The 69642-nt window shown below is 52.2% G+C and overlaps 1 protein-coding gene and 2 long non-coding RNA genes across 4 annotated transcripts; 2 read left to right on the top strand and 1 right to left on the bottom strand.

Moving 5' to 3' along the window:
* Positions 1 to 10461: 10461 nt before the first annotated feature.
* PDGFB (platelet derived growth factor subunit B) lies at positions 10462 to 30371 on the top strand. 2 transcript variants are annotated; one of them, XM_002831155.5, is made up of 7 exons: positions 10462 to 11543; positions 19520 to 19616; positions 21855 to 21944; positions 23550 to 23755; positions 25145 to 25289; positions 29371 to 29521; positions 29903 to 30037. In XM_002831155.5, exons 1-6 carry the CDS (start codon positions 11481 to 11483, stop codon positions 29493 to 29495), a joined length of 726 nt encoding a protein of 241 aa, XP_002831201.1. In that variant the 5' UTR covers positions 10462 to 11480; the 3' UTR covers positions 29496 to 29521; positions 29903 to 30037. The 2 variants fall into 2 exon arrangements, with proteins under 2 accessions (XP_002831201.1, XP_054399449.1); XM_054543474.2 differs by lacking the exon at positions 29903 to 30037 and adding an exon at positions 30052 to 30371 and having other exon boundaries at positions 10894 to 11543.
* A 1091-nt stretch (positions 30372 to 31462) lies between these two features.
* Positions 31463 to 35443, bottom strand: LOC129052665 (uncharacterized). The gene is made up of 4 exons (XR_008517767.2): positions 35166 to 35443; positions 34759 to 34999; positions 33272 to 33399; positions 31463 to 33098 (listed from the first exon to the last, which is right to left on the bottom strand). It is a non-coding gene; the product is annotated as an uncharacterized LOC129052665 (long non-coding RNA).
* A 43-nt stretch (positions 35444 to 35486) lies between these two features.
* LOC129052664 (uncharacterized) lies at positions 35487 to 60240 on the top strand. The gene is made up of 4 exons (XR_008517766.2): positions 35487 to 35664; positions 40009 to 40434; positions 58664 to 58908; positions 59350 to 60240. It is a non-coding gene; the product is annotated as an uncharacterized LOC129052664 (long non-coding RNA).
* Positions 60241 to 69642: the final 9402 nt, after the last annotated feature.

Here is a 69642-nt window from a genome sequence, read left to right as displayed (position 1 = left end):
GAGACTGTGAGTTTCTCAGAACAAGCCCGAGCTCCTGGTTCTTCAGCTCGAGATTCCTCCCTGGGGGCTCACTGCTCCCTCCTCCATGGCCTCCCCCATCCCAGGCCGGTGGCATGTTCCTGGGTCCTCAGCTCTGGGACAGGGTTGCCTCAGGCCCTGGCTATGGGGCCCAGCAGCCCAAGGGCCTGGCAAGGCAGGACAGGGTGGGAAGGAGGGAAGGCCCATGTCCCCTGGTCCCCATGAAGCCCTGTTCCCCAAAAGCAGGAGGGCAGTCCTGGGCCTGGAAACCCCCTGGGTCTGGCTGCTGGGGCAGGCAATTCCGGGGTGACCTCATCGCCTTGAAAGGAGGGCAGCAGGGGCAGGAAACGGAGGACACATCAGAGAGACTAAATTTAGAGCATTTGATTCAGCCCGGGCGGGACAATATTCCTGGAGTCCCCATTGTTTGTGAGGGGCCAGAGGGCAGGCTGCCCGTTGAATGCTGGGTCTGAGCCATGCCAAGCTGTCTGGGCATGCAGGGGTCGTGGGTGGTGGGTGCGGTGAACCCCCCACCTGGAGAGAAAGCTGGGCCAAGGGTCGGGGCAGATGAGGTGGGGTGCGAGCTCTGGGGGTGCTGCCGTTCTGATAAGGCCAAAGGTGTAGAGGGCGATGCCTCACAGAGGAAGAGGGGTCTTTGCTCTCCTGATAACACGCGCTCTGCAGGGCGCCCCTCATAATAGCCGGGACAGGCGTTATCCTCCCCTCCTCTACCATTGCCCAGGCAGGGGTCTGAGGCTCGGCTGGGAGACTAAGTTGCCGAAGGCCACGTGGAGGATAATGCCCCAGCTCCCAGCCCAGGTCAGCAGCACCAGCTGTGCCCCCCGCCCTTTGTCCTCCAACCAGGACAGGCCCTGCCCCCACACATCGCCCTGCTGCCCCCCACCAGGCCTAGCAGCTGCGGGTGGACAGGAGAGGGTGACTTGGCCTGCACAGACTCCAGAACCCATTGCCATGGCAACCTGGGGTCCAGGCTTGTGATGCTCTGGAGATGAGCCCGGAGCCGAGGACGTGGGTGAGGATGCAGGGGCGCTGGCTTTTGCCCCCTGGCCTGCGAGCACCAGAGATGGGCCAAGCAGCCCGGCCAAGCTGCCTGGGCTGGTCACACTGGCTTGGCCGGAGGTCTTCCAGGGTGTCCTGTTTCTGTGCCCACGCTTCAGGCCACGCTGCAGCGGGCGCCAGAGGAGGCTGCAGATTGTCCTGGATTCAGGGCCACCCTGGTGGGTGAAGGCTCTGCAGTCCCTGTGCTCAGGACCCTCCTGCTCCTGTCCAAGCCCCCTTCCTCCCTTCCCGCAAGTCCCATTGAGGCTCAGGGAACCCCTTGGGCCATCTGCCCTGGAAATGGGGAGAGGGGACTGGAAGTTCCAGTGGGCTGGTTCTGTCCACCACTGTGTGTCAGGCATAGGCAAAGGCCCCAGGGATGTTCAGAGCTCACCCCCGCCCTCCTTTCCTCTCTCCAGCTGCAGGAGGACCTGGGGAAGGAAGGCAGCCCCGCCGCGTATGCCAGATGAGTAAACCGAGGGTCTGAGCTGGGAGGAGGCCTGCCTGGGACCAGGCACAGGGCAGCAGCTTCGCCCGTCAGCCTGGGCCCTGCCCACTGCAGTCCCGGGCCCCTCGCAGTGGCTCCCTGAAGCCCACTGCCCTGCCGGGGCGGCGGCCCAGGCGCTCGCTGCTCCTGTTGATTTCACGTCATGACTCATGTTATCATGTTCTCAGGAGCTGAGTAACCACCTGGGTTATTTATACCCTGGCTTGGCAGGCTTCCTTCCCTCCCCCCAGAACTCGGGCAGGGAGGACGGGGTGGGGGTGGGGAGGAACCTGGGAGGGGGACGTGGACTAGAAGAAGGCAGCTGAGCACCCCCACGTCCACTCCCCTGGGGCACCACCCCCGTAAGGCACCCCAAAATAACCGTGCCTATTCCAGCATAACAGGATGGGCCTGCCTCGATGGCATGGACCTATAGGTGTTATGATGGTCTGGGGAGGGGGGAATTCCTTTCCCGAGCGAGTCACCCGTCTGGAAAAATAAAGAAGGAAAAAGCTGAAAAATTTTCCTTCCATCAAAACAGGAAGGAGCTGGGGAGGGGGATGGACAGGGAGATGAGGCTTGGAGGCTGAGGTGCATCCTCCCCTCACCCACTGGTGGTCTTCAGGGAAGGGAAGCCCCGGCGCCTGGGGTCTCTAGCCTGCTCGCCTGGGGCTGGCGCCCTGGGTGTCTCCCGAGTGGGACATTGCTGGCTGCCAGGGGGTGTTTTCGTCCTCCCTTCCTCCCGGGCCTGTGTACACTGGTTTACACCCACAATGCCTGTGTGCACGCAGGCCCCCCAGTCGCCCTTCATACCGCGTCACACAGGCACGCTCACCCTCCCTGCACGCCCCCACCAGATCCCACATGGGAAAATATCTCACTCACACTGGTGGGTGGGATGGGGGGATCTGTCTTTCTGGCTTAATTCATTCTTCCCTCCCTTTGAGCACTTTCCTGGGAGTGCTGTGACTTCAGTTCAAACCCAGCTCCACCTCTAACCAACACGGTGATGTTAGAGAAGTCACTTTCCCTCTCTGAGCCTCAGTCTTCCCATCTGTAAGAGGGGTATGATCCTTCCCATGCCGCTTGCTTCCCTCCGAGGCAAATTGTGCGTCTGAATGAGGTTTGTCCCTCAGGTGCCTCAGCCAAGTGAGAGGAGGGTAACCACAGCTCCCATGAATGGAGTGCTCTGTTTGTGCCAACCCCCTTCATTCATTTGCTAGATTAACCCCATCACCAAATGGGGCAGGTTCCAGAATCACACTCACCCAGGGTCCCATAGCTGGGAGGGGGCATGGTGAGCACTGTTGTTATCCAAGGAAGAACAGAGAGGTCCCCTGGTGCCCCAAGGGGGAAGGAGCAGAGGAAGGCCCATCCTCCATGGAACACCCCTTCCACCTGGGACCATCGATGATAACTCTGTGGCTTCAGCAGGAACGTGCCCCATGGCCAGAGCGCATCTGTGCCCGGGGAGCACGTACTATGCCCATGGCTGCAGTGGTTCCTATTAGACTCTTAGTCATTCACGCCAGCTGCCCTGTTTGCTTATTGACTTATATAACCACGGCCCCAGGGTGTTTGTACAGTCGTCTGGGTCTTTCCGTCTGTCTACCTGCCTGCCTGCTTTCGCCTGTAAGCCCCCCTAGGGCAGGGGGCTCCAGAGAGGCGAGCTGGTGGTGGAATGGCCAATTCTTCCCGAGGATAACCCCGGAGGCGTGCCATGCACACCTGCACACACTCCCCACAATCAGATTGTGTCTGGATACCCATTCTACAGACGACGACACCGAGGCTGCGGACGTTGTTCCTCCAGGCCCAGGACTCAGTTTTCATGCCTGTAAAATGGGGATAAAGTATTTTCCTCTCCCTGGATTGTTGGGTGGTTCAGTGAGCTGATGTATGAGTTTGAAACATATAAAATCACAGTGTTTAACTTTTTTAAAAGTACTTTTTTTTTTAGTACAGTTTTCAGTTCACGGCAGCAGTAAGAGGAAGGCACAGAGATAGCCCGTGGGAATCTATGGGTGAGTGAGGGTGAGGCCCCAGTGAACCGGGCAGGTGTGTTTTCATCTTTGCCCGCCTGGCAGATGGGTAGAGAAGTGCAGGGCAACGATGTTGACACTGAGCTGCCTGGGTTCAAGTCTCGGCTCTGCCCTCAGCCATCCCTGACTTTGGCAGAGCTGTTGTGGACCTTGGTTTCCCTATTTGTGAAATGGGGGTGGTGAGAGCTCCTCTCGTGCCTACGTGTCGTGCAGCTCAAATGACTTATTGCACCTACAGGTGTAGAGCCGGCTGCCCAACTTCACGGCCAAGGCTACACAGAGTTTGCTCTTATGAATACTGGCGGAAAGTTTGTGACTTTTATTTTTTTTGAAGCAGAGTCTCACTCTGTTGCCTAGACTGGAGTGCAGCGGTGTGATCACGGCTCACTGCATCCTCGACCTCCTTGGCTCAGGCAATCCTCCCGCCTCAGTCTCCTGAGTAGCTGGGACTGCAGGTGCACACTACCACACCAGGCTGATTTTTGTATTATTACTATTTTTTTTGTAGAGATGGAGTTTTGCCATGTTGCCCATGCTGGCCTCCAACTCCTGGGCTCAAGTGATCCGCCTGCTTTGGTCCCCCAAAGTGCTGGGATTATGGGTGTGAGCCACTGCTCCTGCCTAAGTTTGTGACTTTGATACCGTGGCTGGCTTCCCATTCTTTTGATAGGCCCACCATGCTTCCTGCAGTTACAAGCAGTCTCCTCCAGCAAGCTGGGATCCCCACCAAGAGGGGTGCCTGCTCTCTGCCTGTCCGTCTCTGCTTCCCAGCTCTACCCTTCCAGAATCCCCAGTCAAACCCTTAGAAAGCGACTGAAAGGATGCCCTGATTTGGAAAGGGCTGGCTAACCCATACCTATTCCATCATTTCCCACCTGTGGACCCACCACAAGCAAATGGCTTCTGTCTCTGGGGTGGGGGTGGACCCAGGGACCCCCCCGAATCCTTGGGCCCACTGCCTCCAGCCCTGCATAACCTCTCCATGTAGTCCGTATAATTTTGTACGTATGCATCATGGCATGAAGAAGGCTGGGCAGCTGCCATCCAGGCACACAGGGAGGCATCGTGTGGCTAGGAGGTGGCAAAGGTGTGGGCTTCGGCATCACAGCCTTGGATCAAATCCCGACACTGCTGCTTCCTTGCTGGGTGGCGCTGGGAAAGCCAGCGTGCTTCTCGGAGCCTCAGTCTCCTCTCCTCCCCCGGATGAACAGGTCAGAGCACCAGGAGTGGGTCAGGGCTCAGCCAGCCTCCCTTTCCTTGCTGGTCAAATGGTAATCACTGTCCTGCCTCCTTCCTCAGGCTGTCAGCTCAAGAGCACGATTGGCCCAGGGCGAATGCTCTGCAAGGGAGGCTGTCCTGATGACGGGCTCACTCCAGGCCCAAGAGGCAGGCAGCAAAGGACGCTGTCAGGATGGGCCTTCTCTGGGGAGAGCCAGCCTTCAAGCATCAAGGTGTGGGGGGGCCCAGACCCCCGATGGGGTCATCTTCCAGCCCATCTGGCCCAGCTCCCCTAACCCCAGGACGGTTACGGTTTCACTCCAATTCCAGCCAGCTTGCAAGGCAGGTAGGTCCAAACTGCCCCGTCCAAACATCCTCTTCCTTGTCTGGAGCCTGGAGGAGCTAAAAATGCATCGGCTTTGGGAAAACAAACACTGCGCTTCCCTCGCCTTTGTATACAGGACAAGGCCCAAGGCCGCAGGGTGGGCTCCTCCAGGCTGGCTTAGGCCTGGGGGTCTCCTCTCCTGCCTCGCTGGCACTCACAGGCCATTGGCCAGAGCCTCATTAGGGTGAGAAGGTTTGAGAGAAGTGACGGGGGTTCTATGTAAGAACAACCTCCACCCTCTCCAGGTGAAGGCCTGTGGCTCCTCTCCTAGCGCTGGCTCTGGAGCTCAGAGGTGAATTTGCAAGTGAGTGTGTGTGTGTGTGTGTGTGTGTGTGCGCGCGCGCGCGCGCGCAGAGCCTGCAGTTAATAACCATCACTGCAATGACCAACGTGTGTGTGTGTGTGTGTGCTGCGATGACCAACGTGTGTGTGTGTGTGTGTGCTGCGATGACCAACGTGTGTGTGTGTGTGTGAGTGTGTGTGTGTGTGTGTGTGTGTGTGTGTGTGTGCGCGTGCGTGCGCGCGCACGCGCAGAGCCTGCAGTTAATAATAACCATCACTGTGATGACCAACATCTGTGGGGTGCTCACTCTAGGCTTTATCACTTCAGGTGAATTAACTCCTTTAAGCCAGTGAGGTAGGGACTATTGTTCCTACAAGTTACAGAGGAGGAACAGGAGGCTCAGGAAGGTTAAGGAATTTGCTTAAGGTCACAGAGCTAGTAGATGGTAGGGCAGGGCTTTGAACCCAGGTGGTCTTTGACGGGAAGCCTAGTCCCTTGCCCTCTCTCAGCCTCACTTTCCTCGTCTGTACAATGGGCACATACGATGGCAATGCCTTCTCCCTGGGCGACTGTGAGGGTGAGGCAGGCAGAGGGGAAGGAAGTGCTTTGTGGACAGCCAAAGGCCCTGTAGACAGGGAGGCAGGGGATGGGGCAGCAAGGGGCATGGGGGAGCTGATGAGGGCCACGCAGAGTGGGGTAGGGCTTGGAGTCTCAGATCATTTGTGGCATGGTCTTGGACGGTTTCCAGCTTAGAGCCCCATTTCCTCTCCATCAAGTATGGAGAAGCAGAGCTGCCTGGCCCAGGTGTTGCTGGCCCCTCTCAGTGGAGGGGAGGCTCCCAGTGAACATCGCTGTCACCTTTCTGGACTTGAGGGCGTGAGTTTGCCCCTGGGATGGAACCCAACTACTTCCTTGGTATTTCTTCACCCCAGCCAGTGTCCTGGAGCCCCACACCCAGGGTGTAAGATGCTCAGAGCTTGGATAGCTCTGAGCACACAGTCTAAAAAGCCCCTAACCTTGGGCAGCATCCCCATCCCCCACAGCTATGGCCACTCTTTTTCCCTTGGCTCAGATCTGTCCTGGAGTGGAGGGTGGAGAGTTACAGCGGTGTGGGCGTCCCCACCCCTAGCTCTGCTGGAGAACCTTATTTCTCAGTGGCCTGAATGCGAAGATGGGCGGGGGCCTTCCCAGTTCTCTCATTCAAGTGCTCCTCAGACCCGACCCCGATGAAGTTCCGAGGTCAGATGAGACCACGTGCATTCAGGGTGGTGTGGCTTCAGACTCTTCCCAGTTCTGATACCTCAAGAGGGGGTGCCCCTCAGGGGCCCTGTGCTTCCAAGCTTAGAGGCTCATGCTACAAGCCCCTCCCCAACTCTTTCCACCCTTTAGGAAGGGCCTGGCATCTCTGCAATAACTGGTCAGGACTCAGAAAGAGAAATGGGCAGGGTTTTAATCATTTATTCATTCCTTTAGCAAGCGGCACTTCCTGAGCAGCCACTGTGTGCTAGGAGCTGGCAGGAGGCCCTTGAACACTCTGGACTCGGTCTAGTGCTAGATTGATGATTGGGCCATGACGATGCCAGATGTGCATGCTGTGGAGCCTGGAGCAAGTGCCAAGCCTGGTGGGCCTTCTGGAGGAGGTGCCTGCTACACCCAGCCTGGCAGGAGGCAGAGGAGCAGGTGTTCTTTATTAAAAAAAATTTTTTTAGGCTGGGTGTGGTGGCTCATGCCTGTAATCCCAGCACTTTGGGAGGCTGAAGGGGGCAGATCACTTGAGGTCAGGAGATCAAGACCACCCTGGCCAACATGGTGAGATCGTCTCTACTAAAAATACAAAAATTAGCTGGGCATGGTGGCGGGTGCCTGTAGTCTCAGTTGCTCAGGAGGCTGAGGCAGGAGAATCGCTTGAACCTGGGAGGCAGAGGTTGCAGCAAGAAGAGATCGCACCACGGCACTCCAGCCTTGGCGACAGACCAAGACCCCGTCTCTGAGATGGCTCACTGCAGTCTTGAACTCCTGGGCTCAGGGGATTCTCCCTCCTCACTCAGCCTCCTGAGTAGCTGGGGCCACACTCAGATATATATATATATATTTTTATTTTTTTTTTTTGGTAATTTTTTTTAAGAGATGGGGTCTCGCTATGTTGCTGAGGCTGGTCTCGAACTCCTGGCTGCAAGTGATCCTCCGGCCTCAGCCTCCCAAATTGCTGGGAATACAGGGGTGAGCCACCGCGCCCGGGGAGGTGTTCTTTACAGACTGTTCCTCTGCACAGAGAAGGTACAAGAAAGGGGCCCTTAGCACAACATTCAGGCCCAGGTGTCATGCAGATTTCATGCAGCATTCAGGCCCAGGTGTCTGCTGGGCCCTCTTCTGCCACTTCTAACCCATGTACTGGCACCTGCACTGCAATGATTTGTGTCTATCTCACTGAGGGCATGGGAAGTCCCCGAGTGCCGAGGCTGGGACTCCTTCCTCATTCTGTTTCTCAGCGCTTCACACAGGGTCTGCAAACAGTAGGCGTTCTACGATGCTGCTCCGAGTAGCCTTCCCTCTCCCCCAACTTGTACCTAAGTCAGAGTTCATATGGGTCCAGCACTTTTTAGCTGGCAGAGCAGGTTCCCGTATATTAATGCATGTGGCACTCACCAGAGCCCTGTGTCAAAAGTGTCATCGTTGTCATTAGCATCACCTGCCAGAAAACTGCACGGCACGGTGGTCTCAGCATGTGGGCTCTGTAGCTGGACTGCTCAGATTCAAGTCCTGGCCTTACCACTTGCGGGCTGTGTGACCTTGAACAAGTGTCTTGGCCTCTCTGTGCTTCCATTTCCCCATCTGTAAGATAGGAATAACATATCTCACAGGAAGATGGAGAGGCTACAGGTAGAGTAAGAAAAACACTAGCTACCACATAGTCAGCTCACTAATCACGGTAGTTGTTACCATTCTATTTATAGAGGACACAAAAGGTCAAGGTCAAGATGACCCAGCTGTCCGGTGGAACAGGGTTTTTATCTCTGAGTCGTTAAACTTCAAATCTAGTGTTTGGGGGTTATCTCCTCGTCCCGCTGCCCCATGTCCCTTGTCACCCTGTCTCCTAATTTATCTGTTTATACATCTGGTTGTCCTTCTCAATGGGGCTCTTCAAAGGCAGGGGCCTGCATTACGCTGGTTCACACCTGTCTCCCCAGTGCCTGGAGCAGTGCGGGCCCACCAGTGAACTTGAAGGCTGCATGGAACGATCCACGCGCTTGCTTCCTGCTAAGGTGTTCTGCTGAGCACCTCCACATGGAGGACCTCATGGGAGCCTCCAGACCACTCCAGGAGGAGGGTAAAAATTCTCTACAACTGCACTGAGGTACAACAAACTGCACACATTTTGTTCTGATGTATGTATACACCCACAAGCCCATCACCACAATCAAAAATGACAAACATTTCCATCACCACTAAAATTTTGCCACGCCTCTCTGTTATCCCTCGCTCCTTCCCATTATAGATTTATTTTTATTTCTTTAGAGATAGGGTCTTGCTCTGTTGCCCAGGCTGGACTGCAATGGCACAGTCACAACTCACTGCAGCCTCAAACTCCTGGGCTCAAAGCGATCCACAGCCTCCTGAGTAGCTTGGGACTACAAGTGCTTGTCACCACACCCAGCTCCAGTTTATAGACTCATCTCCAGTTTACAAAGGAGGAAACCGAGGTACTGAGAGGTTAAAAAACCTTCCTGGAGACACTTGTCCAGCAAGTGGCCACTCCAGGATTTGGACCAAGGTGATGTGTCTTCAGGCTGCCTCTCTGCCACTGTGCTATGCTGCTGGGTGCTGGTCAGCAGTGGGTGGGTGCCTGCAGTGGTCTGTAAAGACCACCTGAGATGTCCTTCCTCCTCTGTTCCACCCTGTCCAGGTCCAAGAAGACAGTTTATGAAGAGAGAGCAGGTGTGACTCTCTCAGTGTGCTCCTGTGTGAGAAGCAGGCTGACGTCCCAAAGGGAAGGGTGCATAACAGAGACAGTACAAGTGGAGATGAGGGTGCCTCAAAGCCGGGAGGCTGGGTGATGCAGGAGCCTGTGCGTCCCGAGGGGGGTGCTGGGCCCCAGTGTGAGTACGTGTGACTGTGACTGAGACAGTGTGACTGCTGAAGGCAGGGACACAGCAGCTCCCTGACTGGGGGCGGAAGGCGTTAACTGTGTGAGGGCTGGTTGTGGGTGGGTGGGCTCTGGGCCTCGAACCCGGGGGCTGAGGGAGATAGTAAACAGCAGGGTGACTGACGGGAGGATCATGTTGGTAGCCCTGCGAAGATGCTGCAGGGCTGTGGGGGTTTGTGTGACTTTGCGGTTCAACAAATTCAAATTCAGCCAACGCTGGCAGGGCCTGTTGTGCCAGGCAACCAGCTAAGAGGAGGAGACTCGGACCCAGCTTGCAGCCGAAGGGCGCTGGCTGCCGGGTTCTGTGGGTTCACCTTGCGGCGCCTTCCCTTGCTGGCACTGAGTCCTTACAATAGCCCCATCTCCAGGTGGAGGCTAGATGGAGGGGACAGAGGGAAGTGACTAGCCCAAGGTGACCCAAGCTCCCGAGTGCCCGGGCAGGACCTGAATTCAGGCTCTCAGGCTGCAGAGCCTGCGTCCCTCCCTGCCATGCCTGTGCCAGGGTGGAAATGTCTGGTCCTGGAGGGGAGCTTGGACTCCTGGCCTTGGCTCTGGAGACATCCCCCTAGACCACGTGGGCTCCTAACCTGTCCATGGTCACTGTGCTGAGGTGCGGGACGGTGGGTCGCCCCTAGTTCTTCTTTCCCCGGGGCCAGATTCATGGACTGAGGTGTTGCTCGGCTCTCAGAGACCCCTTAAGCGCCCCGCCCTGGCCCCAAGCCCTCCCCCAGCTCCCGCCCCCCCCCTCCTGGCGCTGACTCCGGGCCAGAAGAGGAAAGGCTGTCTCCACCCACCTCTCGCACTCTCCCTTCTCCTTTATAAAGGCCGGAACAGCTGAAAGGGTGGCAACTTCTCCTTCTGCAGCCGGGAGCGGCCCGCCTGCCTCCCCGCGCACCCGCAGCCTCCCCCGCTGCCTCCCTAGGGCTCCCCTCCGGCCGCCAGCGCCCATTTTTCATTCCCTAGATAGAGATACTTTGCGCGCACACACATACATACGCGCGCAAAAAGGAAAAAAAAAAAAAAAAAGCCCACCCTCCAGCCTCGCTGCAAAGAGAAAACCGGAGCAGCCGCAGCCCGCAGCCCGCAGAGGACGCCCAGAGCGGCGAGCAGGCGGGCAGACGGACCGACGGACTCGCGCCGCGTCCACCTGTCGGCCGGGCCCGGCCGAGCGCGCAGCGGGCACGCCGCGCGCGCGGAGCAGCCGTGCCCGCCGCCCGGGCCCCGCGCCAGGGCGCACACGCTCCCGCCCCCCCAACCCGGCCCGGGCGGGAGTTTGCACCTCTCCCTGCCCGGGTGCTCGAGCTGCCGTTGCAAAGCCAACTTTGGAAAAAGTTTTTTGGGGGAGACTTGGGCCTTGAAGTGCCCAGCTCCGCGCTTTCCGATTTTTGGGGCCTTTCCAGAAAATGTTGCAAAAAAGCTAAGCCGGCGGGCAGAGGAAAACGCCTTTAGCCGGCGAGTGAAGACGAACCATCGACTGCCGTGTTCCTTTTCCTCTTGGAGGTTGGAGTCCCCTGGGCGCCCCCACACGGCTAGACGCCTCGGCTGGTTCGCGACGCAGCCCCCCGGCCGTGGATGCTCACTCGGGCTCGGGATCCGCCCAGGTAGCGGCCTCGGACCCAGGTCCTGCGCCCAGGTCCTCCCCTGCCCCCCAGCGACGGAGCCGGGGCCGGGGGCGGCGACGCCCGGGGGCCATGCGGGTGAGCCGCGGCTGCAGAGGCCTGAGCGCCTGATCGCCGCGGACCTGAGCCGAGCCCACCCCCCTCCCCAGCCCCCCACCCTGGCCGCGGGGGCGGCGCGCTCGATCTACGCGTCCGGGGCCCCGCGGGGCCGGGCCCGGAGTCGGCATGAATCGCTGCTGGGCGCTCTTCCTGTATCTCTGCTGCTACCTGCGTCTGGTCAGCGCCGAGGTGAGTTGCCACGGCGGCTGGGGCTGGTTCTTCATTCATTACCTTCGCCCCCACCTTCTGACCGCCCCCTCCTCTCCCTGCAGTGAACTTTGGACCCTTGCAGCCCGCGAGCCTGACGCCGGGCGCTGGGTGACCTCCTCGGGCTGGGAGCGAGGTCCGGGGGTGACAGGCTCTAAGGGAAGGCAACAGCGGTGGCTTTCTTTCCAACCGGAGGGCGAACCTTGCTCCCTAAGCCGTTCCGTGTCGGGGGAGGGTGTGTGTGGCCCTGTCCCCCACCCCTTGGGAACCCGAGAACAAGCCCCTTCCCGGCCGGGGAAGAGGGGGTGGGGTGGCGCCCAGGGTGCAGAAGGCAGCGCGTCCTCCCGAGCCCACTTCGGCGCCAGCCTCGGCTTAGGCTCTGTCCTGCCATCGGCTTGCCCAGGAGGTGCAAGCTTGCGCACCGGTGCCATCCACGCCGACCTTTGACGGGGCTCGGGTCCCACCCTGGCTCCCGGTCGGGGTCCGGGTGGACGCCCTCCGGCACGCGCAGGGCATGCCCGGCCCCAGAGCACGGTCTGGAAGCAGCTTGTGTCTCGGGCGCGGGGTCTGGGGTGGGAGTAACAGGGAGAGAGAGAGAGAGAGACGGAGAGAGAGAGGGAGAGAGAGATAGAGACGCAGGTAGGTTTCGGGCACTCGGGTAGGGGGAGGACTAGGGGCTCTGAAGGAATCCAGCCCCCGGAGCGGTGTGTGCCTAAGGCCTTGCCGTACCTGTGCCCGCGCCCTGCAAGAGGAAGCACCTCTCTCCCCCGCATGCAGGGTGCGGAGCGCGCCGCCTGCAAAAGCCTAGCTACACGGGAGATGGGGTATAAAAACATCTGCGGGAGCGCTGGGGTCGGAGCGGTCCCCACCCCTCCCAGCCTCACGTAGCCGTGAGTTGGCAAGTCTACCCGGAATCCAGGTGGGAAAGGGGGCGGGGCGGGACGACGCGCGCAGTGGAGGGGAGGAGAGGGCAGCCGGGAGCGCGGCGTGACTGGGTACCGTCCCACCTCCGCCCGGCTGCGGCCGGGAGTCCGCACCTCGCCCGCACCTCGCCGGCTCCCGGGGAGGGTCGGCCCCTGCGGCCTCCAGCCAGGCTCAGGAAGGAGGCAGCGGCGGCGAAGGGGTTAAGGCGGAGGGCTCGGAGGCCGCGGCCCGGCCTTGGGCTGCCGCCAGCGCAGGTTGTTTTGACCACGGAGGAGCCGTCGCCGTCTCCTTTTGTTCTCGGGGCTCCTCGAGGGCCGCAGGCCGCCCGCCCAGGGGCCCCGCCCTTCCGCGGCCGCCCCTCGCGGCCCGCACCCGGGAGGGAGGACGCGGGGCTCAGCCGGGCCGCCTGCAGGCCCCTCCCGACGCCCCCTCTCCACCTCTCCCGCAGCCCCCCGGGCCGCGGCCAGCTGTTGGGGAGGGGGTGGCCGGCCGGCCCCAGCTGCCGCCTCGCCTCGCCGTGGGACCTGGGGGCTGGGCCCGGTGCCAGGGCGTCCTGGGAACGGCGGCGCCCCGTGGCTGCTCTCCGCAGCCCACCCCGCCCGGGCCCCCGACTCGCTCACTCACCCCACGCATGCACACTCCTGGCCGGAGGCGATGCTGCGCTCCGGCGGGCGGGCGCGCAGAGCGACGGGCACGCACTACCGCGGCCAGGTCGCGCGCCCGCCGCTGCCACGCCCGTGCACACGCGGGACACACGCGCGCGCACCGCACACAAACGCACGGCCCCTGCATGCGCGGCCTGAGCACACGTGCGCGCACACCCACGCACGTACACAGGCACGCACGGGCCCCCGTGCACCCAGCGCCTGGTGCTCGCCCCCGCGCAACAGGTGGGCCCTCCGTGGGCCCTGGCACCTCACCACCTCTGTAGCGGCCCCATTTCCTTCCTGGAGTCCTGTGAAGGAGGGAGAAACTCCCATCAGCTCCACAGCACCCACTTTTTTTTTGCCTTGTCAGCCCGACGCCCCTCAAACCTTACCCATCTGTGACTCCTTTTTTTCAACCACCTCCGCGTGGTGGAAAATGGTGGTGATGTGACTCTGAGGGGCACTGAGCTGTCCAGACCGATTCCCCCTTCACATAAGCCTTCATTTGAACCTGCAAGACTGGAGGGACCTGGCGTGTGCAACCGCGGAGGGGGCTCCCACCCCTGGCTGTTGCATTCTCTTGGCTGATTCCAGCGTGCCCCGAGGAGGCCGCTGACAGCTGGATGTTTCCCCAGCCTCCCCTTACCATTTCCAGCTTCGTCCAGCACCTCCTCCTCCTTTCCCACAGCTCCACGGGCTCGTGTATATGGGGTGGAGGCTGTGGCACAGAAACTGCCTTTCTCCTCACTTTAGTCACAGCATTCTTGAACACATGGCCACAGGCGCGATGTATGTGGCACTTTGCAGTTTATGAAGCACTTTGCTGCTAAGCCTGAGTGAGCCTCAGGCTGGCCCTGGGGGAGGGGACCTGCATGGGGATGGGACCATGCAGGGGTCAGTCCAGGAAGGAGCTGTAATGGCCAGTGCTGGGAGAGTCAGGGCAGGCCTGCTGGTGGAGGTGGCCTTGGAGCTGGCCACGTCCTGGTCGTGCTTGGACTAAGCTTTCAGCAGAGGGCAGGCAGCCGTGAGGCAGGGCTGGGCGGAGGGCCTGCTGAGGCCTCTGAGGTGCCATCTCCACCAGCTGAGCTGGCTTCCAGGAGGGCGAGTCCCACTGTCACGTGACGCGTCTGGCCTCGGCACCCTTCTTCCGGGAAAGAGTGAAGGGCCCCACAGCCCTTTGCCATCCAGCTTCCTCTGGGTTTGCTAATGGCCCTAGGGGACAGGAGACCAACTGCTGGAATCCCAGAGCCCTGGAGGTGTGCAAGGGCAGGTCAAACAGAATTTGGAGGATCTGGTGCAAGAGCCAGGAAGAGTGTGTGTGTGTGTGTGTGTGTGTGTGTCTGTCTGTCTGTCTGTCTGTCAGAGAGAGAGAGAGAGAGAGACTGACTGAGCAGGAATGGTGAGATGTTTATCATGGGCCTCATAAGTACCTCTCCACATCTTGTCTTCCCCTCCCCGCATTGCTCTTCTGTGACAACTCTTCCTATGTTCCGGTTTATTTCATTGTTTATTACCTGCTTTCTCTACTGGAGTGTCAACCCCATTAGAGAGCTTTCCTCCTGGTCCCCACTTGTAGAACAGTGCCCAGAGCCCTGTGGACAATCAGTAACTATTTGTGCAAAGAACAGTTAGTGCTGGGTTGGTGGGGAGGGCAGGACCTGGCCCCCTGTTGCTCCATGGCTGCACTGACTCCTCGCTGCGCTCTGCTCCAAGGGCAGCCCCCCTTTTCAGCCCTCTGGTAGGCATCAGTCTTTCAAGGCCCCTCATCTTGAGAGAGAAGCATGTCTGTCTCTCCGCTGTCTTGGGACTTGGGCTGCCAAGATTAGACAGGACAGAGGAGAAGAAACAGAAAGAAAATCAGACTGCAAAGGTTCTGTGTATCTTTAGCTGGGGCTAAGTTTCTGCCACCTAAAAAAAAAAAAATGAGAGAGAGAGAGAAGATTGGATTAGTGCAGAGTTCCGGAAGAACAGCAGAATTCCCTGGGCCCATCCCCTGGCTGGGATGGGGATGGTCAGTGATTGCCGTGGTTGCCAGTATTATAAATGGCTGGACTGGTTCCTCTCTTCCTGCTTTAATTTTCCTCTGCTCCTGCAAGAGGTGGGGAGGCCAGGGTGCTGGGCCCACGTGAAGGAGCAGAGGCTGAGCGGGAGGGTCCCAAGAGCAATAAAGAAGGGGAATGCTAGGTGGGAAACACTGGTTCTAATGGCTTCTGTGGTTTGCCCTGAGAGGGCTTCTTCAAAGGGGTTGGTTGGCTTTGGCATTCGATCTAAATAAGGCCTGCGACTCTCAGGCAGGCAGGCTCTGGGAGGCCTCATCAGCTTCTTCCTCTGCCAGCCACAGACAACGCCCCTGGTTGCTTGGGCCTGTGTGTCCCTCGGTGGGAACGGCAGGCGGGCCAGGGGGAGTGTGTATCTGTGTGTGTGTGCTGGGCCCAGGAGGAGGGTGGGGTTCAAGCCCCTTTGATCTGCCAGCCTGGTTGGGAGCCGATCACTCACCTGGCCTCACGCTCACTCGTGCCCTTCCTACCTGCTGCAGCTGGCGCTGGGGGCGGGGTCGGAGGAGGCTGTTTACCTTGGCTCCCACGGCTGGCTTTGCCCCAGCTGCCTCCTCGCCACGCCCTCACTCTGCCAGAAACCCCAGGCTTGAGATCTTGGGGCAGCTTCTTCAGGGTGCCAGGCCTCCTTTCCCATCTCTGAAGTGAGCTGTCCACCTGGAGGCCTGCAGAACCTGTGCCCAGGAAAACCAGGCTCCGGGCGGCTCACCTTCCCAAACCAAGAAGAGCCTGTGACTCCCAACAGGTGCTCATGCTCGTCATCCCCAGAGCATTGCATCCTGGAGCTGAGCACGTGCTGGGTGTCCCCCCACCCTCACCCACCCCTAGCCCCGGAAGGGCCCTGCCAGCCCACACGGCCCGGGCTCTGCCAGTGTGGAGGTAGGGTACCATTTCCTGTGGCCCAGCACGAGGGATAATGCAAAGTCACGCACTCTTTCATGGGCGGGCAGCTCTCCACCCACTCCTTGTCATCCTCAAAAATGTCCTGTGCTGCTGGCCCTGAGCGCGTGTGCCACTCGCTGCTGCCCACAAAGGAGCCATCCGGAAAGAATTAATGATGATGACAGTGACAACTCATTAAGCACCCATTATCTGCTGGCAGCTCTGCTCTGTGCAATTATGCCTCCCAGTAACCCCGGGCGAGGTATTATTAGCCCCATTTAAAAGATGCAGAAGCCGAGGTTTTAGATTGTGACAAGATTCCAAGAATCCAGGTTGCCCTGACATCTGGAGCCCTTGCTCTTTCCTCTGCTACAGGGTTTCTCAGCCTCTGCACTCCTCATATTTGGGAAGGCCGTCCTGTGCCCTGAAGGGTGGTGAGCGGCATCTCTGGCCTCCCCCAACTTAGATGCAGTGCACACCCCAAGTTGTGGCCACCAGTGGTGCCTTCATAGATTGCCACTGTCCCCTGGGGGCCCAGTGGTCCCTGGTTGAGAGCCTCTGATGTGGGACATGCTGCAGAGTAAAGAGCCAACACAAACCTTGTGTGATGCTGAGGGCCAGTGGCCTCAGAACACAGGAGAGGGAGGCTGAGACGCCCCATGGTAGGCTGGAACAGGTGGGCATTCTGGACCCTGGGAACGACCCAGCTCTGCCACTTGCTGATTGTCTGGACCTGTTGCTGCTTGTTTAATTTTTTCTAAGCCTCAGTGTTCTCATCTGGAGGATGGAGATACAAATACCTCCAGCCTCTTAGGATTGGTAGTTTATACAGTGTTTTTCTCAGCGTGTGGCTTGTAGCTGGCATTCATAGATGTTAGTTGTGGTATTATTACCAATTATGGGGAGTTCTGGGCATCTAGTGGCCACATTACCAGAAGCATCTGCAGGGATGGCCTCTCTGCTCAGATTAAAGGGGACTCTAGGAGCTCATTTGCCTAGGGTTGGGGAAGAACATCCCAGGTGGGCCTCCTGGTGGAGGAGGTGGAAGAATCATACTGGACAGAACCTGGAGAAGGGTAGACTCCTTCATGCATTTGACCAGTATTTACCGAGAACCTACTATGTGCCTCTCTCTCCTCCTCAGACCCTATCCTGGGCTCTTTTACACTCAGCCTTGGAGGGTCATCTCCTATGTGTCATGGGCCTAGATCTGGTGTGTCCACTCGGCCTGTTCAGGGGTCTGCCTCCTCTGCCATGGCTGGCAGCTGCAGCCGGCTCTCCAGTGGGCAGGGAGATCTTGGCACAAGAACTAAGTGCCATTTGCTACTAGGCCTTTGGGCCCCTCCCCTGGGGGGGTTAATTGAATCTTTACTCCACAAACACTTCTTGTTCTCCTTCTGCCAGTGATCCAGGGAGGCCTGGCTAGGCACCCGGCTTTGGCGTTTTCTCTGCCCCTTCTAACACCTCCTGGCAGAATTAGAATTGAATCGAATGTTCTTCAAGCCCCTCGATTCACAGATGAGAGCCAGGACCATAAGGGCAGTGACCAGCCGAGGTCACACGGCAGTTGGTCCAAAGGCGTGGGATCCGGCTCTCAGGCCTGCCAGTTCTGGGTTTGACAGAACTCTCAGGGGAAGCGGCTTTTGCTGGTGTTCACTGGAGACCAAGCCCTCTGTTCTGTGGGTTGGGTACTTTGTCAACATTTGGAGAGCGCCAGAGGCGTGGTCTCTCTTCTGAGGTGGAAAGAATGAACTTGCTTGAGGGCTGGAGGAGGCAGAGCCCAGAGGAGATGGGGGCCGAAAGTGAGGGGCAGCGGGGCCCACACCCTCCTCTGTCTCGCACGTGCAGCCCCCGGCTGCCCGGATATTGAAGGAAAGACCCTAGTTCTCAGCCAAGCCCTGCCACCTTTTTTTCCTCGAGTTGCCCAGCAGCCCTTAGACATTGGGCGGGATTGTAAGCTCCATGTTCAAACAAAGACATAGAGACTCAGCGGTTTCAGGGAATGATGTAGCTTTAAAAGTGGTCACTCCCACCCCTCCACCCTGAGTCTTCTGGCTCCTGGATCGATGTGGGTGGCCAGAGTTGGTCATGGCTGAACCCCTGGAGGTGTTCCTAGACTTCATGATAAGCTGGAGGAAACAGAGCTTTTGGGGAGAGCCCCCTGAGGCTGGCCACAGGGCTGAGACGACCTCTTCTCCTCTCCCTCGCTCCCCCTCCGCCATCAGGCAGTGAGAAAGCAGCATCCCTTTTGTGAAGGTAGCCTGCACCGACCCCCTCTGAGCCCTCCGACCTTCGGCTCCGGGAGTGTGGAGCGAACCAAGAAGGGCCGGAAGTCCTCCCTTCTTAATCCAGGGAAACTGAGGCAGAGAGTAGTTTAACCCAAGGTTCTATAATAATATGCCAAGCCTATTGACGCACTCTCCAGGACTGTCTGTCCAGACCGTGTAGCCCGAGTGCCCGTGCCTGCACGTGTGTGTTTGCACACGTGGAAGTCTGGTCCCAGCCTTTGAACATGCAGCGACATCTTAGGAATTTTCTTTGCTTCTCAGTGGCTGGTGGTCTGGATTGTGATTCTCAGTCTCCCATCTGCCCCTCCTCTTTCTTAGGATCTCTGGCATCAGCCCCTTGGGTCTCCTAGGACTGTAGGGGACGTGGCTGTGACCTTCCTACGGGGCTGCTCTTGTGTCATTGTGGGACCTGCGGTTTCCCTGGAGGAAGCCCGGCTCCGAATGAGGCCTGTTGAAGTGTTATCAGGTTTCGAGTGTGTTTGGCAACAGGCCAAAGGGGCTCTAAAAATAGGGTTTGGTTGGGCACAGGGCACGGGTAAGCTTTCAGGTTTCCCGGCCGTGTCCGAGGATTCCCTTTTCGCCTCTTTCGAGTGAGAGACTTCATAGATACCCCTAGGACCTGGGGCCTCCTGAGGCCATCGCACTCTGCACGCATTTATTAAGCACCTCTTGGACCCAGGAGCCTGGGAGTACAGGCTCTGTCATCCCAAAGGCATGGGTTTGAATGCAGCTTTTGCCAATAATTGAGCCTCTCTTTGAACCTTTGTTTTCCCCTCTGTAAAATGGGGGTTAGATCGGCCATGGGAAATGCTGGATGTCTTCAGCTGTCAGGTGTGGAGTGAGACTCAGGGAGAAGTCAGATTTTGGTGCATTCCCAGAACATGTAGTTTGGTGGGGGAGACAGACATATAGACAAGCAGGTCCAACTCAAAGCAAGCTGGGGTTCCTGTTGGGGGCTGAGGGTGCAGGGACTGAGCTGGGTCTCAGAGGCTTCGGCAGGTCCAGGCCCCGAGGCCTTTGTGCTCCTGATCATCAGGCCTGGATCTCCCTGTGACCTTGGAGCTTGCCACAGGAGAAAGCAAGAAAGCGTGTGGTGGGGGAGACAGCCATGCTGGAAAGCCCCCACTCCCAGCTCACTCAGCCTTTTGGTGTCTGCCCGGCAGGGGGACCCCATTCCCGAGGAGCTCTATGAGATGCTGAGTGACCACTCGATCCGCTCCTTCGATGATCTCCAGCGCCTGCTGCACGGAGACCCCGGAGGTAAATGGAATCCTCGCCCCGCGCTCCGGCCCTCCGAGGAGACTTAAAAGAGAGCCGGGAGGGGCAGGACAGGAGGCATCCCTCCTCCTTGACGTCTGGGGAACTAGAGGCCCATGGCAGCCCAGAGAGAGCCTGGCCACACCCATCCAGGGCAGGGCCGAGTCAGCAGGCGGGTTGGTACCTGGGACTTGGGGTGTGGCAGGAGAGGCACCCACGTGTGGCTCCGGCTTGGTGCCGAGGGTGGGGTGCCGGGAGGAGGGAGGGCAGGGAGAAGGTGCCCAGGGCATCTGCCGAGTGTGTCTCCAGGTGTGGGCCCAGCCAGGGAGGGTGGCACTGGAGAAGTCATCTCCCCGCCCCTCTGGCTAGGGGCCCGGTCTGTGAGGTCCCCTGGGGACACCTGGCCTCGACCAACAGGCAGCCCTGCCCGTGCCCCAGAGCTCACTCAGCAAATGGGCACGTGCTCGGTGGCACACACGTGGCGGGGCTGGCGGGCTGGATTGACAATGTATTTATAAACGCTGTCTTCAGAGCAAATTCCATTCTATTCTAACCTCTGGCCTGTTCCCTGGAGCCCTGGTCAGCGGCCCCCCTGCACCCCCAGGTCCCCTTCCCTCTGGGGTTCTGTCTCTTTGTCACTTTGTAATCCTTGCCCAGACGCTATCTACGGGGGAACAGCATTTCCTGCCTTTGTTTCCTCTCCCCGTTGGGCCCCTGGCTCCTTCTCAAAAGCATTCCCGGGCCCTTTCAATCCCGCCTGTGCTGGGGGGCGGTGAGGCAGGCAGGAGGGGGCCCCAGCTGGGCCCACCTATTGTTCGCCAGGGCCCCCACCCGATGTCTCCCACAACCCCCACCCTATGCCCGACTGGCCGCCCCTGGCCACACACAATGGGGCAACTTCCAAATTTAGCCTTTCTACCATTTCTTTCCAAGCCTTTACGCCCCCACCCTCAGACGGCCCCTCCACACCCCTGGTGGGGGTCGGGATCTTGGAGATGAGGCTTTCAATAGCAGGCCTGTTTCAAGGCAACCATGTGGCTATTTTTTCCTAATCAACTTAACCTTTCCACAAAGCGCATCTTTTCCCCATCTCCTCCCCACCAGGGACATTCCAGAGATGGCAGGGAGAAAGGAAAGGAGCCAGAGGGACAGATAGGCTCGTTGACGTAGGGGCTGTCAGGCTGGACGGAAGCGGACTAGTCATCAGACTCCCTGCCGTACCCGGGACGGACAGGCGGCAGGCGCCTTTGTCTTGGATGGGGCCAGTGGGTCGGGGCCAGAACTGGAGCCATGGGGTGCTGTGTGGGGGTGGCAGGAGCGTGTTCCCAATGCCCCTTAGTTTATTTGTGGCTCCTCACCCATGAGAGAGACAGAAGGGTCTGTCCACGCCTTAACATCCAGCTCAGAGGTCTCCCTCAGCCCTCACTTCCCAGCAGCCAATCTCTGGCCATAGGCTCTGGAAAGGACCTATGTCTCCAAGGAGTGCTGATGGGACTGAGATGGTGCCCAGGCTAGAAAAGGGAGCTGTTATTTGTGACCAGAGGAATCAACAGATGGCTGGGGGCAGAGGTGGGGCAACAGGTTAGAGAAGGGGAGGGAGACAGACGCAGATATGGTGTGAGGGGCCCGGACCTAGAGAGACCAGGCCCTAGAAGGGTGTGTGGCAGGGACTCCCCACCCCCAGCAGGCCCAACTCCCACCTCTCTTCTCCTCTTCTCTGTCTTCAGCTCCCACCCCCATCCCTCTCCCTCCCTCCCTCCGTGACTCCCGCCTGCCCAGCGCGGCCATTGTCCGGGGCTCCAGAGGGGCTGTGTTCAGGGCATGCGGTCCCCCTGGGGCTTCTGGGAATTTCTCCATTCAGCACTTCCTATGGGAACGCTGGGTGGAGGGGCACTGGAAACTGGCCTTCAGTGCCCCAGGTCCTAGCCCCGCCCTGGAGGCCGAGGAGGGTTCACTTACAGTAGCAAAGGGGAAGGGTTATTTTTAACTCCACTGACATGGGTTCTGGCCAAAAATGTGGCTAAAGAGCCAGGGATGCAGTCAGGATCCTGGGCCTGCAGCTGTCCTGGGGGCTGCTTAGAGGGTCCCTGCTCGGGGCCAGGACCCGTGCATTTATGGGGGCTGGAAGGAGGGACTGTTCTCTGGAGTGGGGAGAGGCAAACCTGCCTGCCCAGAGAGCCCGGCGGAGGGAGGCCTTGCCCGAGGTGGGGCCGCCTTGTGTCTGACTGACTTCTCCTGCAGAGGAAGATGGGGCCGAGTTGGACCTGAACATGACCCGCTCCCACTCTGGAGACGAGCTGGAGAGCTTGGCTCGTGGAAGAAGGAGCCTGGGTAAGACTGAGACACCCAACAAGGGTCCTTCAAATGAGGATGGGGGCCAGGGAAAGAGAACGGGGGTGGGCAGCCAGTCGGAGGGCTCTGAGGGTCCTCTTACAACTCCCTTTCCCCCCACATTCAGGACTGAGCGAACTGAGAGAGTAAAACCATCCTTAAATGCCTGTGTTGAGTCATCACACCCCCTCGCCCCCACACTATCTGTTTTCTAAATATAGTGCTGCAAAGCTCATTCGTTCCTTATTTCAGTCCTGGAGGTAGATATTATTAACCCCATTTCACAGAATTGGAAACTGGGGCCCAGAGAGGGTAAAGAACTAGGTGAGGTCACACCGCTAGGAAGCGGTAGGGCTGAGATCCCAACCTGCTCCCCTCACTTGAACCCAGCGTGGTCCCTGATGGGCTATGTGTCTCTCCTGTGGCGAAGGGCTGTGGCCTAGGCTGGTAGACCTCGAGCAAAGCCTGGAACTTCCTCCTGCTCCCTTGCGGAGACCTAAAGGAGACCGTAGATCATTAGGTCCCAGAGAAACCCTCCCAGGTGAGGCAAATGTCTACTCAAACCCCTCCTCCTCTTTGACACCTGGAGTCCCCAAAACACCGCAGTTAGAGGCTGGAGGAACGATGGATAAGTCAGGTGGCCTGGGCCGGGCACGGTGGCTCACGCCTATAATCCCAGCACTTTGGGAGGCAGAAGCAGGCAGATCATGAGGTCAAGAGATGGAGACCATCCTGACCAACATGGTGAAACCCTGTCTCTACTAAAAATACAAAAATTAGCTAGGCGTGGTGGTGGGTTCCTGTAGTCCGTGCTACTTGGGAGGCTGAGGCAGGAGAATTGCTTGAACCAGGGAGGCGGAGGTTGCAGACCACGCCACTGCACTCCAGCCTGGCGACAGAGCAAGACTCCGTCTCAAAAAAAAGAAAAAAGTCAGGTGGCCTGAGTTCCACCCCCAATCTATGAATGTGGGCGGGCGGGATATTCAGCTCTCAGAGCCTCCTGTCCTCTGTACGTGGATAGCAGCGGTAACCTCAGTGCTTGCTGTAGGCCAGGCTTACTCACTTTACACCTTAGATCCACATGGGAGGGAGATGCTGTTATTATCCCACTTCATAGAGGAGGAAGCTGAGGCTTTGAAAGCAGCAGTGATGCAGGAATCCACGACACTGTAAGACAGCAGTGCACATGTGGTTTCGAGCTAATATGGTACCTGCATAACAATCACACGTTGGGCAAGCCCATAAATGTGTAAAATCATAAAGAAGAATAAAATAGTCGTGTGCCAGCAGAGGGAAGCGGACATTTACTAAGCACTTAAGACATGCCCCACACTCTGGATTTTCTCACTTGAAACCTACAGTGGTTCCTGGGTGTAGATCTCATAGATCTCATTGTCCCATTTTCAGATGGGGAAACACAGGTTTAGAGCAGCTCAGCCATCTGCCCAAATCCCATGGCTAATGACAGCCAGGACTTGAAACCTGAACCCTGGGGTTGAAGGGCGTGAGAAAGAGCAGTCCTGGGGGCACCCGCTGAGTTCCCCTGCCAGGTGGGGGGACTCTGGGCAGGCCCACGCTCCTGACCCAGGTTCCCTCTCCTCCCAGGTTCTCTGACCGTTGCTGAGCCGGCCATGATCGCTGAGTGCAAGACGCGCACCGAGGTGTTCGAGATCTCCCGGCGCCTCATAGACCGCACCAATGCCAACTTCCTGGTGTGGCCGCCCTGCGTGGAGGTGCAGCGCTGCTCCGGCTGCTGCAACAACCGCAACGTGCAGTGCCGCCCCACCCAGGTGCAGCTGCGACCTGTCCAGGTGCGTAGGCTCCGCGGCCCCCCGAGGCTGGTCCCGGTGGTGGGTGGAGACCACCCTTCTGGGGCTCATACCTGACCAGGCTTCCTTGACTGGGCAGAGTGGTGTGTCGAAGGACATTCCTGATTTGTTCCTGGGCTCTGTCCGGAGAGGCCCACTCTTGGGAAGCTCTTCCTAGGCAGGTGGACTGAGGTTGACCATGAGTCCTCTGAGGTGGCCCAGGCCACTGTAGCCAAAAGCCAGAGACAGACCCCCCGGGCTGGGCGAGGTGTGGAGCCAACGTGAAGTAGGGATGTCACCTCCTTTACAAGGACAAAATCGCAAAACGTCCCTTGAAGAGACGTATCCGCAAACATTTGTCTGACACTCAGAATGTTTTGGGCAGCTGCTCAGGTTCCCCCAAAGCTCTCCCTATTCAGGGCTGTCTTGAGAAAGGCTCAGGTGGGTGGCCCTGCATCTTTGACACCTGCTTGTCTCTCCTTGACAAGCTGTGTCTTTAATAAAGAGAGTGCAGAGAGGCCCACCAGGTGATAGACACTGCGGAGCTGGGGCAGGTCCCCTGACAACAGTGGAATGCTGACCCTGGCTTTCTTCGGAGGGACGGGGGATACATACACTGGACTCAGGGAAAATTCTAGAGTAGAGGCTGTCTCAGGGAGCACCCTGGTCTCACCCTGGTTGGGGCAGAGTCAGAGAAGCCGCTGCTTCTGCTTGTGGAAAGATTCCCGCACGCCCCAGGCCAGCCTCGCCCACAGGCTGGGCAGTGTGCCCTTCTCTAGCTCAGCACCGGCCCTTGCCCGACGCTCTGCCTGCTTAGCCGCACTTCCTTCTCCTGCCACCAGCCCATGGCCTATCCTCCTGCCGACCTTCCCTCCCTAGCTTGGGCCCCACGCCTGAGACTATGAATGTCACTCCACCCCACTGCCCACTCTCGTGGTATCTCCTGTCCTCAATGCTTCCAGCTCTATGGATGGACACCTGACATCTGACCTCCCCATTCCCACCTCCCTCCTAGATGAAGCCACCCCCCACTTCCTTCCAGACAACCATCTCCCGCCTCTGCCGCAGCCCTGACCTTGGCTGGCGCTCCAGGAATGAGGATACCGCAGGCCCCAGCTCAACCCGGAAATGCCTTTCTGGCTGTCCCTCTCTGGGGGCACTGAGGAGGGCCCCAGGTCGGGAGGGCTTGTTTTGATGGAAAAGCTACGAGAAGGGCAGAGGTCAAGGTCCTGCTATTGTTTGGGCCAAAGTGTTTGCCCCACAGCCTGCTCTCCGGCTTTCGAGGAAAGATTGCTGCAGGGGACACCGGGGTGGGAAGCGCAGGCCATTCGGGTTTCCCGGGCTCCCGGCTGTGTGGTCTCTGCAGAGGCTTTTTGTGACTCTGTCCTCCAGGTGAGAAAGATCGAGATTGTGCGGAAGAAGCCAATCTTTAAGAAGGCCACGGTGACGCTGGAGGACCACCTGGCATGCAAGTGTGAGACAGTGGCGGCTGCACGGCCTGTGACCCGAAGCCCGGGGGGTTCCCAGGACCAGCGAGGTAACCACCTTTCCAGGCTCAGCCCTGAGCCCCCTTCCCCTGCAGCAGCTGGGGGCAGGGGCCGGTCTTAAAAATGGAAATGGGATCAGGCCCGCCCCTGGTTAAATTCATGGGAGGCTTTCTTTCCATCTTGCTGAGAACAAGCCAGGTTCCTCCCTGGCCTGAGAGCCCTACATGAGGATTAGCCCCTGGCTGGCTCTCTGGTCTCTGCCAACCAGTACCCTTCACCTGTGCCACCCCCGCCGGGCAGGGCACTTTCAGCAACTAATGAAGTTTCTGCCTCAAGGCTTTAGCACACACTGCTGTGGCTGAAGAACACTTCTCCCAGCTCTCCACAAGCCTAGCTCCTTCTCTTCATTAGAGTCTCAGCTCAGAAGTCACCTCCTCCTAGAAGTCTGCCCTGACCACCCCGTCCAGAGCAGCCCCATTTCCAGCCTTGCTACCACAGCCCCCTGCTTTGTTGGATGTGGGGATGGGATGGTGGAAGGAATCTGGGCCTAGATGAGAGAAAGCTCCGCGCACATCAACTTCAGATAGTGATCAGCTTGTCCTGGGGATGAGAAATCAAACTAATTTCTCGTATCCTTGAGCGGGGGAACCAGGACCAGTGGGGAGAAGCCACTGGAGAGAGATTTTTAGCTCCATATGCAGAACAGCTAGCTGGTGATCAGTCAGGGGTGCAAGGTGGAATTGGCAGCATCGTGAGGCATCTCTACAAAAAATACAAAAATTAGCCAGGCATAGTGGCACACGCCTGTAGTCTCAGCTACTTAGGAGGCTGAGGTGGGAGGATCGCTTGAGGCTGGGATGTCGAGGCTACAGTGAGCCGTGATGGCACCACTGCACTCCAGCCTGGGCAACAGAGTAAGACCCTGCCTCAGAAAAAATGATTGATATGATTAGATGAGCATTAAAAAAAAATCATGTAAGTGATAATTCTTTTTCAGTAACTTTCTATTGTTAGGGACAGGACAATCCTTTCATTCTCATTTCTTATTAACAAGACCCTGAAGATGGAGCCGTTTCTTGGCATCTATATCTTATTCCCAGAGCTGAGCTGAGTCGCTGGATGCCACGTAAAGGCTGATCATATGACAGCTTCAAATTGACGTGTTGTAAATTATTGAGTTAACATGGAGGGTGATTTCTCTATTAAGGGAAAATTATATATATATATATATATATTTTTTTTTTTTGAGACAGTCTCACCCTGTCACCCAGGCTGGAGTACAGTGGCACAATCTTGGCTCACTGCAACCTTTACCTCCTGGGTTCAAGCAATTCTCCTGCCTTAGCCTCCCGAGTAGCTGGAATTACAGGCACGTGCCACTACACCCGGCTAATTTTTGTATTTTCAGTAGAAACGGGGTTTCACCATGTTGGCCAGGCTGGTCTTGAACTCCTGACCTCAAGTGATCCACCTGCCTCGGCCTCCCAAAGTGCTGGGATTACAGGCGTGAGCCACCACGCCCAGCCTCTTTCTTTTTTAAGAGACAGGGTCTCTCTCCATCACCCAGGCTGGAGTGCAATGGCATGATCATAGCTCACTGCAGCCTTGAACTCCTTCCTGGGCTCAAGTGAGCCTCCCTCCTCAGCCTCCCGAGTAGCTGGGATTACAGGCACGTGCCACCACGTCCAGCTAATATTTTAAGTTTTTGTAGAGATAGGGTCTTGATTTGTTGCTCAGGCTGGTCTCTAACTTCTGGGTTCAAGTGATCCTCCCACCTCAGCCTCCCAAGGTGCTGGGATTACAGGCATTGAGCCACCACGCCTGGCCTTCTTTATGTTTCGAATGAGTTACTTCATGTATTTGTTTGACATAATTTTCTAAACCAGTTTCTTGGGGGGCGCATTATACCAGTGAAACGTAGATGGCGTAAAGTCCCGTCATTTTAGTTCCGGTATTTTGGTTGAGTATGACGGTGTTTCTGTCACCTGTCCATGGACCTGGCTAAGGCTTGGTAGTGTGGCTCTCTGTGATACTGTGGTCAGTGTCAGACCTCCTGGGCTCAGATCTGCGTGCTGTCACTTGAGCTGTGTGGTGACCTTGTGCTTGCCTGGGCTTGGTACAGCCCAGTGTCCTGCTGATGGCCCAGGCTCTGGGGAAGAAACTCCCTGGGCCCTTCAATGGCCCTCCTGGTGTCTTCTGTCTGAGGGGATCTGAAGCCCATCCAAGTCCCTGAACTGCTAGAAAATCTGCCCATTTGCAGAGATGGGATAGCTGCCTCGTGGGAGCTGGTGTCTGTAAGGTGGGAGGTCAGGTGTCAGATCCCGACAGGCTGGGAGAGCTCAAAAGGCTCCCAGGAAACGGCTGGCCTTGAGCTCAGCAGACACAGCTGTCCCTGCCAGGGCGGCCACCTGGGAACCCAGGAGGGAGAGAGGTGTATAAGAGCTCCCCTTGACTGAGGCTCGTAGGCACTGTCGTTTGTGCTGAGTGGTTGGAGGTGTGAACTCTAGAGGCAGATCCCTGAGTTCAAATCCCAGTCTCTCTGCTTCAGTTTCCTCATCTGTAGTGTGGGTAACAGCACCTGCCGTGAACGGAAATGAGCATAGAGCAGCCCCAGGTGCATGGTGAACACTAGCTGGGGGGTTTCTGGCCATTTCCATGTATTGTCTCCTAATGCTAGGAGGCCAGGGCTGCTGTCTTCTCTGCTTCAAAGATGTGGAAATCGGCTGGGCTCGATGGCTCACGCCTGTAATCCCAGCACTTTGGGAGGCCAAGGCGGGTGGATCACTTGAGGTCAGGAGTTCAAGACCAGCCTGGCCAACATGAGGAAACCCCACCTCTACTAAAAATACAAAAATTAGCCGAGTGTCATGGCACATGCTTATAATCCCAGCTACTTGGGAGGCTGAGGCAGGAGAATCACTTGAACCTGCGAGGTGGAGGTTGTAGTGAGCTGAGATCGCACCACTGCACTCCAACCTGGGCAACAGTGAGACTCCGTCTTAAAAACAAATAAATAAAGATGTGGAAATCGAGGCACAGGGCATTTAAGTGACTTGCTCCAATGTCCACAGTACATGGGAGAGCCCAGATTTGAGCCCAGGTGGGTCAGATCCGCAGCCTGAGTTGTGGCCCATCCCACTCTACCGCTTCTCAGAGTGGCAAGGGGCAGGTAGGTGACAGGCACAACTGACCTGAAGGCCCAGCTTCACAGTGGGAGTGTGATTCTGGCCCAGAGCCCAGTGGCCTCCACACCACATGATCGGACGGGGTCGAGAGGTTGCGAGGAAACCTCAGTAGTAGGTCAAGCTAAGGAAAATAAGAAAAAAAAAGGGAGTCATAGCAGCTGCCATGTGCTGACCACTTCATACTCGGAGATTTTTATTATCTCTCCCAGGTCTGGGGGTTGACTGGGCTCAGCTGGGCGGTTCTATTGACCTCTCTACTGGTTGCAGTCAGCTGGCGGCCTGGGCTGTGGTCACCTGGAGGCTCAACGGGGACAGCTGGGCCTCTTTTCCTCTCTGTGTAGTCCAGGGCCTCTGGCTCTATAGGGAGAGCCAGTCCCCACCTGGCCTCTCCATGTGGCCTCTCCAGCAGGGTAGCCAGACCTGTTATGTGGCGGCCTAGGGCCCCCCAAAGCATGAAGGTGAGAGCTGCCAGGCCTTCTTAAGACCTCTGCCTGGAACTGGCACGGCACCACTTCTGCCTCTTGTTGGTTAACCAGATCCAACTCCAGGCTAGATTCAAGGGGCAGGGAAATAAACTCTACTGGTCAGTGAGCAATGACAAAGAACTTGAAGCCATATTTAATCTACCCGGCTCTGTGTCCGGTACTGTGCAAAGAGCTTTGCTAGCATACTGTCATTTATTCCTCCCACCAGTCCTATGAGGTGGGCAGTCTTATTACCCCCATTCCACAGATGGAGGCGCCAAGACTCAGAGAGTTTCAGTCATTGTCCCCAAGGCACATACAGCTGGTGAGCAGTGGAGCTGGGATCCAAACCCAGGACCCTGGTCCAGATTCCCCTCCTGTCCCTTTCCTGAGCCCAGAAGGTCCATGGCAGGCCTTGGTCAGTGGGGAGAGACCACCTCAACGGTCCACATGCTGACGAGGTCTTTCTTTTTCTTGTGCAGCCAAAACGCCCCAAACTCGGGTGACCATTCGGACGGTGCGAGTCCGCCGGCCCCCTAAGGGCAAGCACCGGAAATTCAAGCACACGCATGACAAGACGGCACTGAAGGAGACCCTCGGAGCCTAGGGGCATCGGCAGGAGAGTGTGGGCAGGTGAGGGCCGGGTGGGGAAACTGAGGCCCAGAACCCTGTGTTTCCTTCTCTGTGGTCTGTGGATGGGGTCAGGGGAAAGGATTTTTCCATACAAAATCCAGCCTCTGAACCTTGGTCCTCTCTGTCCAGTTATCAGCTGGGGCAGGGTGGGTGGTGGGCTTTGGAGCCCCCAGCCCAGCTGTGTCCCAGCATGCCCTAAGAGAACGGGAGGTCTAAATCTCAATCTTCCCAGCCTCTCAATGCCCCCAGCCCTGAGCATTGCTGGAAATCAGGGGTGGCTAGTTGACCCCAGCTCCCTGCCCCTGGCATCGGGGACATATGAACATGGGATGGACCCTCTAGGCTGTCTCTGACCCCCGTGTCTCTCTGCTTGGCCTGCAGGGTTATTTAATATGGTATTTGCTGTATTGCCCCCATGGGGTCCTTGGAGTGATAATATTGTTTCCCTCGTCCGTCTGTCTCGATGCCTGATTCGGACGGCCAATGGTGCTTCCCCCACCCCTCCACATGTCCGTCCACCCTTCCATCAGCGGGTCTCCTCCCAGCGGCCTCTGGCGTCTTGCCCGGCAGCTCAAGAAGAAAAAGAAGGACTGAACTCCATCGCCGTCTTCTTCCCGTGACTCCAAGAACTGGGGATAAGAGTGTGAGAGAGACTGATGGGGTCGCTGTTTGGGGGAAACAGGCTCCTTCCCCTGCACCTGGCCTGGGCCACACCTGAGCACTGTGGACTGTCCCGAGGAGCCCTGAGGACCTCTCAGCATAGCCTGCCTGGTCCCTGAACCCCTGGCCAGCTCTGAGGGGAGGCACCTCCAGGCAGCCCAGGCTACCTCGGACTCCGTGGCTAAGACCACAGACGGGCACACAGACTGGAGAAAACCCCTCCCACGGTGCCCAAACACCAGTCACCTCGTCTCCCTGGTGCCTCTGTGCATAGTGGCTTCTTTTTGTTTTCGTTTTGAAGACGTGGACTCCTCTTGGTGTGGCCAGCACACCAAGTGGCTGGGTGCCCTCTCAGGTGGGTTAGAGATGGGAGTTGGCTGTTGAGGTGGCTGTAGATGGTGACCTGGGCATCCCCTGCCTCCTGCCACCCCTTCCTCCCCACACTCCACTCTGATTCACCTCTTCCTCTGGTTCCTTTCATCTCTCTACCTCCACCCTGCATTTTCCTCTTGTCCTGGCCCTTCAGTCTGCTCCACCAAGGGGCTCTTGAACCCCTTCTTAAGGCCCCAGATGATCCCAGTCACTCCTCTCTAGGGCAGAAGACTAGAGGCCCGGGCAGCAAGGGACCTGCTCATCATATTCCAACCCAGCCACGACTGCCATGTAAGGTTGTGCAGGGTGTGTACTGCACAAGGACATTGTATGCAGGGAGCACCATTCACATCATAGATAAAGCTGATTTGCATATTTATTATGACAATTTCTGGCAGATGTAGGTAAAGAGGAAAAGGATGCTTTTCCTAATTCACACAAAGACTCCTTGTGGACTGGCTGTGCCCCTGATGCAGCCTGTGGCTTGGAGTGGCCAAATAGGAGGGAGACTGTGGTAGGGGCAGGGAGGCAACACTGCTGTCCACATGACTTCCATTTCCCAAAGTCCTCTGCTCCAGCAACTGCCCTTCCAGGTGGGTGTGGGACACCTGGGAGAAGGTCTCCAAGGGAGGGTGCAGCCCTCTTGCCCGCACCCCTCCCTGCTTGCACACTTCCCCATCTTCGATCCTTCTGAGCGCCACCTCTGGTGGCTCCTCCTAGGAAACCAGCTCGTGGGCTGGGAATGGGGGAGAAAAAGAGAAAGATCCCCAAGATCCCCTAGGGGTGGGGTCTGAGCTCCCACCTCCCTTCCCACCTACTGCACTTTCCCCCTTCCCACCTTCCAAAACCTGCTTCCTTCAGTTTGTAAAGTCGGTGATTATATTTTTGGGGGCTTTCCTTTTATTTTTTAAATGTAAAATTTATTTATATTCCGTATTTAAAGTTGTAAAAAAAAAAATAACCACAAAACAAAACCAAATGAATCCGCCGGAGGTCTGTCTGTTGGCATCGTGCGTGACAATTAACCTTTCTGCCTTGGCAGGATGTGCCGACAGCTTGCGGCGTGTTCCTCTCACTCTGGGAGCCTCAGGCGTGATCGCACACACTGGCGTGCACACACACACACACACGCTTACATATGCGTGCACATACACGCAGGCCTGCGGCTTGGGGGAGGCCTCTGTCTGGCGGGAAGAAGAGACACACAGGCCACTCTGTCGGTCTTGGTCCTGGCGCAGCTCCTGACACGTGGACTTGTGCGTGTCTCTGGCAGTGACGAGAGATGGGTTTCTGCAGCCTGAGGGTCTCCACAGAGGAAGTGGATCCTCAGCATCGTGGGGTGGGCTGGCTGTGGGGAGGGAGTGCCCACTGCGGGGAACACTGGAGGAAGTCCCAGAGGGGATGTGGGATTTAGAAGGAAACAGTGGAAAGCCGGGTCTGTGGTCTGGTCTCGGCTTAGCCCTTAGCCAGCTGTGTGGCCTTGGGCAAGTCACAGACCCGCTCTGGCCAGAGAGGATGAGGAAAGGTGTGTGGGCTCTAAGATCCTGTGTTCTGCGCTTTCTCTTGCTCATGAAGACTTGGGTATCAGCCCACAAAAAAGAGGCTAAATGTATTCTAGGTCGCACCTGCAGCGTGGACTGGGGCTGAGAGGGACCCAGAAGCTAAAGATCTGGCTCATGAGGGCAATCTAAAACTAAAACCATTTTGCCACCTGAAATAGTGAGCTCCCTGTCACTGGAAGTGTGTAAGCGAAAACTGGGGAACAATGTGGCTGAGGTTAGACTGAATAACATTTGGGCTCCCAGCAATTGATCGATCAATGGACTGATTCATTCCTTCACTCACTCACTTTCTTGAATCTCTGACATGTGCCTGTCACGGCCAGGGGCTTTTATAGTCATTTGATTTGAATTCATCCTGGGGTTCCTAGCCCTGCCCTTGAGCAAGTGGAGTCTACCCATGGTGGTAGTGGGCCGTGCACATCAGAGGGATCTGTTTACCTGGCAGCTCCTACCCCTGCCTGCCCAATCCTGACTGGGGCCTTCCCTTCTCCCCTAAATCCCCACTGTTCTCAGTTTCTGGGGCACAAGAAAAGGATCTGGCTGGGAGGAGGAAGAGACAGCTCCACCAGGAGACGGACATCAGAAGTCAGCTGGAGGGCCCAGTGCGTGCAGCATCCTGGCAGCTACCAACAGCTGGTCTGTGCCATGGATTACTGCAGGCACTTCCCAGGCCTGGGTGCCCATTTCCTGGGTGCCATCCCATGCAGCAGCCCAGCAGAGTCTGTGGGCCTTCCAGAGGCCCGGTGGGCTTTTTCAAGGTCTTAAAGTTGCCAGGCTAAAATGGCATTCTTCCAGAAACCCCTTTGCTGCAGAGAAAGCATTCTTTTCTTCATGCCTTTCCACTGCACTGTTGGCTGTAATACAGATGTGATGTCTGGTGCTCAAGCAGCCACGTTGAGCCATGAGGTGAAAGCCAAATGCTGAGGATTATGGAGCAAGATGGAAGGCAGGGTCCCCAATGCCTGGGCTGCCTCGTTCAGGAGCTTTCACGGAAGAAAGAAAGAAACTTCTTTCTGTCTGAGCTACTCTGGTTTTGGGTTTTCTGTCCCTTGCAACTGAACCTAATCCTACTAGCCCCGTTTACTTTGGGAGAGAGAGGACATGGCTGCTGGGCTGGTCCTTTTCTCTCCTACCCTCCTCAGGCACTCAGCTTCACCTTGTGAACTCTTAGGAACTCTCCTCTGTTCACTCAGATCCTCATTTCCCCAAGGTGTCTTCTTGGTCCTGGCCCTCAGCCTTCAACCAGAGCGTGGAGCTGTAGCTTTCTTTGGACAGCAATTTTTGCTTTTGTAAAATAATAAAATATGAAACATTTACTGCTGCTAAAGTAAACTATCCATGAACTCCTAGTACACATAAGACTGTTTTTGAGGGATGAAGGAGATAACAGACAGGACAGTGACAGCACGCAGGCTTAGGGAGGGCACGCAGGCTTAGGGAGGGCATGCAGCTGCTGGTGGCTGGGTCCAAGCTCCACCCTCTCATCCTCTGCTGACACCATGTCTGATGTGTTTCCAGTATTTTAAAGTGTCAGCTTAGGAACCCCAGAACCCCAACACCTGTCCATGTACTTGGGTGACAGCCTTGACCCGGCCACATTGTTACTGATGATCCTGGGGAAGTCCCTGCTTCTCCCCAGTCTCAGAAGAGCTGTGACTCACCCCTATGCTGCCTTCAGGCATCCATGCAAGTGACACCCATCCTGTCCAACCTGCCCCTGCCCCAAGCCCCCCTTTCTCACTCTGCTGTGTTGATCTCTGTAGCATCTGGCCTCATCTGGCTCACTCCACATGTACATCTCTCTGCATCTCCCTTCTCCACTCCCCATGGAAACTCCACCTGGAGTTACCTTGTTCACTACTCTGTCCTCAGAGCCTAGAACAGTGCCTCGTACCTATTAGGCACTCAACAAGCCTGTCAAATGAAGGAACATACAAATCTGTTATTGGAGCAATCAAGTATGGTGGCTCCAAGTCACAGCCTGCCTGGCTGGTCTTCATCACACACATTATGGTGTGGCTGGAAAATGCAAGACTCTGAGTGTGTCACTAACTGCAGATAAAATATTTCAACTTCTTGGCAAGCTCCACACTTAGCACGCCCTCTTCCTTGATTGGGAAATCCTGGAGGGTTGGGATCATGTTTAATTCACCTTCTAAGTCTATCTAGCCATTATCTCTCTCCATGTCTATACTTCTTCATCTACCCACCTGTCCATTCACCTGCCCGCCCACCTACCCATCTGCCCATACACCCACCCATCTGCCCATTTATCCATCCATCCATCCACCCATCCATCCATCCATCCATCTACCTGTCCATCCATCCATCCATCCACCCGCCCATCCACCCACCCATCTACCTATCCATCCGTCCATCCATCCATCCGTCTACCTGTCCACCTGTCCATCCATCCATCCATCCATCCATCCATCTACTTGTCCATCCATCCATCCATCTGTCCGTCCATCTGTCCGTCTACCTGTCCACCTGTCCATCCATCCATCCATCCACCCATCCATCCACCCGTCCACCTGTCCACCTGCCCATCCATCCATCCATCCATCCATCCATCCACCTGTCCATCCATCCATCCATCCATCCTCTTTCTTCCTCCCTTTTCTATTTTTCACCCTCACTTACTTCCAGGCTCTGTTGTTGTCACCTTGTTCTATTACCTCTGAGGAGCTTGGTGCCACAGAGGAGACAACATATCAGACCCCCATTGCTCACTCCTTCTGTGTGACCTTACGGAACTGTTGCACAGGTTAGAGATGTGAGGATTGAGCACGCCCCTGGCACATATTTGGCCTTTGGTCAATGGTAGGAGTTGTCATCTTTTTCCTCTCAGCATCCTGAAACTGGCTGATCACAGCATGGTGGACTAAAGATGGAAACAATGGAAAGAATGAACACAAAATCACAGAGGGATTAAGAGCTCAGCTGCAGTCAATGTGTGCGTGCATACTCAGGCACTGTCCCGTTATTCTACTCAATTAAGCTGATGATACTTGTGATGTGGGGCAAGTGAGCCCCAAATTGGGGCTTACCCCAGGAAGGTTCTTGGCTTTGCTCAGGAAAGAATCCAAGAGTGAGCTGATGGGGGAAGGAAACATCTCTACGGAAGTGGCAGTGTTACAGTTCCGAGGCTGCTCCTGCAGAGCAGGGCTACTCCATGGTCAGCGTGCTGAGGGTAGCAGCTCAGGAGCAATTATGCAGTCATATTATACCCACTTAATTATGTGCGAATTAAGGGACAAATTATGCAGAAATTTCTAGATAAAGGGCAGTAACTTCCAGGTCATGGGTCGTTGCCATGGAAAGGAGTGGTAATGTCTGGGTGTTGCCATGGCAATGGTAAAGTGACAAGGCACACTGGAGGGTGTGTCTTATGGAGAGGTGCTTTTGCCTCTTCCCTGTTTTAGCTAGTCCTCAATCTGGTCCAGTGTCGAGTCCTGCCTCCTGCCTCACTTCCAGTCCTCCTGTTACAGATGAAGAAACAAGGGAAACAAGGGCTCAGCAAGATTCACCCCCACCACCAGCTTCCCGGTACACAGTTATTTCTCCTGTAAATGTGGTAAATGACCAAGTCCACAGTCCCCCTGTGGGGAGATTCACGGCGCAGATTCCAGGTGTAACGTCAGGTCTTCCTTCATTGAGGGAGGTCTGGGTTTGCAAACTAACTCGGGTCTGGGACTGGGGGTGGGACTGCGTGCCTCTGTCCAGGGGACAGTCAGGGAGGGGGTCTCAAGTCAGACCCCTGTTTACCAAACCCAGGCCTTTCTGGTTGTAAAAGCCACAGGTCCTTGTAGGGTCCCATCCATTTTTGCCCTTGGGAACTTGTGATCCATTAGATCCACCAATCCCCGTTGGTCAGGCTGTTGGGGCAGCGACCTGGTCCTGTGCCTGTTTTTTCTTTTTTAATTATTATTATTATTTTTTATTATACTTTAAGTTCTAGGGTACATGTGCAAAATGTGCAGGTTTGTTACATAGGTATACATGTGCCATGTTGGTTTGCTGCACCCATCAACTCGTCATTTACATTAGGTATTTCTCCTAATGCTATCCCTCCCCCAGCCCCTCACCCCACGACAGGTCCTGGTGTGTGATGTTCCCCACCCTGTGTCAAAGTGTTCTCATTGTTCAATTCCCACCTATGAGTGAGAACATGCGATGTTTGGTTTTCTGTCCTTGTGATAGTTTGCTGAGAATGATGGCTTCCAGCTTCATCCATGTCCCTGCAAAGGACATGAACTCATCCTTTTTTATGGCTGCATAGTATTCCATGGTATATATGTGCCACATTTTCTTAATCCAGTCTAACATTGATGGACATTTGGGTTGGTTCCAAGTCTTTGCTATTGTGAATAGTGTCACAATAAACCTACGTGTGCATGTGTCTTTATAGTAGCATGATTTATAATCCTTTGGGTATATACCCAGTAATGGGATTGCTGGGTCAAATGGTATTTCTAGTTCTAGATCTTTGAGGAATCACCACACTGTCTTCCACAATGGTTGAACTAATTTACACTCCCACCAACAGTGTAAAAGTGTTCCTATTTCTCCACATCCTCTCCAGTATCTGTTGTTTCCTGACTTTTTAATGATCACCTTTCTAACTGGCATGAGATGGTATCTCATTGTGATTTTGATTTGCATTTCTCTGATGACCAGTGATGATGAGCATTTTTTCATGTGTCTATTGGATGCATAAATGTCTTCTTTTGAGAAGTGTCTGTTCATATCCTTTACTTTTTAATGGAGTTGTTTGTTTTTTTTCTTGTAAATTTGCTTAAGTTCTTTGTAGATGCTGGATATTAGCCCTTTGTCAGATGGGTAGATTGCAAAAATTTTCTCCCATTCTGTATGTAGGTTGCCTGTTCACTCCTATGGTAGTTTCTTTTGCTGTGCAGAAGCTCTTTAGTTTAATTAGATCCCATTTGTCTATTTTGGCTTTTGTTGCCATTGCTTTTGGTGTTTTAGTCATGAAGTCCTTGCCCATGCTTATGTCCTGAATGGTATTGCCTAGGTTTTCTTCTAGGGTTTTTAATGGTTTTAGGTCTAACATTTAAGACTTTAATCCATCTTGAATTAATTTTTATATAAGATGTAAGGAAGGGATCCAGTTTCAGCTTTCTACATATGGCTAGCCAGTTTTCCCAGCACCATTTATTAAATAGGGGATCCTTCCCCCATTTCTTGTTTTTGTCAGGTTTGTCAAAGATCAGATGGTTGTAGATGTGTGGTGTTATTTCTGAGGCCTCTGTTCTGTTCCATTGGTCTATATCTCTGTTCTGGTACCAGTACCGTGCTGTTTTGATTACTGTAGCCTTGTAGTATAGTTTGAAGCCAGGTAGCATGATGCCTCGAGCTTTGTTCTTTTTGTTTAGGATTGTCTTGGCAATGTGGGCTCTTTTTTGGTTCCATATGAACTTTAAAGTAGTTTTTTCCAATACTGTGAAGAAAGTCATTGGTAGCTTGATGGGGATGACATTGAATCTATAAATTACCTTGGGCAGTATGGCCATTTTCACGATATTGATTCTTCCTATCCATGAGCATGGAATGTTCTTTCATTTGTTTGTGTCCTCTTTTATTTCATTGAGCACTGGTTTGTAGTTCTCCTTGAAGAGGTCCTTCCCATCTCTTGTAAGTTGGATTCCTAGGTATTTTATTCTTTTTGTAGCAATTGTGAATGGGAGTTCACTCATGATTTGGCTCTCTGTTTGTCTGTTATTGATATATAGGAATGCTTGTGATTTTTGCACATTGATTTTGTATCCTGAGACTTTGCTGAAGTTGCTTATCAGCTTAAGGAGATTTTGGGCTGAGACAATGGGGTTTTCTAAATATACAATTGTGTCATCTGCAAACAGGGACAATTTGACTTCTTTTCCTAATTGAATACCCTTTATTTCTTTCTCTTGCCTGATTGCCCTGGCCAGAACTTCCAACACCATGTTGAATAGGAGTGGTGAGAGAGGGCATCCCTGTCTTGTGCCAGTTTTCAAAGGGAATGCTTCCAGTTTTTACCCATTCAGTATGATATTGGCTGTGGGTTTGTCATAAATAGCTCTTACTACTTATTATTTATATTCTTATTATTTATATTTGACTAATCCCTGTTGGTCAGGCTGTTGGGACAGTGACCTGGTCCTGTGCCTGTTTTTTGTTTTTTTTTTAATTTTTATTTTTTAGACAGAGTTCCATTCTTGTCACCCAGGCTGGAGTGCAATGGTGCGATCTTGGCTCACTGCAACCTCCGCCTCCTGGGTTCAAGCAATTCTCCTGTCTCGGCCTCCCAAAGTAGCTGGCGCCTGCCACCACGCCCAGCTAATTTTTTGTATTTTTAGTTGAGACAGGGTTTCGCCATGTTGGTCAGGCTAGTCTCGAACTCCTAACCTCAGGTGATCACCCTCCTCGGGCTCCCAAAGTGCTGGGATTAGAGGCATGAGCCACCACACCCTGCCCTGTGCCTGTGACAGTGATGCACCCACACCACCCCTGGCAGTCACTGCCGCCTCGGGCTTCTGCCATCTCAGGTCTTGGTTTCCACTCCAGAAATCTAGACGCAGGACACTGGCCAGACACCTTCCCTGGACACTAAGACATTCTGAAGGTCGTTGGGCCCTCTGCAAGGTGGCTTGCCGTGTGGGTGTAGGGCCGGTACTTTGGGCCCTCAGGCATTGTGGTAAAGGGTCATCCATGCTCAGTCCACTCCTCTGGCTCTGTCATGCCTTGGCGTCTCTGTCATCTCCAGGTGGGGGGGCAACCTCTGCGTTGGCCTTCACTTCACCTGCCAGCCTACAAAGCAGCAGTAGAAACAATCAGGGCCCCCCCCACCCCGCCCCGTTGATGAAGTTGGCACCTTGGATGCAGGGCCCCCTGTTGGTGGAGCAGCATGGATACATTCAGCCCCATCCAAAGCTGCATTCTCTCCTCCTTGGCGTGTGTCCTCAGAACCCACTCACACATCTCCCCCAGATGTCTGATGATAGGAAATGACATTCTACACAGGTTTTGGTTGGAGACTGCTATTTAATCTCGCCCCTCAGGGCCTCCTGCCACCTGACTCCAGCTGAAGACTCTAAGGATGGGGGCCACATGAGGGTGATTACAGGGTCCCTGCTTCGGCAGGACCAGCCGCATCAGATAGTGAAGAGGGGCTGCTCAGCTGGCAAGGGGACTCGGCGGGGAGTGAGGGTTCAGGGCGTTCTAATCAGCCAGAATCCTCCCTAGAGCTAGTGAGGCCATGGCGTCACTCATGATGTAATTTACCATTCTGTAGGCTCGAGTTTTGAGTTTCATTTTTGGCTGCCTCAGTCTTACGACAGTGAGAATTAGGAAACATTTTTACTGCAGTCATAGAAGTCCTTCGTTTTCTTTCTTCCCTTATTTTTTATTTTTATTTTTATTTTTGTTTTTAAGACAGGTTCTTGCTCTGTCACTCAGGCTGGAGTGCAGTGGTGTGATCAAAGCTCACTGCAGTCTCGATTTCCCGGACTCAAGACATTCTCCCGCCTCAGCCTCCCAAGTAGCTAGGACTACAGGTGCACACACCATGCCTGGCTGATATATATATATTTTTAAACTTTTTAGTAGAAACAAGTAAAAATGGGGTCTTTACTTAGTAGAGACGGGGGTCTCACTATGTTGCCCAGGCTGGTCTCAAACTCCTGAGCAAAAGTGATCCTCCTGCCTCGGCCTCCCAAAGTACTGGGATTACAGGCATGAGGTACTGCACCTGGCCCAGAAGTCCTCAGTTTTTGATCTGGGTCTTGACCCAAGAATTTAGGAATTTAGGAGACAGGCTTCTGCATCTCTAACAGTACAGTGCTGTGAGAGCCCATTCAGTCTAATTCCTCATTCCTTTCATTCTTTTATAAGGCAATGAATTCTCAATGAAGCTTTGTTTTCAACGGGCTCTTCCTTGCCTGTGACTCCAGGTGGCAAATCTGACATTCTGCTTCCCCTGCACGCCATGGGCTTCCAGATCTGAGCCCTTATGATGTGCTGAATTTTTACTGACTTCAGCCCCAAGCTGTCCAGATAACCAATTCCAGCTTCTCCAAGCTTCCTCCAACATCCACTGCCTGTAACCACTCCTGACACCAACTTCTATATAAGGCAAGGTTCTCAGTTGCAGGCAACAGAAACCAGCTCCGGTTAACTTATGAAGAAACGGATGTTCAAAGAATGGATATTGAAAAGGATATTCAAAGAATTCCAGGTGACTCATGCATTGCTGAGCAGGCTTGGAGACCTGGGTTTCTGGTATGCAAACAGGATCAATCCTCTCCGATGCAGCCTGAGGTCAGTGCTCTGAACACCTGTTTGACACTGCAGCCCCTGTGATTGGCACCTTCCAACTGAATACCCAGCACTGGGCGCTGTGGCTCCACGGCTCAGCCAGGGAGACGCTCTGCTTCTTTGCGGCACTAATTTTGTTGTTCAATCTTGAGTTGGTGTGCCTGATTGGTGAGCCTCACAGACTTCAGCTGTGTCTGAGAAAGGGCGTAGTGGGGATTTTTAGTTTCTAGGTGGGCGGGCGGGGGGTGGTCCCTGGGTCCACAGCCTACAAGGTGCGGTTCAGACAGTGTGTGGTCAAAACAACGAAACGTAAGTGGAATGTCTTTCATTCTGTACCACGTTTCTTCTATTTCTTCCAGCTAAGCACAGGATGAGGCTGCCTGCCCAGATAGCTGTCCCTTCTGACTTAGGATCTCTTTGGCTATACATTTAAGGATGAAGAAGTGTGTAGCTGTTTTACCTATGACTGGATTCCCAGATCCTAGCTCAGTTGCAGACACACCATGGGCACTCAGTTCATGTTGTTAGGTGATGGAACATGTCTTGTGGGGACAGGACTAAGGGTGAGACACCTGCCCCAGGTGCAAAGGTTAAAGGGGCACCAAAAATTCTCAGTGATCAAAATAAGTTATCATTTCATGCAATATGTATATATTTTTTTGAGGCAGAGTCGCCTTCTGTCACCCAGGCTGGAGTGCAGTAGCGTGAGCTCAGCTCACTGCAACCTTCGCCTCCTGGGTTCAAATGATTCTTGTGCCTCAGCTGTCTGAGTAGCTGGGACCACAGGCACGTGCCACCACACCTGGCTAATTTTTGTATTTTTAGGACAGACGGAGTCTTGCCATGTTGGCCAGGCTGGTCTCAAACTCCTGACCTCAAGTGATCTGCCTGCTTCAGCCCCCTGAAGTGCTGGAATTACAGGCGTGAGCCACCACGCCCAGCCTCATGCAGTATTTTAAGAAATCAAAATTAATGCAAACAAGTTCACCACGAGCTAGGCCAGGCGTGGTGGCTCACGCCTGTAATCCCAGCACTTTGGGAGGCCGAGGTGGGCAGATACTTGAGGTCAGGAGTTTGAGACCAGTCTGGCCAACATGGTGAAACTCCATCTCTACTAAAAACACAAAAATTAGCCAGATGTGTTGGTGGGCGCCTGTAATCCCAGCTACCTGAGAGGCTGAGACAGGAGAATTGCTTGAACCTGGGAGATGGAGGTTGCAGTGAGCTGAGATTGCACCACTGCACTCCAGCCTGGGTGAGCGAGACTCTAACTCAAAAAAAAAAAAGAAAGAAAGAAAGAAAATTTACCATGAGCCAAAATTTCAAAATTTCACTTCAAGACAGGAGCTAAAACGAGCACTTACACAATGCCTCGCTCGCCTCACTCTAATCTTGGCTTTGTCAGATCCTGTCTTGTTTTAAAATGTTGTGCTCTGGGTGGGGGCCTGGCTTGCCTCACCGCAGCCCGGGCCCTGCTGACCCAGCTCCATGTTCACTGTCCTTTCTTCTTCCTTCTGTGGTCTTGGTTTTGGGTCCTCACTCTCTTTTGACCCAACCATTGAGAAACTCCTCTGGGGTTCCCTCTCCTCACCCCGGACTATCCCACTATGGGCCACGTCACTCTCTGCGGCCCCCTTAGGCTTCTTGACGCACAGTAGTCAAGCCACTCCCTTGCATAACCTTCCATGGCTTCTGACCCCGGGCGAGGCTCACACTCACCAACAAGGCATGCAAAACCCTCTGTGGTCAGCCTGGGGAGGCTTCTTCCTCCCAAGCCTCCCCGCCTGTCACCTGCCGTCCTCCTCCATATCCAGGCCATGCCTTTCTCCACATCTATACTTCACTATCTTCAAAGTCAACCTCAAATTCACTAGAAAACCGCCCCTGGAGGAATGTAAAATGGTGCAGCCACTGTGGAAAACAGCAGGGTGGTTCCCCAAAAACATTCACACAGAATTACGATATGACCCAGCAATCCCACTTCTGGGTAGATACCCCAAAGAACTTAAAACAGGGTCTCGAAGAAATATTTGCACACCCGGGTTCACAGCGGCATAATTCACAATAGCCAAAAGGTGGAAGCACGGCCGGGCACGGTGGTTCACGCCTGTGATCCCAGCACTTTGGGAGGTTGAGGCAGGCGGATCACCTGAGGTCAGGAGTTCGAGACCAGCCTGGCCAACAGGGTGAAACCCTGTCTCCACTAAAAATACAAAAATTAGCCGGGCGTGGTGGCGGGCACCTGTAATTCCGGCTACTCAAGAGGCTGATGCAGGAGAACCACTTGAACTTGGGAGGTGGAGGTTGCAGTGAGCCAAGATCGCGCCACTGCACTCCAACCTGGGTGACAAAGCGAGACTCTGTCTCAAAAAAAAAAAAAAAAAAAAAAAAAAAGTGGAAGCAACCCATGTGTCCACCGAAAGATGAATGGAGAAACACAATGTGGCATATAAATGGATACATATGTGTTAGTCCATTTCTGTATTGCTAGAAAGAAATACCAGAGGCTGGGTAATTTATAAAGATGAGGTTTCATTGGCTCACAGTTCTTCAGGCTGTACCAGCATGGCGCCAGCGTCTGCTCCTGGTGAGGCCTTACAGACATTACAATCACGGCAGAAAGCAAAGGCGGAGCAGGCACGTCGCATGGTGAGAGCAGGAGCACGAGAGAGTTGGGGGCGGGGTTGCCACAGACTTTTTTTAATTTTTTTTTTCTTTTGAGACGGAGGCTTGCTCTGTCGCCCAGTCTTGCTCTGTTGCCCAGGCTGGACTGCAGTGGCGCGATCTTGGTTCACTGCAAGCTCTGCCTCCTGGGTTCACACCATTCTCCTGCCTCAGCCTCCCTAGTAGCTGGGACTACAGGCGCCCGCCACTACGCCCGGCTACTTTCTTGTATTTTTAGTAGAGACGGGGTTTCACCATGTGGCTACTTTCTTGTATTTTTAGTAGAGACGGGGTTTCACCGTGTTAGCCAGGATGGTCTCGATCTCCTGACCTCGTGATCTGCCCACCTCGGCCTCCCAAAGTGCTGAGAGTACAGTCGTGAGCCACCGTGCCCAGCGGGTGCCACAGACTTTTAAACAACCAAATCTTGTGCGAACTCGCTCATCACCAAGGGGATGGTGCTAAACCATTCATGAGGGATCCGCCCCATGACCCAAACACCTCCCGCCAGACCCCGCCTCCAACACTGGGGATTACATTTCTTTCTTTCTTTTTTTCTTTTTTTTTTTTTTTTTTTGAGATGGAGTCTCACTCTTTTTGCCCAGGCTGGAGTGCAATGGCACGATCTCAGCTCACTGCAACCTCCACATTCTGGGTTCGAGCAATTCTCCTTGCCTCAGCCTCCTAAGTAGCTGGGATTACAGGTGCCTACTACCATGCCCCGCTAATTTTTGTATTTTTAGTAGAGATGGGGTTTCACCACGTTGGCCAGGCTGGTCTTGAACTCCTGACCTCAAGTGATCCACCTGCCTCGGCCTCCCAAAGTGCTGGGATTAAAGGCATGAGCCACCACACCCAGCCTACATTTCCACATGATTTTGGAGGGGACAAACATCTAAACTATATCAACATACAATGGAATATTATTTAACCTTCAAAAGGAAGGAAATCCTGGATATGCTGCAACATGGAAGAACCTTAAGGACATTCTGCTAAGTGAAAGAAGCCATTCACAAAAGGGCCAATGCTGTATGATTCCATCATATGATATAATTAGAGTAGTCAAAATTATAGAGACAAAAAGTAGAATGGTGGTTGCCAGAGGCTGGGAGGGGGAAATGCGGAGTTAGCGTTTAATGGATACAAAGAGTTTCAGTTTTACAAAATGAAAATAGTTCTGGAGACAATGGGGGTGATGGTCATACAACGTTATGAATGTACTTAATACCAGGAACTGCACACTTAAAATGGTTACAATGGTACATTTTTTTTTTGAGATGGAATCTCACTCTTGTCGCCCAGGCTGGAGTGCAGTGGCCCAATCTCGGCTCACTGCAACCTCCATCTCCCGGGTTCAAGCAATTTTTCTGCCTCTTCCTCCTGAGTAGCTGGGACTACAGGCACACGCCACCACGCCCAGCTAATTTTTGTGTTTTTCATAGAGACAGGGTTTCACCATATTGGCCAGGCTGGTCTCGAACTCCTGATCTTGTGATCTGCCTGCTTCAGCCTCCCAAAGTGCTGGGATTACAGGCATGAGCCACTGCATCTGGCTTACAATGGTAAATTTTATGTTATGTGTGTTTTAACACAGTAAGTGCAGCCGCGGTGGCTCACGCCTGTAATCCCTGCATTTTGGGAGGCCGAGGCAGGCAGATTACTTGAGTTCAGGAGTTCAAGACCAGCCAGGGCAACATGGCGAAACCCTGTCTCTACTAAAAATACAAAAATTAGCCGGGCGTGGTGGCGGGCGCCTATAGTCCCAGCTACTCGGGAGGCTGAGGCAGGAGAACTGCTTGAATCTGGGAGGTGGAGGTTGCAGTGAGCCGAGATCATGTCACTGCACTCCAGCCTGGGCAATAGAGTGAGACGTTGTCTCAAACAAACAAACAAACAAAAATACAATAAAAAATTGGAGAAAGAAATAAGGAAAAAAAAAACCTGCTCCTGCAGCTCTTCTGGCCAGAAGTGAGGTTTTTCTTCTCCGAATGCATTCAAACATTCTACCCAAGATTTCCTTGAATTAGGAAGGCACTGGGTGCCAAAGTCTGTCTTTGAGGTCAGGATCTGTGCCTGCACCTCCTAAGGCCTGCCTTGGTGCCTGGGGCCTGCAGACACTGGACGGATGAAGGAACAAATAAATGGCAGGGGCTCAGCCCATAGCTCTGGCCAAAGCTCTCCAGTGCACAGCAGCCACATGGAGCTCTGCATGGTGCAGTCACCTGTCAGCACCTGGGCACTCAAGTACCCTGACCTGCACACTCAGAGCCAAGAGACGGCAGGTGCAGGTGAGGCGGATGTAACTGACACCCGGCAGCAGCCCCGTGCATTTGAGGCCTCTGGTGACCTGCAGGCAGCAGGGTGGTGAGGAACCCAGGTTTGGGTCTAGGTGCCAGCTCTGCCGTTTGCTAGCTTTGTCTTGTCTGCTAAATTGGCAGAGAATCGCCTCAGCTTTATGAGATTGTGTGAGGATCAAATGGGACTATGCATGGGAACTGCTTCCTGTGGCAATTTTTGGGAGGGCAGACCCTGCCCAGCAGCCATCCCTCTTTATTTTTCTTGCCAAACAGCGCCCTGGTCTGCTTATGGAACCAGCTGAAATGCTGTGATCGCAGTGCCGGAGGCTGGTCTCATCAGTCCTGGGCATCTGATTCTCCTGGACCGATGGTGGGTCTGAGTGTGGCCATATAACGGCATTCTGACTAATGAGACATGAGAGGAAGTCTGTGGGGTGTGCAGGGAGGGTGACAGTGGGGACTCATCCTCATCAGAAGACAGAGACTTCCAGGGAGACAGCCCTTTCCTTGTTTCCCTTCTCCCTGCCTTGAATGCAGATGTGACAGTTGGTGGGTCAGCAGCCATTCTGTAGTAATGAGATGATAAGGATGACGAAGAGATTACAGGAACTCCAGCCCTGCCATCATCAAGGCAAGTGTTACTGCCTCTTGATTTCTTGTTATGGAAGAAAGATTAATGCCTATTTTTCTTCCCTAAACCACTATAAATTGGATTTTTCTTTGACCTGCCACCAAACACATTCCTACAGAATTCACTGCCACACAGCCGAGTAAATGTTTGCTTTTATCTGGCTTTTTACAACTCTCTGAGCTTCCCACCATCTAGAAGATGAAAGTAGGGTGGGTGAGGTGGCTCACGCCTGTAATCCCAGCACTTTGGGAGGCTGAGGCGGGTGGATTATTTGAGGCCAGGAGTTCAAGACCAGCCTAGCCAACATGGTGAAACCCCATCTCTACTAAAAATACAAAAATTAGCCAGGCATGGTGGCACACGCTTGTAATCCCAGCTACTCAGGAGGCTGAGGCAGGAGAATCGCTTGAACCCGGGAGGCAGAGGTTGCAGTGAGCCAAGATTGCACCGCTGCACTCCAGCCTGGGCAACAGAGGGAGACTCTTGTCTCAAAAAAAAAAAAGAAAGAAAGAAAATGAAAGCAGAGACATCTGTCCCCATAGACTGTTGTGAGGATTAAAGGAGCCAGGGGCTGTGAAATTACTCTGTAGACTGTGAAGGCCTCAGCTGAGGAGGACTAATGTGGCCTTTCTCCCGGAGGCCAGGGCTCCCTTGAATGAGGAAGAAATAAACTTCAGCCAGAGAGAACAAAACAAGAGGCACGTTTCACAGCAGAGTCCTGGGCCCAGCTGTTGGGCAGGCCTCACTGCTCCCTCACCTGTTTCTGGGGCAGGAGACGTAGTTGGAGGGCAGCATGATGGTTGGTTAAGTGCTCGAACTCTGGAGCCCAGCTGTCTCTCCTCCTTAAGCGAGGCCACAGACTGTGTATCCCCTCCTCGGACCCACACAGCTGCCCACGTGCCCTCGTCCCCTCATCAGAGCACTCGTCTCCACCCTAGGTTGTCATTGCCTGTTTGCCTTGTGCTCCCTGAGACAGGGACTGAGGGTGTCCTCTTCACCCTCACACCTGGCACAGTGAACTTGACCTTGAGGCTGGCCAGACTGCGGCAGAGAAGTGAGCGTGTGGGAGAAGGCAGGAGGCAGGACAGGCAGGACCATGTCCTGGGAGAAGGGCGGGGCAGGCTGGGGAGATGAGGGTGCAGGGGTGAAGGGTCAGATAGTGGCGCCTTTGAGTGCGTGAGAGAGGAGGGGCTGGGTGCCCTGGGTTCTGGCAGGATGGCAAGACCACCTCTCCTCTCCTGAAGAATCAGGCAGTGACTTGGAAGCTGGTTCGAGCAATTGGAGGAGTGACAGCAGGACCATGAGCCTGTGGGATGGTACCTGCTAGGTACCAAGTCCTGTGTTCGTTCTGGGGATGTGGCTGTGCCCCGGACAAGGATCCTGTCCATGGAAACTCACAGCCTAGAGGCGGAAGAGGGCAAGGGAGTGGATGGAGAAATACACCCCTCACACTGAGGTTCAAAGGTGGTAGGTGCCGAAGGGCACTCACTGCAGACCTACTGTGCGCCAGCACTAGTGGGCCAGGATCTCTGTTCTCTGGGAGCTCAGCTGCAGGAAACAACACTGTGTGTGCATGTTTGCCCCCCCTTCTCTGTGGGTCTGTGGTGAGTGACCGCTGTGTGTTCATGTGTGTACAGCTGTCTGTGGGTGTGGCTGGGAGCTTTTGCACCTGTGAGTATGTCTGTGTTTTGCTGGCAGTATTGTGTGTGTGTGTGTGTGTGTAGGAAGGGAGCAGGCATCTGCAGCAGAAGCTGAGGTCTCAGGTCTTGGGGGGCTTCTCCCACACACCTGCCCCTTGGCCATGGGGTGGAGTGGGGTGCCCTGAACGCCCTGATACTTTGTGGGAAGAAGGCTGAGCACAGTGGGAATGTTTGGTTTCCTGGGTGAAGGCAGAGCTGGCCGTCTTCCCATGACAGATGTAGGAATGTTTCTGCTATTCAAGGCGGAAGTAGGGGTGTGGGGGCCGCCTGAGGCCTGCCCCAGCCCTGCTCCAGGCCACCTGTCTATGGCCTGGGAAGCAGCTGGGCACTGCTAGGGAGAAGCTTCCAGACCCAGGGCTGACCCTACTCTCCAAGCCCCATCTCCCCAGGAGTCTCAGGTCAGGCCCAATTCACCTCCCTCCCAGCCCCCCAGGAGAGGAGGGGAGAATGGAGTCCAGGGTTCAGCCCAGAGGAGGACTCCCATGAGGAGGGGGCTTCTCCCATGAGGAGGGGGCTTTGAGGAAATGGGGACATTGGGCATCTTTCCCTGGCAGCTGAGGCAGTGCAGCAACAGGGGAACAGGGGGCAGCATCCTTAGAGGTCCCCCTATCAGTCAGCCCACCTGCAGACAGCCTCAGGGTACCCTCATTTTCTTTTCTGAGTCCTGGTATAACAGAGCTTCAGAAGAGTCAGCAATGGCAAATTCCTCAAATGGGGAAACTGAGGCGGGGTGGGGTGCCAACTTGCCCAGGTCGCCCCACCCCCAGCAGTCCTGACCCCAGACCCCCAGCTCTCCCAGTACACCTGCCACTCACTCCATGGAGGTTACGGCCTGGGTGGGGTACAGTTAACATGACCACCAAAATCAGCAGTGACCTGGCGTCCATCCTCTGGAAGCCAGCTGTCCAGAACCCCCAGCCCCTCCCTGGTTTTCAAATCCTGCCTTGCCCCTTCCAGGCTTCCGTCTGTGAAGCCAAGTGACTCTTCCCACTCTGTCGACACAACCTTCTCAGGGGCTGAATGTAAAGAACCTAGTGAAGGTTGAGCCTAGTGGCTCATGCCTTCAGTCCCAGCACTTTGGGAGGCCAAGGCTGGTGGATTGCTTGAGGCCAGGAGTCTGAGACGAGCCTGGGCAACATGGAGAAACCCCATCTCTACAACCAAAAAAAAAAAAAAACGACAGCGTGGTGGTACATTCCTGTAACTCTAGCTACTTGGGAGGCTGAGGCAGGACGATCACTTGAGCCCAGGTGATTGAGGCTGAAAAAAAAAAAAGCATAGGTTGGGCGCGGTGGCTCATGCCTGTAATCCCAACACTTTGGGAGACTGAGGCGGGCAGATCACCTGAGGTCAGGAGTTCGAGACTAGCCTGACCAACATGGAGAAACCCCATCTCTACTAAAAATACAAAATTAGCTAGGTGTGGTGGCGCATGCCTGTAATCCCAGCTATTCGGGAGGCTGAGGCAGGAGAATTGCTTGAACCCCGGGGGGCGGAGGTTGCGGTGAGCCAAGATCGCACCACTGCATCCCAGCCTGGGTAACAAGAGCGAAACTCCACCTGAAAAAAAAAGAAATGCCTGGGTATTTGAAGACTTCGTATCTAGGCCAGGGAAGTGTTCGGGCCAGGTGGTTATTGGTGGTTGCTGGCTGCAGTCTGAACAACCCACATCCCCCACGAAGCCACTGGGAGGCTGTGGGTGGTGAGTGGGGGGTGTCCCAGGGGTGTGGTGTCATGGTATTATGTTTGTGAGGGCGTCACTTTCCCCCACTGCATCTTAGTGGCTTCCTCCCCTCCAGCTGGAACCTGGGTCCAGCAGGCAGGGGAAGAGCCCACAGGGAGGGGAGGTTGTGAGAGGAGGAGGGCCTTGGTGACTTGGTGCTGACGTGCCTTGTTTTCCGGGCTGGCACAGGCAGGACACCCTGGATCCCCGGCCCTGACCCTGATTGTCCCTCAGGCCCCAGCTGGACCCAAAGTCACTTTCTTAGGTTTGGCTTTGATACATCTCTTCTCCCTCTCCCTTTTACCGTCTCTCCCCTACCCTGAAGATCAGAGAGGAGGGAGGTGCCTGTGAGTCACCCTCTGACTCACGGGAGGGCACAGCCAGGGTCTGGGTCGGGACTGTGTGCACTTGGCCAGCGTGCATGTGCATGTGTGTGTGCACTGTCAGCATGTGTGCACAGACAAGTGTTCATGTGTGTATGCTTGTGTGCATCTGTGCATGTTTTGTTGGGGGGCTGAGCTGGGGGAGGGGGAGAAGACATGCCTTGGTTTTCTCACCTTTAAAATGCATGAGCTCTGGCCGGGCGCAGTGGCTCACGCCTGTAATCCCAACACTTTGGGAGGCTGAGGTGGGTGGATAACCTGAGGTCAGGAGTTCCAGACCAGCCTGGCCAAAATGGTGAAACCCCATCTCTACTAAAAATAGAAAAAAATTAGCAGGGTGTGGTGGCAGGTGCCTGTAATCCCAGCTACTCGGGAGGCTGAGGCAGGATAATCACTTGAACCCAGGAGGCAGCCGTGTCAGTGAGCCGAGATCATACCACTGAACTCCAGCCTGGGCGACAGTCTCAAACAATATAAATGAAAAAATAAATAAAAATAAAAATAAATAAAATGCATGAGCTCATGAAAGCTGCCCCAACCCAAGGGGGCCACTAAGTCACAGCCAGGACAGGGTGCTTACCTGGAGCAGGTGCATAAGGCTCGGTTATATTGAAAGCGTGAAGAAATATCAAATAGGGGTAGCAAAGCTGTGCTGTATTCTAAATATTTTACATGGATCAAACTAACACTTCTGACACAACTACCATGCAACGGCCATTTGTAGACCCGTGTTTGGGTCTACAAAATCTTGAAAGTTGAAGTAGATCTTTCCTGAATACGAGGCCCAAACTCACAGACCTCCTGGCCTCCGGAGGTTAATAGGACCCTCGGAGTGCAACCAGGAGGCCACAGAGGCTGTGGATGAAGGGAAGGCGGGGCGGGGCACTGGCTGCTCGAGCTAGGCTAGGAGCACCGTGGCAAGGACCTCTGTGTCTGTTGCGTTCGTCGCTCTTCCCTCGCCATCTAGAACAGTGCCTGATGCACAGTAGGCTCCCAACACAGATGGATGGATCAATGATGACTGACTGCATGTCCCAGATATGGAAGATCTCAACTGGGCCATGGCCGCGGGGATGGCGGGAGGGCGCTGGACAGGGAAGCCTGGTTATCATTCCCTCCTGGTGCTGCTGAATGCCCCCTTTCCTCCGACTTTGACCAAGTGAAGATGGGTGGAGAGCTGACACCTGGGTTCTAATCCTGTGATAGGACAGGTCACTTCCCTTCCCTAAGAATCAGTCCCCTCCCTTGTCTGTAAAACAGGGATGCACTATGTTCCACCTTTGTGGTTTCTGGGCAGCATCAGATCATTCTCTGAGGTCTTCTCTAGCTCCAGGATCCAGAGAAAAAGCTTGGGATGGCTGGGCGCGGTGGCTCATGCCTGTAATCCCAGCACTTTGGGAGGCCGAGGCGGGTGGATCACTTGAGGTCAGGAGTTTGAGACCAACCTGACCAACATGGTGAAACCCTGCCTCTACTAAAAATACAAAAATTAGCTGGGCATGGTGGCAGTTGCCTGTAATCCCAGCTACTCAGGAGGCTGAGGCAGGAGAATCACTTGAACCCAGGAGGCAGAGTTTGTAGTGAGTTGAGATTGTGCCATTGCACTCCAGCCTGGGTGACAGAGCGAGACTCCGTCTCAAAAAAAAAAAAAGAAAGAAAGAAAAAAGGAAAAGGAAAATAAAAAAAGGCTTGGGAGAAAGGACTTCTGGAGTAATAGGGGACTTGGAGACAAAAGGAACAGAGGAACAGTTTGTGCCACGAAGACGAAGCATTTCCCAGACGCAGGGGTTTTACAGTAAGAACCCACGGGGAGCATCTGTGCAGTCCCACGTGGATCAACACACGTGGCCCATCCTGACAGTTTTCAAGCCAACCCCACAATTTGGTCTCGTGTATTCAATCAGCTATACCTCCCCTCCACCAAGCTAGGCGCCGGTCAGCCCTGATTTTTTATCTGAGCACAAGAATGTCCAAGAGTGATGTTCAAATGCTGTAGCAACATTTATATCCAGGGTTCCTGGCTTTTCCCTGTGTTTCCCAGCCAGGTGGCCCTGGACAGACCCAAATGTTCAGCCACCACAACTGCTTCTTAGAGAACCCATGTGGGTTCCTGGTGACTTAGGTACCCACCCTGGTCCTCTCAGACCCTCTGTGTCCTCCCCCACCCTGGAAGTCGGCCAGGGCTTGATGTCAGGCTCACCAGTTTATATTTTCTGTTATCAACAACAGTTCCTCCTTCTCAACCTTTCTTTCTTTCTCTACTTCCTTCCTTCCTTCCTTCCTTCTCTCTCTCCCGTGCTTGCCCTTCCTTCCTTCCTTCCTTCCTTCCTTCCTTCCTTCCTTCCTTCTCTCTTTCTCTTGCCCGCTCTCTCTCTCTCTCTTTCTCTCTTTCTTTCCTTGAGACGGAGTCTCATTCTGTTGCCCAGGCTGGAATACAATGGTGTAATCTCGGCTCACTGCAAGCTCCGCCTCCCAGGTTCAAGTGATTCTCCTGCCTCAGCCTTCCTAGTAGCTGGGATTACAGGCGCCTGCTACCACACCTGGCTAATTTTTGTATTTTTAGTAGAGACGGGGTTTCACCATGTTGGCCAGGCTGGTCTCGAACTCCTGACTACAGGTGATCTGCCCGCCTCGGCCTCCCAAAGTGCTGGGATTACTAGGTATGAGCCACTGCGCCCAGCCCCTTTTCAACATTTCAAACATTTGCCTGCCTTTAGCGTCTGGCTCCAGTTCCCATTCTCTGAGTTTCCTCCAAGATGATGGCAGTGGTTCCTGGCTCCCTGGCTGCGTCTGGATGCTCTCGGCAGCAGCTCGGTCTGTGGAAGCTGGGCATCCTCTGTAGCTTTCAGGGAGTGGAGGCTAAAGGGAGGGGAAGAAGAAGGTGATTCTGACTGAACATTGTTTATTTTGATTGCAGATATTTATTAAAATGGAAAGGCATTGTTTAATCTTCTGTGCCAATGAGAATCCTTCAAGCTGCCTACAGCAAAGACTGCTGGGAAGCTGAGGCCGGGGAACGTCTGAGCCTAGGAGTTCAAGGCTTCAGCGAGCTGTGATTAGGCCACTGCACTCCACACTGGGTGACAGAGGGAGACCCTGTCTCAAAAAAAGAGAGACTCTTAGCCACATTTCCACATTTCAATTTTTTTTGAGACAGAGTCTCACTCTGTCACCCAGGCTGGAGTGCAGTAGCGTGACCTCGGCTCACTGCAACCTCTGCCTCCCGGTTTCAAGCAGTCCTCCTGCCTCAGCCTCCCAAGTAGCTGGGAGTAGAGGCTAATCTTTGTATTTTTAGTAGAGACACGGTTTTACCATGTTGGCCATGGGTAGTCTCCAACTCCTGGCCTCAAGCAATTTGCCCGCCTCACCTCTCAAAGTGCTGGAATTATAGGTGTGAGCCACCGTGCCCAGCCTTTTAGATTTCAATTTATTTATTTATTTATTATTATTATTATTTTTTGAGATGGAGTCTCACTCTTGTTGTCCAGGCTGGAGTGCAATGGCGTGATCTTGGCTCATTGCAACCTCCATCTCCCAGGTTCAAGTGATTCTCCTGCCTCAGCCTCCCAAGTAGCTGGGATTACAGGTGCCCACCGCCACACTCGGCTAAGTTTTGTATTTTTTAGTAGAGACGGAGTTTCGTCATGTTGGCCAGGCTGGTCTCAAACTCCTGACCTTAGGTGATCCACCCGCCTTGGCCTCTCAAATTGCTGGAATTACAGGCGTGAGCCACCGCACCTGGCCAGATTTCAGTTTAAATTGTACTGTGGATATAGAATATCAGATCTTTTCTTGTCTTCGAGAAACTTTTTTAAATTAAATTTTTATTTTGAGATAATTGTGGATTCACATGCAGTTGTAAGAAATAACACAGAGTGATCTTGTGTATCCTTTACCCAGTTTCCTGCAATGGTAAATAACATCTTGCAAACCTATAATAAGATGTCACAACCAGATTAACATCGACTCGGAACATTTCCGTCACCACGAGGATCCCTCCAGGCATCCTTTTATGGCCACGCCCACTTCCCTCCAAGCCCGGCTCCTCCTCAGCACCTGGCAACCCACGGCTCCGTTCTCCATTTCTGTAATTGTGTCATTTCAAGAATGTTATATAGGCCGGGCGCGGTGGCTCAAGCCTGTAATCCCAGCACTTTGGGAGGCCGAGGCGGGTGGATCATCTGGGGTCAGGAGTTCCAGACCAGCATGGCCAACATGGTGAAACCCCGTTTCTACTAAAAATACAAATATTAGCCGGACATGGTGGTGGGTGCCTGTAATCCCAGCTACTCAGGAAGCTGAGGCAGGAGAATCGCTTGAACCCGGGAGGCGGAGGTTGCAGTGAGCCGAGATCGCGCCACTGCACTCCAGCCTGGGCGACAGAGACAGACTTTGTCTGTAAATAAATACATAGAATGTTATGTAAATGGAAGCATACAGCGTGTAAACTTTTGGGATTGGCTTTTCTCACTCAGCGCAGTTCTCTGGAGGGTCATCTGGGAGTCGTGTGTATCAACAGTTCATTCTTTTTTATTGCTGAGTAGTTTTCCATCGCCTGAATGTTCTACAGTTTGTTTAACTCTTCATTTGTTGAAGGACATCTGGGTTGCTTCCAGTTTTGAGCTATTATGACTAAAGCTGCTATAAACATTCCCATACAGGTTTTTGTGTGAACATAAGTTTTCATTTCCCTGGGATAAATGCCCAGGAGTGCAACTGCTGGGTTGTATGCATGGTTCTTGCACGTTTAATTTTTAAAGAAATTGGCAAACTGTGGCCGGGCATGGTGGCTCATGCCTGTAATCCCAGCGCTTTGGGAGGCCGAGGCGGGCGGATCACGAGGTCAGGAGATCGAGACCATCCTGGGTAACATAGTGAAACCTCACCTCTACTAAAAATACGAAAAATTAGCCGGGCGTGGTGGCGGGCGCCTGTGGTTCCAGCTACTCCGGAGGCTGAGGCAGGAGAATGGCGTGAGCCTGGGAGGCGGAGCTTGCAGTGAGCCAAGATCGGGCCACTGCACTCCAGCCTGGGTGACAGAGCGAGACTCTGTCTCAAAAAAAAAAAGGAAATTGGCAAACTGTTTTCCAGAGTGGCTGTACCATTTAACACTCCCACTAGCAATGTGTAAGTGATCCAGTGTGCCAACATTGGGTGGTGTCACGGTTTTTTATTTCAGCCATTCTGATAGGTGTGTAATGCTATCTCATTGTGGTTTTCATTTGCATTTCACTAATGGTTAATTATGTTGAACATATTTTCATGTGCTTATCTGTCATTTGTATACCCTCTTTGATGAAATGTATCTTCGTGTCTTTTGCCCATTTTCTAATTGGATTTTTTTCTTTTTTTTTACTGTTGAGGTTTGAGAGTTCTTTATATGTTCTAGGCTCTTTGTCAGGAAGCGGTTTGCAAATATTGTCTCCCAGTCTGTAGTTTGTCTTTTCATCCTCTTAGCAGAGTCTTTCATGGAGAGAAAGTTTTAAATTTTAATGAAGTCCATTGTATCAGTCTTTCCTTTTATGGATCATAATTTTGGTGTCAAGTGTGAGAACTGTATGCGTAGCCCTAGATTTCAAATATTTTCTCCTGAAAGTTTTATATTTTTACATTTTACTTTAAGTTCATGATCCATTTGAGTTTGTTTTGTGTAAAGTGTGAGACTTCGTTTGAGGTTCCTTTTTTTTTTTTCTTTTTGCCTATGGTTGTCCAATTGCTCCAACAATCTTGGTTAAAACATCTGTCTTTCATCCACTGAATTTGATATATACTATTATAAAAACAAAAAATCAGCCAGGCATATCTTTGTGGAGTCTTTTCTGAGTCTTCTATTCTGTTGCCCTGATCTATGTGTCTCTCCCTCTGCCAATACCACAGTCATGATTATTGTAAATATATTACATAATAAGTCTTACACATCTCATATATAATAAATCAGGAAGACTGATCTCTCTCACTTTGTTCTTCTTTTTAAAATTTGTTCCAATGATTCCAGTTCCTTTGTTTTTCCATATAAGTCTTGAAATATGCTTGTCTATATCTACAAAAAATCTTGCTGGAATTTTTATAGGAAGCACATTAAATCTGTATGTCAATTTGGGAGGAATTAAAATCTTTACTATGTTTTGGAAAATTATTAATGTGATGTGTCTCTCCATTTATTTATTTTTTATTTCTTTCATCAGTATTGTGTAGTTTTCAGCACACAAACCTTGTCTACATTTTTTATAAGATTTATACCTAAGCAGTTCTTTTTTTTTTTTTGAGACAGAGTCTTGCTCTGTTGCCCAGGCTGGAGTGCAGTGGTGCGATCTCGGCTCACTGCAAGCTCCGCCTCCTGGTTCACGCCATTCTTCTGCCTCAGCCTCCTGAGTAGCTGGGACTACAAGCGCCCACCACCACGCCTGGCTAATTTTTTGTATTTTAGTAGGAGACGGGGTTTCACCGTGTTAGCCAGGGTGGTCATGATCTCCTGACCTCGTGATCTGCCTGCCTCGGCCTCCCAAAGTGCTTGGATTACAGGTGTGAGCCGCTGCGCCCAGCCAATTCCTTGGGATTTTCTATGTGGACAATCATATCATCTATAAATAGGGACAGTTTCTCCCTTTTTGATCTGTATGTCTCTCATTTATTTTTCTTGCTTTATTGCACAGGCTAGAACTTCTAGCAGTATGTTGAATAAGAGTGTGAAAAGCACTAAGTCTTTCATCATTGAGTTTAATGTTAGCTGTAGGTTTCTTATAGATACTCTTCATCAAGTTAGGGAGGTTCACTTTCTATTCCTATTTTTTTCCCAAGAGTTTTTATCATGAGTGAATGTTTGATTTTGTGTAGAATTGGTATTAATTCTTCATTAAATGTTTGGCAGTGTTCTGAGCCTGGAGACTTTTTTTTTTTTTTTTTTTTTTTTGAGATGGGGTCTCACTCTTTCTCCCAGGCTGGAGTGCAGTGGCGTGATCTTGGCTAACTGCAACCTCCACCTCCCAGGTTCAAGCGATTCTCCTGCCTCAGCCTCCTGAGCAGCTAGGATTACAGGCACCTGCCAACATGCCTGGTTAATGTTTTGTATTTTCAGTAGAGATGGGGTTTCACCATGTTGGCCAGGCTGGTCTTGAACTCCTGACCTCAGGTGATCCACCCACCTTGGCCTCCCAAAGCGCTGGGATTACATATGTGAGCCACCACGCCCAGCCACCTGAAGACTTCTTTTGGGGGAGTTTTAAAATTGCAAAGTAGCTGGACATGATGGCATAGGCCTATAGTCCCCACTACTTGAGAAGCTGAAGTGAGAGGATGGCTTGAGGCCAAGAGTTCAAGAGTGCAGTGTGCCATGATAGCACTTGTGAATAGCCACTGTACTCCAGCTGGGGCAACATAATGAGGACCCTGTCTTTAAAAAATAATGTAATATAAAATAAAATATTACAAAGTCATTTTTCTTAATAGTATCAGGCTATTTAAATTATCTGTTTCATATTGGGTGAGTTGTAATTGTATTTTTCTAAAAAGTGATACATTTCATCTAAGTTGTCAAATTTATGTATATAGTGTTGTTCATCGTATTTTCCTGTTATCCTTTTGTTAAGGGTCTATAGGGGTATTCCATGTTTCATTCCTAATATCGGTAATCTGTGTCTTCTTTCCCTTTTTCTTTGTCAGTGTTGCTAGAGGCTTGTCAATCTTACTAATCTTTTCAAAGAACAAACCTTTTGTTTCACTTATTTTCTCTATTGTTTTTCTGCTTTCAATTTCTGTTCTTATCTCTATTAGTTCCTTGTTTTGAGTTTATTTTGTTCTTCTTCTAGGACTTTTTTTTTTTTTTGAGACGAGTCTCCCTCTGTTGCCCAGGCTGGGGTGCAATGGCACGGCACAATCTCGGCTTACTGCAACCTCCGGCTCCTGGGTTCAAGCAATTTTCCTGCCCCGGCCTCCCGAGTAGCTGGGATTGCAGGTGCCTGCCACCAAGCCCTGCTAATTTTTGTATTTTTAGTAGAGATGGGGTTTCACCATGTTGGTCAGGCTGATCTTGAACTCCTGACCTTGTGATGTGCCTGCCTCAGCTTCTCAAAGTGTTGGGATTACAGGCGTGAGCCACCGTGCCCAGCCTTATTCTAGGATTTTAAGATGGAATACTTTTCCTCTTTTATAATATATGCATTTAATGCTCTATTTTCCTATCAGCGCTGCTTTAGTTGTGTTCTAAAATTTTTTCTATGTTGTATTTTTATTTTCATTCAGTTCCATGTATTTCTGGATTTCCTTTGAAAATTCCTCTTTGATCTGTGGATTATTTACAAATGTTTTGTTTAATTTCCAGGTGTTAGGAGATTTTTCTGTTATCTTTTCGTTGCTGATTCCTTAATTCCATTGTGGCTTAAGATCATAGTCTGTGTGATGTCAATTATTTTAAATTTACTGAGTTTTGTTTTATGGTCCAAGTCTATCTTGATATATATTCCAAAGACACTTGAAAAGAATGTATATTCTGCTACTGTTGGGTGGAGCATTCTATAAATGTTGATCAGCTCCTATTAGTTGATGTGCTGTTCTATATTCTTGCTGATTTTATGTCTCGTTTTTCAACAATAAAGGGAAGATCAAAACATTCTTGGATAAAGAAAAACTAAGAGAATTTGTCACCAGCAAAGCAACCCCAAGGAAACTAAAGGGAGGGCCAGGCGCGGTGGCTCACGTCTGTAATCCCAGCACTTTGGGAGGCCAAGGTGGGTGGATCACGAGGTCAAGAGATCGAGACCATCCTGGCCAACATGGTGAAACCCCATCTCTACTAAAAATAAAAAAATTATTTTTATTAATTTTTAAATTAATTACAGGGTGTGATGGCATGCGCTTATAGTCCCAGCTACTCGGGAGGCTGAGGCAGGCGACTCGCTTGAACCGGGAGGCAGAGGTTGAAGTGAGCTGAGATCACGCCACTGCACTCCAGCCTGGGTCACAGAGCCAGACTCCATCTCAAAAAAAAGAAAGAAACTAAAGGAAGTTCTCTAAACAGAAAATAAATGACAAAAGAAGGAATCTTGGAACATACAAAAGAAAGAACATGGCATGAAAAGTTTGGGTAAATACAGTAGACTTTTCTTCCCACGTTTGCTAGTTTAGTCAAAAATTATAACGCTGTCTGACATGGCTCTCAAATGTATGTAGAGGAAATGTTTAAGACAATTATGTTATAAACAGGAGAGAGTAAAATGATTTAAAGGGAGGTAAGATTTGTACACCTCTCTTTAAGAGAGGCTGATGAAGCCTTCAACTATAATTGAGGATTTGTCTATTTCTCCTTTTAGTTCTATCAGTGGTTGCTTCACGTATTTTACAGTCCTATTGTTTGGTGCTTACATTAGTATTACTGTTTTCTTGGTAGTTTGACTTTATATCATTATATCATGTTCTGTCTGCCACTGGTAATTGTCTTTGCTTTGAAGTCTGCTTTATCTGATATTAATATAGTATTACTTCTGCTTTCTTTTGATTAATATTTGCATATCTTTTTTTTTCGCAGGGTTTTGCTCTGTCACCCAGGTGGGAGTGCAGTGGCATGATCCCAGCTCACTGCAGCCTGGACCTCCTAGGCTCAAGAGATCCTCCCACCTCATTTTTAAATTTTTTATAGAGAAGAGGTCTCACTATGTTGCCCAGGCTGGTCTCCAACTCCTGGGCTCAAGCAATGATACATATTTTTCTATCCCCTCCCTCCCTCCCTTCCTTCTTTCCATCCTTCTTTCTTTTTCTCTTTTTCCAGGTCTCACCATTGCCCAGGGTGGAGTGCAGTGATGCGATCTCAGCTCAGTACAGCCTCTGCCTCCTGGGCTCAGGTGACCCTCCCACCTCAGCCTCCCAAGTAGCTGGCTGGGACCACAGGCTGGCACCATCACACCTGGCTAATTCTTTTGTAATTTTTGTAGAGAGAGGGTTTGGTTATGTTGCCTCGGCTGGTCTCAAACTCCTGGGCTCACGATCCACCCACCTCAGCCTCCCAAAGTGCCAGGATTACAGGCGTGAGCTACTGTGTCTGACGATCCTTTTACTTTCAACCTGCCTGTATTGTTATACTTAAAGTGAATTTCTAGCTGGGCATGGTGGCTCACACCTGTAATCCCAGCACTTTGGGAGGCCGAGGCAGGCAGATCACCTGAGGTCAGGAGTTTAAGACCAGCCTGACCAACATGGTGAAACCCCATCTCTACTAAAAATACAAAAATTAGCTGGACATGGTGGCAGGTGCCTGTAATCCTAGCTCCTCAGGAGGCTGAGGCAGGAGAATCCCTTGAATCTGGGAGGCAGGGCTTGCAATGAACCGTGGTCACACCATTGCACTCCAGCCTGGAGGATAGAGACTCTTGTCTCCAAAAAACAAAACATAACATAAATAAAGTTAATTTCTTACAAGCAGCATCTAACTGGGTCATGTTTTAAAATCTGCTCTGTTAATTTCTGTCTTTCATTAGCATATTAAGACCATTAACACTTAATATAATTATGGATATGTTAGGGCTGAATTCTTTTTTGTTGGCTTGTTCTCTCTTTTTCTCTTCTCTGTTTCCATTGTCTGGCCTTCCTGTGGAGTACTTTAACATTCTTTAGGATTTCATTTTGGTTTATCAATGGTGTTTTTAAGGGTATATTTTAATGTAGCTTTTTAGTAGTTTCTCTAGTTATTACATTATATATACGTAACTTATCACAGTATACTGATGTTGTCATTTTACCAGTTTCAGTGAGGTGTATAAACCTTACCTCCCTTTAAGTTCTTTTATCCCTTCCATTTATAATATAATTGTCTTAAATATTTCCTCCACATACATTGACAGCCACATCGGAAGGTGTTATCATCTTTGCTTCAACTATCAAACATGAGGGGAGAAGTCTCATGGTTACCCAAACCTTTTTAAGCTATGTTCTTCCTTCTTCCTTCCTTTCTGTTTCCAGATTGATGTCTTCTTTTATCATTCTGTTTCTGTTTCAAGAACTTCCTTGTTTTTTAGAGCGGGTTTGCTGATGATAAATTCTCTCAGATTTTTTTTTTTTTAATCCAAGAATACTTTGATTTGCCTTTTATTCTTGAAGGATAAATTTTCTCTGGACATAGGATTCTGCGTTGACAGTTTTTTTTTTCAGCACTTTAAAAATGCTATACCACTTCCCTCTGAACACCATAGTTTCAGATGAGCAATCCAATGTTTTTCTTTATTTTTTTACCCTATAGGTAAAATGTTTCTCTCTTGCTGCCTTCCAGATTTTTTTGTTTTGTTTTGTTTTGTTTTTAGTTTCCAAGAAAGTTTGACTATCATGTTTCTTAGTGTGGATTTCTTTGGGTTTATCCTGTGTGATATTTGCTTAGCCTGTTTTTTTGTTTTGTTTTGTTTTGACAGGATTTCACTGTATCACCTAGGCTGGAGTGTGGTGGCGCAATCATGGCTCACTGCACCCTCCAGGAGGCAGAGAACTCCTGGGCTCAAGTGATCCACCTACCTCAGCCTCCTGAGTAGCTGGGACTGTAGGTGCACATCACCATGCCTGAATAATTTTTTGTATTTTTAGTAGAGACAGGGTTTCACCATGTTGACCAGGCTGGTCTTAAACTCCTAGGCTCAGGAAATCTGCCCATCTTGGCCTCCCAAAGTGCTGGGATTATAGGCATGAGCCACTGCGCCCAGCCTTGCTTAGCCCTCTTGATTCAATCAGCTTATGTCTTTTGCCAAATTTGAGACAGATTTTCAGCCCTTATTTCTTTTTTCTTTTTCTTTCTTTCTTTCTTTCTTTCTTTCTTTTTTTTTTTGAGACAGAGTCTTGCTCTGTTGCCAGGCTGGAGTTCAGTGGTGCAATCTTGGCTCACTGCAACCTCTGCCTCCAGGGTTCAAGCAATTCTCCTGCCTTAGCCTCCCAAGTAGCTGGGATTACAGGTGCGCCACCACGCCAAGCTAATTTTTGTATTTTTAGTAGAGACGGGGTTTCACTATGTTGGCCAGGATGGTCTCGATCTCTTGACCTCATGATCCACCCACCTCGGCCTCCCAAAGTGCTGGGATTACAGGTGTGAGCCCCCACGCCCAGCCCCTTATTTCCTTGAGTACTTTTTCATCCCTGCCCTCCTTTTGTGGCTTCAATGACATGAAGTTAGATTTTTTCATTATAGTCAAACAGCTCCCAGAAGCTCTATTTGTTTTTTTTTTAGGTCTGTTTTATCTCTGTTATCCAGGTTAAATGATTTCTCCTGCTCCACATTCCAGTTCACGAATTCCTTCCTCTGTGCTCTCCATTCTGTGTTTGAGGCTCCTCTTTATATTTTCTGTTTCTTTGCTGAGGATTTCAATTTTTTCACTGGTTTCAAGTGTGTTTGTAACATTTCTGCCAGCCTGGGCAACATGGCAAGACACCGTCTCTACAAAAAAACACAAAAATTAGCGGAACATGGTGGCATGTGCCTGTAGTCCCAGCTGCTCGGAAGATTGAGGTGAGAAAATCACTGGAGAATCACTTGAGCTGGGAGGTTGAGCCTGCAGTGAGCCAAAATTGTATCATTGCGCTAAAGCCTGGGTGACAGAGCATGACCCTATCTCTAAACAAAGACAAAACCACCACCACCGCCGCCAACAACAAAAATTTCTATTATCTTGGTGTTGGCATCTATTGATTACCTTTTCATTTGGTTTGAGACCTTCCTGGTTCTTGGCCATGAGTGATTTTTCAGAGTTTTTTGTTTTTGTTTTTGTTTGTTGTTGTTTTTTGTCTTTAAGACAGGGTCTCACTTAGGCTGGAATGCAGTGGCATGATCACCGCTCACTGCAGCCTCAGCTTCCCAGGCTCCAGTGATCCTCCTGCCTCAGCCTCCTGAGTAGCTGAGACCACAGACGTGTACCACTACAACTGGCTAATTTTTGTATTTTTTGTAGAGATAGGTTCTTACCATGTTGTCCAGGCTGGTCTCAAACTCCTGAGCTCAAGTAATCCGCCCATCTCGGCCTCCCAAAAGTGCTGGGATTGCAGGCGTGAGCCACCGCACAGGGCCCCATGAGTGATTTTCTACTGAAACCTGGACATTGTGGGTATTCTGTTATGAGACCTCTGTATCTTATGAAACCTTTTGCTTAACTAGTTGCCTCTGACACTGCATTAGCAGGGGAAGCAAGGATGCTGCCCCATTACTGCCAGGTGGGGTTCGAAGTCCAAATTCTTGGGCCAGGCTCGGTGGCTCACACCTATAATCCTAACACTCTGGGAGGCCGAGGCGGGTGGATCACGAGGTCAGGAGTTTGAGACAAGCCTGGTCAACATGGTGAAACCCCGTCTCGACTAAAAATACAAAAATTAGCTGGGCATGGGGGCGCTCACCTGTAGTCCCAGCTACTTGGGAGACTGAGGCAGAAGAATCACTTGAACCTGGGAGGTGGAGGTTGCAGTGAGCTGAGACAGCGCTATGCACTCCAGCCTGGGTGGCAGAGTGAGACTCCGTCTCAAAAAAAAAAAAAAAAAGAAAGAAATCCAAGTTCTCCACTTGGCCTTTGTTGGCGGATGAGCTGGCAGAGTGCTTTGTTACTGCTCAGGTAGGGATGAAAGTCCCAGCTCCGTACTTGGCCTTCTGTGATGGTGCCCTGGCAGGGGGGTTGGAGAACCTTGTTATAACGTGTTGAGGGCGGATGTCTGGGCTCTCCACTCGGCCTTTGCTGGTATGGGCACGGACACAGATTTTTCTGAGGTGCTTGGCTACAGTAGAGTAATTATTGTCTGAAAATTTTCTGTCTTGCCAGGCTGCCTCTTTTCTAGTTCTTTGGCAAGAAGGCAGGCCTTTGTGGAGTTTTAAAAAAATATCTATGCCCCTTGGTGTTTCTGGCTGCTGGCGTCTTCAGCTCCAAGTCAAGGATACAGGAGGCAAATTCAAACAAACGAACAAAATTCCAGTAAACTCACCCCATGGTGTTCCTGGGGTCCCGGGGGCCTAGCAGGTCTGCCTTCTCCTCCCTTCCTTTCAGATCTCCTCCTGCTTGTCTTATATATCATGCCTAGAGTTTTACATTATACTTGGTGGGAGGCAGTGTCTATTACATCTTCCTAGTAGCAGTCAACTTTTGAAATTTAAATTTAAGTTTACATTTTTATCTCTTGTGGGGATTGTTGAGATAATTTTATTCTTTGATTCGTAGTACACTTTCATTGTTCATGCAAAGCCCTCCTTTATTTTATATAAACTGTATATGTGATCTGAGTGCAGTAGCTCATGCCTGTAATCCCAGCACTTTGGGAGGCTGAGGTGGGAGGATCACTTGAGCCTGGGAGGGGGAAGGTTGCATTGATCCGAGATCGTGCCCCTGTACTCCAGCCAAGACCCTGTATCAAAGCGAAATAAAACAAAACCAAAAATATATATATATATATGTATGAGAACAACAACAAAAAAATCTCTTTTTCATTCCTGGGCCAAACTTCCATTCCTCTCCCACCCCCACACAAAGGCTTCTGCTCTAATGTACTCAATGTGTGCCCTTAAATCTGTGTGTATCCTCAATAATTGTATAGCTTTTTGTCGTCGTGTGTGTGTGTGCATTTTAAATTTATACAAATTCTATCATGTCAGGCATCCCATTTTATTTATCTCCCTTTTTACTCAAAGCTAATCAAAGCTAAGTCTTTTTTTTTTTTTTTTTTTTTTGAGATGGAGTCTCACTGTTACCCAGGCTAGAGTGCAGTGGCGCGATCTCGGCTCACTGCAAGCTCCGCCTCCCAAGTTCAAGCGATTCTCCTGCCTCAGCCTTCCCAGTAGCTGGGATTACAGGCATTTGCCACCTCGCCTGGCTAATTTTTATATTTTTAGTGGAGACAGGGTTTCACCTTGTTGGCCAGGCTGGTCTCGAACTCCTGACCTCAGGTGATCCGCCCCTACTGGCCTTCCAAAGTGCTGGGATTACAGGTGTGAGCCTCAGAAAAGTCTTTTTGGTTTGACCCTGCTGCCCTGCAGAAGTCAGGGCCTCCTCTCTCTACATGTGTATCCGCCGCTTTTTACTTATCCTAGAGGGGGACCCTTGGGTTGCCTCCAACCCTCAGCTGCTGTGGGAACCTCTCGGGTATGCTCCCCTGTCGACCTGAGTGCACCGTGCTTTGGGGTTGACATCGCGGAGTGGGGCTGCTGTGGCATGGACACCCACTTTCGTAATTGCTCCAAGCTCTGGCAAATCGCTTTCTGAGAGGGCAGCACAGTCTACACTCCAGCCAGCAATGTCTGGGAAATCTTCCTGGCAAGACGAATTAAAATCACTTTGAGAATTTTTTTGGTGAAGCAGCAATTCTTTTGGCAAAGTGAGCAACTGCCCCCTAAATCATGTTTGGGCTTGTGAATAACAAGGCAGTATAATCAAAGATGGCCCTAGATTTCTCCTGGTGATCAGGAGGGTGTCCTGGCCGGTCCCATGGCAGGCGACTGAGGTACGGGATTAGGGAGACATCCAGAAGCGGAGAGAGACTCGAACCTCAGAGACCTCAGGAGAACAATAGCCTGCTGGGGATCTAGCATGAGTGGAAGGCAAAGGAGACAGCTTCTAGTTTAGAGCCCGGTACATAGTAGATGCTCAATTAATATTTGTCAACAAAATGAATGAAGGAAGGAAAGAATGATTGGCCTGGGGCTCTGGGCACTTGCTGGAGGTCTGTGCTGCTGGAAATATCAATCTCTTGTCTCCCACACTGGCTCAGCCAGTTGGAGGCACACACCAGTGAAGGCAACCAGTGTCCAAGAGGCCCTCAAACCACTCTGTGGTCGTTCTGCCCTTCTTTTCCCATCATTCATTAATTCATTAATTCATTAATTCATAAAATGCTGCCAGATGCCTAACTGGGCCAGGCCCTGCACTAAGCTCCTGAGAATTGAGAAAGCAATGACCCAGTCTGTGACCCCAGGAAATTCACAGTTTAGCGTTCTCAATTCAGCGTGGATCCCTCAGCCTCGGGAGTTCCTCCCACTCTTGGCCTTGCTCGTTTTTGATCCCTGGGTCTCTGCACTGGGGGCCCGCCCTGATCTTCCAGCATAAACCAGCACCTTCCACCTCCCCATACCCTGCCTTCTCCTCCAAGGGATTGCCTGGACTTTGCTTTTGGAGTCTTTATCACAATTTGTCAGTATCTATTTATTTTGGGGATATTTTAAATTGTTTAAATTTAATTTGTCAACTTATGACTGTTTATTCACAACTGCATGTGTCTGGCATATAACCAGCGCTCACTGAATACTGGTGGAGTGACTGTCAGATGAATAAGGGCTGCAATGGAGGTGCATATGGCTTCCCAAGAAGAGAGTGACCACACTTCTATCTGGGGCCACAAGGGAGGGCTTCGTGGTGGCAGCGACCCCAGAGCAGATTGCCAACTAGATAAGGAGGTTCCAGGCAGAAGAAATTGCACGGCATGTCCAGGGAACTGGGAGTAATGCTGGAAGGTGTGTGGATATGACGATGGTGAAGATAAGCCGGTGAGAACTTACACTGGGCCAAGTAGGCTGGTTTTTTTTTTTTTTTTAAACTTTTTATTAAAGAGTAGCATATGCGGCCAGGCACAGTGGCTCACACCTGTAATCCCAGCACTTTGGGAGGCTGAGGCGGACTGATCACCTGAGGTGAGGAGTTGAAGACCAGCCTGACCAACATGGTGAAACCCTGTCTCTAATAAAAATACAAAATTAGCCAAGTGTGGTGGTGCATGCCTGTAATCCCAGCTACTGGGGAGGCTGAGGCAGGGGAATCGTTTGAACCCGGGAGGCAGAGGTTGCAGTGAGCCCAGATGGCAGCACAGCACTCTAGCCTGGGTGACAGAGTGAGATTCCATCTCAAAAAAAAGAAAAAAAAAGATAACATATGCAAAGAAAAGTAGTCATATCGTGTCTCCAGCTTGATGAATTTTCACCAGTTAAACTCAGCTGGGTAACCAGTGCCCAGGTCAAGAGGCAGGATGGTACCAGTCCATAAGAAATCCTCCCGTGCCTCCTCAGGCGTAATTCCTCCTTTCCCCCCAAGAATAAGCACTATCCTTACTATGTCTGTTTTTGAAGTTCATATAAATGGAATTTTCTTTGTTAGTCTGTTGCGTCACTATAAAGAAATACCCAGGCCGGGTGCCATGACTCATACCTGTAATCCCAGCACTTTGGGAGGCCAAGGCAGGAGGATCCAGGGGCTAGATCCTTTACAAAAAATACAAAAATTAGCCGGGTGTGCTGGTGTGTGCCTATAGTCTCAGCTACTCAGGAGGCTGAGGCAGGAGGACCCCTTGAGCCCAGGAGGTCGAGGCTGCAGAGAGCCGTGTTCGTGCTACTGCACTCCAGACCAGGTGACAGAGTGAGACTCTGGAAAAAAAAAAAAAAAAAAGAAAAGAAACAAAGACAGTGAGAGAAAGAAAGAAAAGAAAGAAAAAGAAAGAAAGGAAAGGGAAGGAAGGAAGAAAGAAAGAAAGAAAGAAAAGAAAGAAAAAGAAAGAAAGGAAAGGGAAGGAAGGAAGGAAGGAAGGAAGAAAGAAAGAAAGAAAGAAAGAAAGAAAGAAAGAAAGAAAGAAAAAAAGAAAGAAAGAAAGAAAGAAGAAAAGAAATACCTGAGGTTGGATAATTTATGAAGAGGTTTAATTGGCTCACAGTTCTGCAGGCTATACCAGCATGGTGCTGGCATCTGCTCGGCTTCTTTTGTTATTTTTACTTTTTAAGACAAGGTCTCGCTCTGTTGCCCAGGCTGGAGTGCAGTGGCATGATCATAGCTCACTGTTATCTTGAACTCCTGGGTTCCAGCGATTCTCCCCACTCAGCCTCCCAAGTAGTTGGGATCACAGGTGTGTGCCATGCCAACGTGACTGGCTAATTCTTAAATTTTTTGTAGAGATGAAATCTCACTCTATTGGCCAGGCTGGTTTTGAACTCCCACCCTCAAGAGATCCTCCCTCATCGGCCTCCAAAAGTGCTGAGATTTCCTGCATGAGCCACAGTTACCTGGCCCTGCTCAGCTTCTGGTCAGGCCTTGGGGAGCTTTCACTCACAGTGGAAGGCAAAGCCAGGGCCAGCGTGTCACATGGCCAGACAGGGAGCAAGAGAGAAGGGGAAGGTGCCACATGCTTTTAAACAACCAGATCTCACACGAACTCAGAGCAAGGACCCACTTAGTACCAAGAGGATGGTGCTAAGCACCTTCATGAAGGATCCACCCCATAATCCAATCACCTCCCACCAGGCCCCACCTCCAACATTGGGGATTACATTTCTTTTTTTTGTTTGTTTAATTTTTTTTGAGACAGTGTTTCCCTCTGTCGCCCAGGCTGGAGTGCAATGGCATAATCACAGCTCATTGCAACCTCCGCCTCCTGGGCTCAAGCGATTCTCCTGCCTTGGTCTCCTGAGTAGCTGGGATTACAGGTATTTGCCACCATGCCTGGCTAATTTTTGTATTTTTAATAGGTACAAAGTTTTGCCACGTTGGTCAGGCTGGCCTCAAACTCCTAGCCTCAAGTGATCCACCCGCCTCAGCCTCCCAAAGTGCTGGGATTACAGGTGTGAGCCACTGAGCCCAGCCAAGGATTACATTTCAACATGTCCACACCACAGCACCTCATGTGTAGTTTCTTCCTCTCGACACAATATGAGACGCACCCATGTCACTGTGTGCACCTGCACCTCACCAATCTCACTCATTCCCAATCCATTCTACTACTGATGGAGATTTGGTTGTTCCTAGTTGTTGGCTGGTATAAATGAAGCTGCTGTCAGTGTTCCTGTGCATGTCTTTGGGTGGACATATGCATGCATTTCTGTTGGACATCTACCTAGGAGTGGAATTGCAGAATACAGGCTGGGCATATATTCAGCTTTAGTAGATAATTTTCCAAAGTGGTTGCACCAATTTGCACTCCCTTCAGTAACAATGTTCTGGGAGTTCCAGTTGCTCCATATTCCCACCAACACTTGACATTTTTTATGACTTTCGTTTGAGCAATTTTGGTAGGTGTGCAGTGGTATCTCATTGTGGCTTTATTTTACCTTCTTCTGATGAATAATAACACTTTTACATATTTATAAGTCTTTTTTTTTTTAGATGAAGTCTCACTCTGTTGCCCAGGCTGGAGTGCAGCGGTGTGATCTTGGCTCACAGCAACCTCCACCTCCTGGGTTCAAGCACTTCTCCCTGCCTCAGTCTCCTGAGTTGCTAGGATTACAGGTGTGCACCACCATGCCTGGCTAATTTTTGTATTTTTAGTAGAGATGGGGTTTTGCTATGTTGGCCAGGCCGGTCTCAAACTCCTGAACTCAAGTGATCTGCCCGCCTCAGTGTCCCAAAGTGCTGGGATTATAGGTATGAGCCACCGCACCCAGCCTGGAGAACCTCTTTTGTGAAGGGCCTGCTCAAAGTCTCCTGCCCCCTTTCTATTGGTTGCCTCTGTTTTTCTTATTGATTTGTAGAAGTTCTTTATATATTTGGGATATGAATGCTTTGTCAGGTACTCATTTTGCAAATATTCACAGAAGGATTCTAAACTAGGAACTGATGAGGTTGAACTGCATATCTGAAAGCTCCCTCTGGCTGCAGTGTGCAGCACAGACTGACTGTGAGACCAGGAAGGGGTGGTGGGGCGACCAGGGCAGCAGCTATGCGGGTGGACAGAAGGGACCAGTGGCAGAGCTGACAAGAAACATCTGCCACATTGTGTCATGACAAGAAACAAGATGTACATGGTGACAAGGGAGGGGGGCAGCAAGGCTGACTTCCAGGCTTCTCTGGCTGGCTGCTGAGCTGACGCACGCTCTGCCACCCTGCCGCTGGCAGCCAAAGGCCGCTTT

The sequence above is a fragment of the Pongo abelii genome, chromosome 23 (genome assembly GCF_028885655.2).
Source record: "Pongo abelii isolate AG06213 chromosome 23, NHGRI_mPonAbe1-v2.0_pri, whole genome shotgun sequence".
NCBI lineage: Eukaryota > Metazoa > Chordata > Mammalia > Primates > Hominidae > Pongo > Pongo abelii.
Note: the sequence above shows the minus strand (reverse complement) of the source record. Positions and strands in the feature narration are given on the sequence as shown.

Coding starts and splice junctions, on each gene's coding strand:
- PDGFB (XM_054543474.2), top strand. CDS start 11,481: ATGAATCGCTGCTGGGCGCTCTTCCTGTATCTCTGCTGCTACCTGCGT. Junction 23,756..25,144: donor TGCAGCTGCGACCTGTCCAG/GTGCGTAGGCTC, acceptor TCTGTCCTCCAG/GTGAGAAAGATCGAGATTGT. Junction 25,290..29,370: donor GGGTTCCCAGGACCAGCGAG/GTAACCACCTTT, acceptor TTTCTTGTGCAG/CCAAAACGCCCCAAACTCGG.